Source organism: Pyrgilauda ruficollis, unplaced genomic scaffold, assembly GCF_017590135.1.
Source record: "Pyrgilauda ruficollis isolate IOZ18807 unplaced genomic scaffold, ASM1759013v1 scaffold419, whole genome shotgun sequence".
Taxonomy (NCBI): Eukaryota; Metazoa; Chordata; class Aves; order Passeriformes; family Passeridae; genus Pyrgilauda; species Pyrgilauda ruficollis.
This window is the reverse complement of record NW_024525701.1, coordinates 1-58,014: the sequence shown is the minus strand read 5'-3', so window position 1 is coordinate 58,014 and position 58,014 is coordinate 1. Positions and strand designations below refer to the sequence as shown.

The 58,014-nt window shown below is 42.3% G+C and overlaps 1 protein-coding gene across 3 annotated transcripts; it reads left to right on the top strand.

Annotated features, from left to right (window-relative positions):
• Positions 1-15,929: 15,929 nt before the first annotated feature.
• On the top strand, positions 15,930-57,365 carry LOC121359125 (creatine kinase S-type, mitochondrial). 3 transcript variants are annotated; one of them, XM_041477840.1, is made up of 9 exons: positions 15,930-16,065; positions 38,378-38,568; positions 42,210-42,408; positions 44,239-44,334; positions 46,205-46,426; positions 48,701-48,786; positions 53,007-53,130; positions 56,705-56,839; positions 57,177-57,365. In XM_041477840.1, the coding sequence occupies exons 2-9, from the start codon at positions 38,417-38,419 to the stop codon at positions 57,348-57,350; spliced, it is 1,188 nt and encodes a 395-aa protein (XP_041333774.1). In that variant the 5' UTR covers positions 15,930-16,065; positions 38,378-38,416; the 3' UTR covers positions 57,351-57,365. The 3 variants fall into 3 exon arrangements, with proteins under 3 accessions (XP_041333774.1, XP_041333773.1, XP_041333775.1); XM_041477839.1 differs by having other exon boundaries at positions 15,961-16,065; positions 38,395-38,568; XM_041477841.1 differs by lacking the exon at positions 44,239-44,334 and having other exon boundaries at positions 15,961-16,065; positions 38,395-38,568.
• Positions 57,366-58,014: the final 649 nt, after the last annotated feature.

Sequence of the window (58,014 nt, the reverse complement as noted above, 5' to 3'; positions counted from 1 at the left end):
ATTCAGTGTGGGAGAAAGTTATTTGACAAGAGGTGAATGTGTCATTCTGCTACAAATGTGTCATCTGGAAATTGCAAGGTCTGTAACGGTATTTGAAGATCTGTCTTTATGTGCCTTGTTTGTATATGAACGTTAAGATTGTGAGGGTGTGTGTTGTGGAGGTGGTAGAAGTTGGATATTTGAATGAAGAATGGATCCTCTGTCTGCTTGCATTTTTGCAAGGGCCCTGCAGAAGTCTGTAGCAGTTGTGTTTGTGGGTCAAATACAAAAAGGGGGAATTGTGGGAAAGACATTTCATGCTGTTCTTGTGAGCCAGCGAAGTCTTCCTGGAGATAAGGAAAGCCCCGTATCTTTCTCAAGGAACACATCAAGGCTATCACTATGGCAACGTGATAGAAGAGGGAAGCTTAAAAGATACAGACGTTAGCTGGCTCACAAAATGACGTGGCTCCCTGGTTACCTATTAGGAACTTTGTTTCTTTCTTATTACCAAAGGGCAATGTATGTTTCTGTTAGGTAAATGTAAATGTCTTGAAAAACTGTAAAAGCAACATGTTGCTGTAATAAATCTCTCTCATACACCCTTCTGATGGAGTCTGGGTGCTTTGTGCTGTGTCGCACTCTATAGCGACAGAGAAGGAATTGTTTTGTCTACCTACTCTGTGAAGAGAGCTTACCATCCCCCAGTATGAAACCCAGAAGTACACACTAAAGCAGTACAGAATCTAAAAAATATAAAAGGCTAAAACCTGAGGCATCAGTTCCTGGAGCACCTCCTCCCCCTCTTTCTCCACTGACCTTGGTGTCTGCAGAGTTGTGTGAGAAATGATACTCGCTTTCAAAAATTTAAAAGGTTTATTAAAACCCTATGAAAAATACAGCAGAAGACTGAATAGAGATAATATTATGGCGCTGGAAGCAAAGGATTTTTTCCCACCATGTGCTCCTCCACACAATGGAGGTTTTGCCTTTTAACCCTTTAGCCCCTCCCAAAATTCTGTCCATTCACTCCTTCTTTGCTGTCCAGTGGTGGAGTTTACTCCCTTATGTCTTGATTGGAGGTCAGATGTTGCCATGGTAACAAGCCAACCCTCCCAAATGTCCTGAACCCAGGCCAACCCCTAATGACAATGCAAGGGGGATAAAATATAGCTATAAGTCTATAAAACTTCTCTTAACATGTATGCATAATATTTTCTGTCTTGGTTCAGGGCAAATTTGAGAGAGAACTATTAAAGGGGTTCTTGTAGAAAAGCAGATTGAATTGGCTTCTTTTTTTAACAGGTTTTGGAGAAAATACTTTTTTGGAGAAAAGTGGAAAAAACTGTTTATTGAACAATAAAACCTAAACAATATTAAACAATAAAACCTCTTGCTGCTCCAAAAGGGATGACAAACTCAGAAAAGTCCCCTCCCCGGGTTGCAGCTTGGCTCACTCAGTCTCTTATCAGTCCCTCCAGTGCTGGAAATGTCATGGTCCAGGCCCGGCCCGGTGGGCTACAGGTGCGAGCTGCCAGTGCTCTTCTGGGTGTTCAGTCCAGAACAGGTTTAAACAGGTTCGAAGAAAAGGAAAAAATCCCCACAGTCCAGGGAACTTCTTTGCCTCAACTAGCTAAAACTAACTAAAATAAAGGAGAGCTCTGTCCCTCTGTCTGTTCATCCATGGACAACAGTCCAGGAGGAGGAATGTGGAGGAGTGAGTGCAGTGTCTGAAAACAAACTGCGTGCTTCTTTTCTTTCTCTTTTATTTTCTGGAACAAGTCTTAAAGGTGCAAAACTTATTATTTAGCATAAACAGAACAAGACAATTGGGGATAAAAGCATCATACAGTCAACTTAGGATATCCCACTCCTTATTTCCATATTGTCAGCTTACTACTAAAAGTAATATATATTTTAACTCTACAAACACATATATTATACATCTAATATACAGCTATACACAGACAATGGTAGTAATATTTAGCAAACAGTAATATTTACACATAGTTCTCACCCAACAATTAGATTTCTTTGAGGTACCCATCGTGTTCTTTCATCTTTCTGCATTATCTACTATGTGCAGCCTGGTCTCTGAGTAAAGACAACTTCACAAATGGGTTTGTCTGTACTCGAGGCAGAATTGATCTAAACTGTCTTCTTTAACAAACTTCTGACATGCGCTACTGGGACTTTGTCTCTATCTATACTATGTAAAGGTTTAGTTTGGGCAGGGCCCACTTGGTTAGTAGAGATTCAGGTGTTAACTAACTAGGTGGCTTTTGCTAGATGCTGCTTTCAATTTCTGAAAGATCTTTTACTTAATGTTTTTAAGATAGTTTTTAACACTCTATTGTACTTTTCTACTTTGCTTGCAGCTTGTGTGTGGTAGGGGATATGGTACACCTAATCAATGCTATGTTTCTTAGTCTAGGTGTTGATAAGGCTGTTCTTGAAATGAGTCCCATTGTCTGACTCAGTCTTCTCAGGGGTACCATGTTTTCAAAGGACTTGCTTTTTAAGGCTCAGGATGTTGTTACGGGCTGTAGCATGAGGCACAGGGTAGCTTTCTAACTATTTTGTGATGTCTTCAATTATGGTCAACACATAGCGCTTGCCTTGGCATGTCTGGGGTAGTGTGATGTAGTCAATCTGCTAGTTTTTTCTATACTTGTACTTGGACCACTGCTCACTATACCATAGGGGCTTCACTTGCTTGGCTTGCTTGATGGCAGCACACATCTCACAGTCATGGATAACTTGAGAAATATTGTTCATGGTTAAATCTACTCTTCGGTCTCGTGCCCACTTATAGGTGGCATTTTTGCTTTGATGACCTGAGGCATCATGGGCTTATTAAGTTAGGAATAACTCTTCTTTGTGTTGCTAATATAAGTGTATCTTTGACACCTTTATTTTTGCAGCCTGGTATACTTGCTCATTCTTTTGGTGCTTTTTATTAGCTCTACTTTTGGGGACATGAGCATTTACATGGTGGACTTTCACCAGTAGCTTTCTTACCCTAATAGCAATGTTTTTTTACTCATCAGCAGCTCAAATTGGTTTTCTTCTATGCAGCTAATTAGTTTTTTTTCTACTTCTCCAGTCATCTTTACAGAGCATTGGCTACTATCTATGAATCAGTGTAGAGGTAAAGCTTTGGCTACTTCTCTTTTTCAGCAATGTCCAGGGCTAGTTGAACAGCTTTGAGTTCAGCAAGTTGGCTTGATCTATCTTTTTCTTCAGTAGCTTTTGCGACTTGTTGTGTGGGGTTTCATACAGCTGCTTTTCACTTTTGTTTTATTTTTACAATGTGGCAAGAACTATCAGTAAAAAGAGCATAGTGTGTTTCTTCCGCTGGCAGTTGGTTATATGGTAGCGCTTTTTTAGCACATGTCACTTCTTGTTTCTTTTTATCAGCGAGACTAAAGTTTTTACTTTCTGGCTAGTTTGTAATTATTTCCAGAATCTCAGGGTGATTCAGTTTTCTAATACGGGCACACTGTGTGATAAGAGCAATCTATTTGCTTCATGTAGCACTGGTGGCATGGTGGGTAGAGGGAACTTTTGTTTTGAACATCTACTCCAGTACTGGTAGTCAGGGTGCTAGGAGGAGTTGTGCTTCACTGCCTATTACTTCCGAGGTGGCTTGGACTCTTTCATAGGCTGCTAAAATTTTTTTCTCTGTGGGAGTGTAGTTGGCTTGGGATTTTCTGTAGCTTCGACTCCAAAATCTTAGTGGTTGGCCTTGAGTCTCCCTAGGCACTTTTTGCTAAAGGCTCCAGGACAAACCATGGTTCTTGGTTGCAGAGTAGAGCACGTTCCTTACATCTGGTCCTGTCCTGACTGGGCTAAGGGCTACCACATGAGCGATCTCCTGCTTGATCTGGGCAAAGGCTTGTTGCTGTTCAGGGCCCCAGTGGAAAGTGTTCTTTTTACAAGTGACTAGGTAGAGAGGGCTAACAATTTGGCTGTACTCAGGAATGTGCATTCTTCAAAAACCTATGGTGCCTAGGAAAGCTTGTGTTTCTTTCTTGTTGGATGGTGGAGACGTGATTTTGTTGATGACATTGGTGGGAATTTGACACCGTCTATCTTGCTACTTCATTCTTAGAAATTGTTTTTTTGAGGAGGTCTTTTGACTTTGCTCTTTTTGATGGCAAAGCCGGCTTTCAGAAGAATCTGGATGATTTTCTCTTCTTTCTTAAACACTTTTGCTGCCGTCTTTCCCTACACAATGATGTCATTAATATATTGCAGATGTTTTGGAACCTCACTTTTTTTTAGTGCAGTCTGGATCAGACCATGGCAGATGGTAGGACTGTGCTTCCACCCCTGGGGCAGTCAGTTTTAGGTGTACTGCACGTCTTTCTAGGTGAAGGCAAACTGAGGCCTGCATTCTGCTGCCAGAGGAATGGAGAAAAATGCATTGGCAATATCGATAGTGGCATACCACTTTGCTGCCTTGGACTCCAGCTTGCACTGGAGTTTTAGCATGTCCAGCACAGCAGCACTCAGCAGTGGAGTCACTTATTCAATGCATGGTAATCCACAGTCAAGCTCCATTTTCTTTCAGATTTACGCATAGGTCAAATAGGGCTGTTGAAGGGTGAGTGGGTCTTGCTGATTACCTCTTGGTTCTCCAGCTCACAGATCATTTTGTGGATGGGGATCATGGCATCTTGATTCGTTTGGTACTGCCATCGGTGCACTGTCAAGGTGGCAATCGGCACTCGTTGCTTTTTTACTTTCAGGAGTCTTATTGTAGATGGGTTTTTTCATAGTCCAGGCAAGGTGTTTAATTGCTTGATGCTTTTTGTCTCTACAGCAGCTATTCTAAATGCTTATTTGAGTCTTTTCAGGTCTCTGAAATACTCACTTTGGAGGAAGTTTATGCTTAAAATGCATGGGGCTTCTGGGCTAGTCACAATAGGGTGCTTTTTTCACTCATTTCTAGTCAGGTTCACTTCAGCTTCTACTAAAGTAAAATTTTGTGATCCCCCTGTCACGCCAGCAATAGGAACAGATTCTGCTCTTATATGTCTTGATGGGATTAATGTGCACTGCACACTAGTGTCGACTAAAGCTTTATATTCTTGTGGTTCAGATGTGCCAGGCCAACGAATCTACACAGTCCAAAAACCACGGTTTTCCTTAGCCTCTACTTGGCTAGAGGCAAGGCCCCTCTAAGCCTGGTTTTTAATTGCTTGATGCTTTTTGTCTCTACAGCAGCTATTCTAAATGCTTATTTGAGTCTTTTCAGGTCTCTGAAATACTCACTTTGGAGGAAGTTTATGCTTAAAATGCATGGGGCTTCTGGGCTAGTCACAATAGGGTGCTTTTTTCACTCATTTCTAGTCAGGTTCACTTCAGCTTCTACTAAAGTAAAATTTTGTGATCCCCCTGTCACGCCAGCAATAGGAACAGATTCTGCTCTTATATGTCTTGATGGGATTAATGTGCACTGCACACTAGTGTCGACTAAAGCTTTATATTCTTGTGGTTCAGATGTGCCAGGCCAACGAATCTACACAGTCCAAAAACCACGGTTTTCCTTAGCCTCTACTTGGCTAGAGGCAAGGCCCCTCTAAGCCTGGTTATGCTTCTTTCCCTGGGCATATGTTTGGAGGTTTTTTAAGGGGATCAAAAATATTGTTATCATCATCATATATGGCAGTTTGGTTATGGGCTACTGGAGTTGCTTCTTTTTTGGTGGAACTTCCTCTCTGAGTTCTGCTTTTCTTCAGTTTATGCACCCATTGTGCTAGAGCAGCAGTAGATTTTCTATCCCATCTCCTCATGTTTTCTCCACAATCGCACAGGAAAAACTACAGCTTCACTCGTAGGGTGTACCTTCTCTCCCCATCTGGGGAACTTTTGCATTGGATACCAGAACTTCTGATTTGTATTGCCGAGATTTGGAGAAAGTCCTCTTTAATCTCTTCCCTGAGTTTCTTGTGATTCTTTTCTATCTTGTCTTCTAATTTCTGCAGACGTGTTTCTACTGCTGTGATTCTGGCATGTGTTAGGCCATGTACAGCATCTGCATATGTTCGGAGCTTCTTTGCTATATCAAGCACAGTCTCTTTACTGTCATGTCATTTCATTATTGCTAAAGCAGAAGCGTATTCTTGTGGCTTAAGTTGTAAAAGATTTTGCCACATCACGGATGTACATGGTATTAAGTCTGGATTTACAGTGTTTATGTTATCTGAGAAGACAATCTCTCCTACTGTCAATTCCTTCAAGCATTGAATCCCTTGTTCTATGGTCTTTTACTGAGTTTGCTGCATATAGAGATTGTCTGCACACAGGTATTTTTGTGCTACACTTTCCAGGACCCGTGCACAGACGCTGTGAGGATTAGCCCTCCCCATTATTCCTTGGTCAATGATGGGATCATGTGACAGGAATCCCAAATGCCTCACGTCACTATTGTCTAAAACTGTAGCCTCGCCTGCAGCATCCCAAAGACGGACTAACTAACTAATTATAGATCCATCAGGTCTTTGAGAGTAGTCCTTTCTTAGGCCACAAAGGTCCTTCAGGGAGTAGGACTTAATAGTGGCTTCTGATGTTGTCAGTTGCTTTAACTTTGGCTTTTGTATCAGCAATTGGTGTTGAGGGTCCTTCCCCCGGATCATTATCATCGGTCACTGAATGATTGGTTTTGTTTGGGTGCTTCTTTTCCGTGACAACTGTCAGTGGCTTAGGGTCACTGTCTGGTTTAGCTACAACCTGAGTAGCTGGGGTGTTGGCTGCAGCCTGAGTGACTGGGGTAGTTGCTGATTTATCTCCCTGCTTCCCTGCCTCTATTTGTTGCCCTACAGTATCTAGCAGTGTGCGAAAAGCATAGGCCAGGGCCCAGCTTATTGCAATGAGCTTTTTCTCTTTAGAGTTATCATGGGACTTTTCTTTCAGGTATTTTCCCACCTCAGCTGGGTTCTGAATTTGTTCACGTGGGAAATCCCAGGCTACAGGGTCAGAAAATTCTTTCAGGGTTTGGCCCATATTTTCCTATTCTCTACATCACTCAGGATTTTCCACGCCTGGGTCTACTTCTGGGTCAGGGGTCTCATTAGCTCCTCTGGACATCTCAGCCCTCATTCTAGAGAAGCCGTAGACTATATAGAGGAAGCTTACCAGATTAAATACCAGAAAGATGGTCTCTTTAACATTCAGGGGAAACTGAATATTCTCAAAAAGTGACATAACAGATTCAAAGGAAAAGAAGGAAAGGAAAGGAAAGGAAAGGCTGGAAAGACTAATTCTCTGCTCCTCCTCTAACAAACTGGGTGCAATTACTAATAAATTCCTAAAACATACTACTGGAACTGGGACGCAGGGTAGGACGAAGAAACCATAAACCATACATATTGTAAACAGACTCCAGTATCTTTGTAAATGCCCTATAAATCATTATCACCAAGCCCAGCACAATTGCTATTCTAATCCGTGCCCCTCAACTGTAAAAACTACATGTTAGGCACAATAATCCTAGTGGTCAGAAAGGTATTGAAACCTCAAAAAATCCTAGAGACCAGAACCACATGAAGGCATCCACCCCAAGAGACATTATGAATTTAAGCAACATGGCTAATGACTGCTTTAACCTACCACAGAGCAAGCACAACTAACATTCAATCAATAAAGGTTTTTTCTACTTTCTCGGGCCCCATGCTGGGTGCCACTAAAATGTATTTGTCTTGGTTCAGGGCAAATTTGGAAGAGAACCCCCAAAGGGGTTCCTCTAGAAAAGCAGATTCAATTGGCCCCTCCCCCCAACCGGTTTGGGAGAAAATACCTCCTTGGAGAAAAGTGGAAAAAACTGTTTATTGAACAATAAAACCTAAACAATATTAAACAATAAAACCTCTTGCTGCTCCAAAAGAGATGACAAACTCAGAAAAGTCCCCTCCCCGGGTTGCAGCTTGGCTCACTCAGTCTCTTATCAGTCCCTCCAGTGCTGGAAATGTCATGGCCCAGGCCCGGCCCGGTGGGCTACAGGTGCGAGCTGCCAGTGCTCTTCTGGGTGTTCAGTCCAGAACAGGTTTAAACAGGTTCGAAGAAAAGGAAAAAATCCCCACAGTCCAGGGAACTTCTTTGCCTCAACTAGCTAAAACTAACTAAAACAAAGGAGAGCTCTGTCCCGCTGTCTGTTCATCCGCAGACAACAGTCCAGGAGGAGGAATGTGGAGGAATGAGTGCAGTGTCTGAAAACAAACCGCATGCTTCTTCTCTCCCCCCTTCACTCTCTGGAACAAGTCTTAAAGGTGAAAAACTTATTATTCAGCATAAACAGAACAGATGATTGGGGATAAAAGCATCATACAGTCAACTTAGGACATTTGCCTTTTAATTGTGAGAGTCAACCATCGCATTACTCATCTATCGCAGTTGTTCCTCACATATTCTCACTCTGCTCTTCTCTGGCTGCTGTTACAAGTGCACAATAACTTTTTTCTTTTTCTTCTTAAATATGTTATCACAGAGGTGTTACCACCATTTCAAATTGGCTCAGCCTTGGCCAGCAGCACATTGGTCTTTGGAGCCATCTCTACTGGACATGGAAGAAGCTTCTGGCAGCTTCTCACAGAAGCCACCCCTATAGCCACTGCCCCTGCCTCCCCCCAAAACTTGTCCATGCAAACCCAATACATTAACTCACAGGTTTTCTCACTTGTACTCTTTCCATTCTCTCCCTTATCCCACCCTGGGGGAAGTGAGTGAGCAGCTGTGTGCTGTTTAGTTGCCAGCTGAAGTTGATCCACAACACTCCCTCATTAATCTGAAGTCATAAACACTTTAGGGGGAGAGATAGATATATTTTATTAAGTTTCACAAAGCTGAGGTTGGGGTTAGGAAATTGCCAACTATAATTCAAGAAGTATTAAATGCAAAAAAGAAAAAAGTAATTTAAAGTCTTGGATTTTTAGAAAGCTGTTCACCATTGGCGTCTGTTGCTCTGTCAACCTTCATAAATGTTCAGCTTCAGTAGGAGCAGCGTTTTATGAATGAAAAGGCATTTTTTTCCTTTGTGCTTCCACCCATCATGTATTATTACTTCTAGTATACTACCACTAGGCAGCTACAGTAATTCTAAGTTGAAGGCTTCATATATCCTTAACAGTTGTTTTCTGTCATCACATTTTAGATTTCATGTTTCTGGACTTCTCTGCCAGAAATCTGTCAAATTTACAGTGAAATAAAAAGTACTAAAAAGCCATATAGGCCCACTGTGATTTCATCTCATTCTCCTGACAACTTAAATCCAGTTTCCTGCTCTGACCAGCTTCCATTTGGGGTGTTACAGGTGGATTTCTCCTGCTCTTATGTGTATCTAAGGAGTAGTTTGGGCAGGTGAGGCAAACTAGCACAGAAGCTGTTCCTGACCTTTCTCCTTTCCCTGTTGCCAAATAGGCCTTTGGGGTGAAGCAGTGGAGAGGCATCTCATTGCAGTTAAGCATCTGGCCAATCATTTACTTATGTAATGTCTTTCCCCTTGAGAGGTCTTTGAAAGATGATGTTGCTATTACCCAACTGTACCAAAACTTGAGGAAACAAGCACTAATGGAATCCTTCAATCTGCTTCGCAAGGTGTTTGCTACAGTGAACCACACTTGAATTGTTTCTATATCAACAAATGCAGCATGAGGAACAAACAAGAGGAGCTCAAGGCTTTGGCCTAGTGTCATGGTTTTGCATGGGAGACATCTATGGAAGTGATGCAAAGCTTTTAGCCAATAGAATGCTGTACATGCCTCTGTGAAAAACACATGTTAAGGATGAAAGAAACCTGAGAACTTCCTCTTTCTCTTCTGGCTGGCAAAGATGTAGCATGTCCTGGCCCCCTGTCTTGGCCAGGCCGGGCTGGTTGGCCCTGACCACAGGGCTGGGCCCCTTCCCCCAGGGCACCTGCCAGCCCCCACATTGGCTACCAGGCAGGAGAGTGAGTGCCGTGGGCCAGGCCATGGCTGCAATTTCTAACATCTTGCTGCTAGCCCTCGGCTGAGCCGAGTCCACTGGCCCCCATGAGCAGCCCCAGGTCGAGCCGGCTCAGCCAAGATTCAACCACCGCAACCACCGGGCAGACTGGGCAGGGGGAAGGAGAAGCCACACACACAAACACACACACCCCGGCGTGCTGCTGCTGAGTTCTGGCCTGGCTGATTAGATCCTAGCCGCCCCCCCAGCTGCAGTTCCTGCCGTCTGTAGCACCCAGCCCCACCAGGGACAAGTTGACTATATGCAGGCACTGGGTGAGATGCTAACTCTTTCAGTGCTTCAATCCTCCCTCGAGAGAGAGAAAGGAACAAGATGCAAGCATGTAAAGGAGCAACATGAAGACACTGAGGTCAGTGAAGAAGAAGTCAAGTCCCAGATGGGAGGGATGAGGAGATGCCTTGATATTGGGGCTGAAATCCTTTTGTAGAGATGTGGAGAAGAGTGGTCCTGTGCCCCCAGGAGAAGACCACCTCTGTTCCCAGAGATTAAGATGATTTTAAAGATAGATAATGAGAACTTTTGCCTTTGAACAGCTAATCTTTAAAACAGTACACCATAAGTTGACATGGCCCATAAGCAAGCTGTGGGAAAAGCTTGTGGAAAATGGGAGGGACTTCACAATTCCAGGTTTCCCTGGGAGGTTGCTATTCATGACAAATTGAGAGCCACGAGAGAACTATTTTTTTCCTCGTGGAGAAGTCTCCACAACATTAACAAGAGGGACTTCTCTCCCTAAGTGAACTGAAGAAAGACTGTTCTAGAGGTGATAAACTGACTGAAATTTTAGGTTTTGTTTCTTTACATTGTCAGTGGGAAAGAAAAGGTTGTGGGGGGAGGAGAAGTGTTCTGCAGGTTTTGTTCTGATTCTTATTACTCTTTCTTTTAGCTACTGTTAATACATTTTTCTCTATACCCTATTAAAGCTTTGAGCCTGCTTTGCCTTTCTCCTAATCCTATCTCACAGCAGGAAGTGAGTGCATTGGTGATTGGCCAGCACCAAACCCACCACACTCTTTGGTGCATTGGCCAGGAAATTACAAATTGGCGAACCAAAACCACTACACCCAGTCAAAGAGATTTGACATCATTGGCATAAGTGAAACCTGGTGGGATGAGTCCTGCGACTGGAGTGCCCTGTTGGACGGGTACAGGCTCTTCAGGAGGCATTGGCAGGGCAGAAGAGGCGGAGGGATGGCACTGTATGTAATAGAAGTGTTAGAATATATGGAGCTCACAGTTGGCAGTGGTGCAGTTGAGAGCCTCTGGATAAGAATCAAGAGGCAAAGAAATAATGCAGATGTTATGATAGGAGTCTACTATAGACCTCCTAACCAGGATGATGAGGAACCAAGGGATGCTTCCAAGTCAACTTCCTTTGTCCTTATGGGGGACTTCCAACTTGCTAGAAATTAACTGGGAGCATCACAAAGATGGTGCAACCCAGACCAGAAGATTCCTAAAAAACCTGGCTGGCAACTTTATGGAACAGGTCCTAAGGGACCCAACCCGGAAAGATGCCCTTCTTGATCTACTGCTTGTCAACAGAGTGAATCTCGTGAGCGAAGTGGAGATTGGTGGCCATCTTGGCCACAGTAACCATGAAGCGACTGAGTTTAAAATTTCTTTACAGGAAGAAAAGCGCCAGCAAAACCTCAACTCTGGACATGAGGAGAGCAGACTTCAGGCTTCTCAGGGAACTAGCGAGTTAGGTCCCAATGGGAAATGTTTTTGCAGGTGCTGGGGTCCATCAGTGCTGGTCACTTTTTAAACCTCACTTCCTAAGGGCACAGGAGCAGGCAATTCCTAAATATCAGAAGTCAAACAGGCAGCGTAGAAGGCCTGCTTGGCTGAACAGGAATCTTCTCTTAGAAATAAGGCAAAAAAGGGAGGTGTGTGCCCAGTGGAAACAAGGTCAGGTGACATGGGAAGAACAGAAATATTTCTTGCCACGGTGGGGAGAAAATTCATGTGGCCATGGTTCAACTGGAGTTGAAGTTGGCCAGAACTGTGGGGGACAATAAAAAGTGTTTTATAAAATATGTTAATAAAAATAGTGTAAAAATAAAATGGGTTCGTTACAGGATGAGGATGGTCACCTCACAAAAAGGGACAGAGACAAGGAAGAGATGTTTAACACAGTCTTTGCCTCTGTCTTCAATATGGATGACAGACCAAGGGGGTCTCAGTGCCCTGAGCTGGAGGACCATGACTGTGAGAATGATCAACTCCCAGTCGACCTGAAAATTGTGCGGGATCTGCTGTTCTAGCTGGATCCCTACAAATCTATGATAGGATTAATCCAAGAATCCTGAAGAAACTGGCTGATGTCATCAGAAAACCTCTCTCAATGATTTTTGAGCAGTCTTGGGAATCCAGAGAGGTCCCAGCTGACTGGAAATTGGTGAACCTTGTCCTGATTTTCAAGAAGGGCAAGACAGAGGACCCTGGAAACTACAGGCCTGTTAGTCTCACTTCAGTGCACATTTAAGTTATGGAGAAGATTATTCTGGGAGGTATTGAAAAACACCTGAAGGACAACACAGTCACTGGTCACAGCCAGCACAGCTTCATAAGAGGAAAGTCCTGCTTATCAAACCTGATTTCCTTTTATGGCAATGCAATCCACCTGGTTGATCAAGGGAAGACAGTTGATGTCATCTTTTTGAATTTCAGTAAAGCTTTTGATACTGTCTCTCCCAGGATCCTTCTGGACAAAATGTCCAGCCCCCAGCTGGATAAACACTTCATGCGGTGGATGAGCAACTGGCTCACAGGTGGGGCAAAAAGAGTTATAGTGAATGGGGTGACATCAGACTGGTAGCCTGTCACTAGTGGGGTTCCACAGGGCTCTATCCTTGGCCCTGTGCTCTTCAACATCTCCATTAATGACTTGGACACAGGACTGGAAAGGATACTAAGCAAGTTCGCAGATGATACAAAACTGTGAGGAGCTGTCAACTCCCTCAAAGGCTGGGAGGCTCTGCAGAGAGACGTCAACAATTTAGAGAGTTGGGCAATCACCAACCATATGAAGCTCAACAAGGGGAAGTGCTGGACTCTGCACCTGGGACAGGGCAACCTTGGATGTACGGACAGACTAGGGACTGAGATGCTGGAAAGTTGATTATGTGTCAGCAGTGTGCCCCTGCAGCTAGGAGGGTCACCCGTGTCCTGGGGTGCATCAGGCACAGCATTGCCAGCTGGTCAGGGAAGGGTGTATTGGTTTGGCATTGCCAGGTTTTTGGTCGCAGGGGGGCCACAGAGGTGGCTTCTGTGAGAAGCTGCTGGAAGCTTCCACCATGTCCAACCAAGCCAATCCTTGATGGTTCTGAAGATGGACATGCTGCTGGCCAAAACTGGGCCAATGAGAGAGGCTGGTAATGCCTCTGTGATTACATATTTAAGAAGAAAATCACAACAAAGTGAAGCAGTTATTTTCTTCTAGTCAGAGGAGGAGGTGAAAACATGTGAGGGAAAACAACATGGTGACACCAAGGTCAGTGGTGAAGGAGGGGGAGGAGGTGCTCCAGGTGCTGGAGCTGGGATTCCTCTGCAGGCCGTAGTGAAGACCATGGTGAAACAGGTTGTCTCCCTGCAGCCCATGGGTCCACAGGAGATGCAGAGATTCACTCAGAGCCTGGGGGGGGAGGTGCTCACACCAAAGCAGGCGGATGCCTGGAGGAGGCTGTGATCCAGTGGGAGACCTGGTGGAGAAAGGGAGCCCTCGCTTCCAGTCTGGAGCAGCCTGTCCTTGGAGGACTGCACCCCATGGAAAGAGAGACACATGTCAGAGCAGTTTTGGAAGGACTGTTTTCCCATGGGAGGGAATTCACATTGCAGCAGGTATGGTAAGACTGATGCTTGTGTGAGTGGGCCCACACTGGAGAAGTTCATAGAGGACTGTCTCCCATGGGAGGGACCCCACGGTCTCACAGGGGAAGGGCTCCTTTCCCAGAGCAGTGGGAGAAAATCTTGGGTGATGAACTGACCCAAAAAAAACCCCCATGCCCTGTCTCCCTGCACTGTTGGTGGGAAGGAGGGAGGGGATGGGGGGAAAAAGGTGTTTTAAGGGCTTTTTTTTACATCTCATAGTCCTCCTCTGATTCTGTTAGTAATAAATTCACTTTGCAACCTTAAGTTGAGCCTGTTTTGCCCTCGAAGTGTTTTCTCCTGATCCTTATCTCAACTCATGAAGCCTTCATTAATTTTTTTTCTCTCCTCTACCCAGCTGTGGCAGGGGAGGATGAGCAAGCGACTCTCGTAGGTGCCTGGCATTTCACCAGTGTCAAACCACGATAGAGGGGATTGTCCTTCTCTGCGCTGCACTGGTGCAGCCTCACCTTGAATATTGTGTGCAGTTTTGGGCACCACAATATAAGAAAGACATTAAGCTATTAGAGACCATCCAGAAGAGGGAAATGAAGATGGTGAAGGGCCTTGAGGGGAAGCCTTAGGAGGAACAGCTGAGGTCACTTGGTCTGTTCAGCCTGGAGAAGAAGAGACTGAGGGGAGACCTGGTTGCACTCTATGACTTCGTCATGAGGGAAAGAGGGGGGGCAGACACCGATTTCTTCTCTGTGGTGCTCAGTGACAGAACCCAAGGGAATGACTTGAAGTTGTGTCAGGGGAGTTTTAGGTTGGATATTAGATAAAGGTTCTTCACCCAGAGGATGGTTGGACACTGGAACAGGCACCCCAGGGAGGTGGTCATAGCGCCAAACCTGACAGAGTTCAAGAAGCATTTGGACAATGCTCTCAGGCACATGGCGTGACTCTTGGGGATGATTCTGTGCACAGCCAGGCATTGGACTCAATAATCCTTGTGGGTCCCTTCCAACTCAGCATATTCTGTGATTCTGTTCAATGGCCCCTATGGTTGTGCTCGCAGGGGTCCCAGGATGAGGGAAGAGATGAGAATCTTGTCTCCATGTTTCAGAAGGCTGATTTATTATGATATTATATTATATTAAAATGCTATACTAAAAGGAATAGAGAGAAAGGATCCATCAGAAGGCTGGAAAGGAATAGAAAGGAATGGAATAACAAAATCTTGTGACTGCTCACAGCCTCAACACAGGTGGCTTCTCAGGTTTTCTGCTTTCGGGATGACCCGAGTGTCCCTTTTTCCCAGCCTGCCAGCCGAAGAAAGAGTCAGGATTCTTCGGCTCGTGTTCACAAGGTTGTTTATTATCTATTATCTAAAATATTTTCTGTCAGACCCGCAGAGGTTTGATCTGCAGGTCTGTCAAGGGCACACTACCCGCCCCTGGGCTGGTGTCTACATTTTATACTACGAGTTACATATATTTTATTTATCATTATTTTCCAATACCTATCGTCTATGTTAGACTGTCTACTTCTACTCTAAACCAATCCAAAAATGCTAACATCACCCAGAAGATGGAGGCTAGGAAGAAGAAGGAAGACAGGACAACGCCCAAGTCCCTCCATCTTGCCTCCTAGACCACTATAGTAAAAATCTTCAAAATTCCACTTTTCACCTGGTGACAAATACTATTATGCTACTTAAACTTTTGTGACTTGTAATTCTTCATACAAAGTTGGTAATTTGCTCCATGGGTTAAGATCGAAATCCCAAGTGTCTTTGGCTTCCTGCCAGGGTCTCCGAGCCCCTGCCAGGATCTCAAGCTATTCAGGGCACCCAGAGGGGTGTCCTGGGTTCCAACAGTGGCTGTCATTGGTCATCAAGTAAAAACAATTTCACATGCTGGGTAAACAATTCTCCAAATCACATTCCAGAGCAGCAAAACATGGAGAAGCTGAAGCTTCCCAGCTTCTCAGGAGAAAAGATCCTGGAAAAAGGATTTTTCATAAAATATGTCTGTGACAGGCCCCCTTTTGCCACATCCTATTTATGTCCTCAAGGGCACTCTTGTGTGAGCAATGTCGTTGACATAACTGAGTGAAATAGGATTGGCCACTGCAGCAATTACTTTCCCTTCTGTCTCCTCCTTTCCAGTTCTCATATTACCTGGAATCCCATGAGCACACCAACTTGTTATTCCTTTTACACTCTGGGCTCACTGCAGGTAGCAGGACGTGTCTACCTTCAGCTTCAAGGTCAGTTTAACTAACTCCATTGCTTATCTTATTTGAGGTAACTGAAATGGTGGTATTTCAAATACAAGGCTTAGTAAAAATTAATTGAAAGCACCACAGGATGTGGTGTTTGTTATAATTTATTGATTTTAATAACTACTTAGTGCAGAAAAACATGTCAGCCCACTGTGAAGTGGTTTCAAATGTCAACCCTTAAATAACAATTTAAATAAGGGGAAATGTAAGTTCCTTTGCAGAGGTTTAGAGAAAGCATCTTTATTTTGGGAAGTTATTGGAGAGTTTATATCTGTCAGCACTGTTGGGATTAGGTTTTCACATTGTAAAATAGTGGTTGACTGATTCAAAAAGGCAAGCACTACCAACACCTTTCACTGGATTCAGCAAGAGAACTTGGGGTTCTAAATCTCACCCGGTCAAATTTAATAGACTAGATCTTTATCCGGTAGAAATCAAAAAGAGTGTTGTGACTGAAGAGTAGTTGTGTGACCTATTAAGAGTCACAGCATTTTCCTTCTCTCCGTTTTTCATAGTAAGGAATTTTTAATTTTTAAATTTATTCTTTTAAAAAAGAGGCTTTGATTTTTATACCAGTTCACTTACCTCTGGAATTACAAGGAGAAAAGAAAGCTGAATTTTAGTTTATTTTTCCTAGAGGCATTCCATGCTATGATTAAGACATACTTAGCATGATGCCTGCTCTAACATAATTTATGCACTATGGAGATTTTTATATTAAACAAATATCAGTCAGAAAGGGTCATGTCTTGCTCGGGCTGAGCTATGAGAAACTGAAAAAAACCCACCAATATTGTTTTATGAGATTTAATGTTTTGATTTAAATCTTATCCTCTGACCTTGTAGAGTGATATAGCAGATGAAGAGCAATGTAAACTGGTTTTTAGGCATCTAAAAATGATATATCAGGCATTTAGTCACTTATGACATTTCTTGCAGATGTTTCTAAGATGCCCACAACTGCTGTAGAAGGACAGAGAAAAATTTGCACTGGGTTCTGTGGATTCTAGATCAAGCTAAGGATGACTCATAGGAATTATCTCTCAAATATAAAAGACCAGTATCTTTTGTAACTCATTTCTCCACCACATGGAAAGTTTTGTTCAGTACAGTATCACCATTAGACAGCTAAATAGTTTAAAATTTGCAGATATGTTGTTTATGTGTCTGTGTGAACTTCAATCATGATTCTGCTATTCCTCTAAAATGTCACTCAGGATCACACGGTGTGGTACTAAATATACCCATGACATGATTCAAATATTTAAACTAGCTCTATTTCTAGAAATGTCACCAGTCAGTCTGTAACCCTTGTACCTTCTTTCCATCTTTGGCTAAAGTAACATGTGCAGTCTAGTATAAAATAAAGAATAATCAACATTTATGTTCAACTACATGAATATCCACCTAAGAAAACAGAGCTGACAACTTTCTCTTTAAAATAAGTTCAAGAAAGTAAAGGGTTAATTGCAAAAAAAAAAGTTTGTTTCTATTAAAAGTAGTCGTTCTGCAAGTTCCTTAAAGGGTAGTTGTTTGTGCATTTATGATGATTCAGTCTCTGAAATGGATGGAATGGTTTCACCTCTGTGCAGATCACAGGATCACTGTGTGCAATATGACACTGCTGAAATAGTTTGAACAAGGCTGTAGGCATGAATCAAATGTCCTGAAGCTCAGTTGGTTAAAGCATGGTGCTAATAACACCAAGGTCATGGGTTTGATCCCTGTATGGGCTATTCCCTTAAGACTCAAACTTGATGATCCTTGTGGGTCCCTTCTAACTCAGAATATTCTGAATAGCAAGGGGAGTTTTAGTTCAGTAGAATTTTTATAAGTTATTAATCTAAAAAATGCATATTTTTTGTGCTGGTAATGGACCTAGATCTAAAAAAAAATGTATTTCTTTTGAAGCTTTTATTGGCTTTAACAAAGTCTGTAACCTAGATGTATTGTGAAGAGGGAAAAGTGATTTAATGCCCTAAAAGAAGCATAATTTTTTTTCTCCCATCCTGTGATTCAGCAGCTCCACCTTAAATGATATTTGGAATCCTTCAGTCTGTTTATCAGCTAGTCCAACAATTTCTGCAGTGACATTTACTCAGTCTTGGGTCTGGCTTTTGTCTCCACATTCTATGTATGGTAGGTTTTAGATATATAAATAGAATTTTAAAACATAATACACTCCTGACAGAATATTAATGTTCTAAAAGCTGGTTACAGGTAGCTGAGCAAATCCTGGGGAGAGAAAAAAGGCTATGACCTCCAAGATCATGACCTTTCTGATTGCTTTTGCTAATTCACTTGAATTCATAGATTACTAAATATTACTCTAGAAAAGGCAAATCCATTTTGGCTCTGAATTTGCTTATCCTTTATAGTGCTGATGTGGTGGGAGATCAGTAATAATTGTGTTCAGCTGTGAAGAAAACTTGGTTTTTGCAGACACTTAATGCTATATGTTGTATGGCTTAGTGACTTGAAGTCAACATAGCATTTAATCCCCTCATAATTAATCACTTCACACATGAAATGAACACTCTCTATAAACTTTATCCACAAGATAGCTTTTAAGGAATTAATCAAAATTGTTCACCATAGGAGTAAACCTGTTGCATGGAAAATTCATAGCAGCTGTTACTGAGCCAATTGTTCTGTATTTCTTCACTTCCTTAGAACAATATTTCTGCTTTCTTCAAATTATAATGCAAGTACAAATGTCCTTTGAAATAAAACTTTAAAGGACTTATTACCAGTGACAAATTCCACTCTCAGAACTATTGAGCTGTACTTGAGCCAAAGGAATGCATAGTCCTGGAGGGATACAAAAGATATAGTAAGTAGTTATCATGAGGCAAATCCAGTAGCCAAATTGTGAGCAGAATGACATAATAAAGGCAAAATGTATAAGGCTAGTTGTCCAAGCACTTTATAAAACTGTAAGTTAGATTCAAATCCCAGGAGTCATCAAAATGTCTTGCATCACACTTGGCTAACATGAGAATAATCCCTCCATTTGACCCACAGGAAAACCACCTGATGCTGGATACCAGCTGATACATGTATATCTTACCCTCCACATTCAGCAATTAACAGATACACAATTGTGGGTACTGCTGAAGCTTGTATCTGCCATCTACAATGGAAAGAAAAACAGAAAGATTATAGGCTCTGGGTGACAACAGAGCACAACTGTGTGGGGTATGGGACAATCACCCCAGGCAGTGGTAAGGAAAGGCAGAATATCTAATGACTTGATTAAGACCATCACATTATGACCAGTATTCTTGCAAGCCACTTGTATTGGATAGTTGGCGAGCCAAACTCAACAGTGATGCCATGTGCAGTAAACACAGGTGTACCCTCCCAGTTGCAGCACAGACTGGTATAGCAGTGCACAAAGTACATTTTTTGTATCTCTGTGACCTGCTATGGTATTTGAGAAGCTCCTGCTTCTTTCTAGCTGGCTTTCTCTTTCTGCTATTCTTCTCATCAGCCTGCAATAACATCAATGATGTCTTAATCTTTGGATCTGAGTTAGCATTCCAATTTATATTTCCACACTGTGAAACAGTAGTTCTCATTTATTTACTCTGGACTGTTGTGTTTCCTGATGTGCTAACTTTTGCTTATCTGCATATAGAATATATACAGTGCTCTAGATTCAAGTCTTACACTGAAACAGTTCATTTTAGATAATTTCCCTGAATATTTCTAATACAGTGTGCAAAGTAGGTTAGGCGCTGAAATCCCTGACATCATCCAATTAATAAAGAAAAGCTGTGTGCAATGCTTTGGAAAAACACTCATTACTATGGGAGTATCATCTGAGTGACATATGGTTGTGGTCTCTTGCTACAAATCCTAAATGTGTCCTTCAAATATATAAAATAAAATTACTAAACTTTATACTTAGTTAAGATGCAGTTCAGTCCTATATGTTTCCAATAAAGTGCAAACATCTATGTAGCTTGTGGTGCATTGAAAGAACTAATTTCTACAGATGGATGCAGTTATAAATCAATCAGCAGAGTGGTGGGTTAACCCTGGCCAGCAGCTAAGCACCACACAGCTGCTCATTCACTCTCCCAGCCCACTGGGACAGGGGAAGGAACAGGAAGAGGAAAATGAGAAAATTAATGAGTTGAGATAAAGATAGTTTAATAAGCAAAGGAAAGAGGAGGGAAAAAAAAAAAGAGTGATGCAAAGGCAATCACTCACCACTTTTCACAAGTAGACTGATGCCCAGCTAGTCTTCAAGCAATGGCTACCTTCCAAATCTCTCCTCCCCTCAGTTTTTATTGCTGAGCATGATGTTGTATGGCATGGAATATCCCTTTGGTTAGTCTTTGTCAGCTGTCCAGGTCCATATCTTTTCCATCCAGTTCCCTACATCTACTACAGGGACTTTGTCTTTCTACAGCACATAGGAGTTTTGTTTGGGCAGGGCCAGGTCAGTTATTTGATTCTCTGGTATTAACCAGCCAAGTGGCTTCTGATAAATTTGCATCCCAATGCTTCTATGTTCCAGCACTTACTGCTTTCAGTACAGTCTTTACTAGGCCATTGTATCCTTCAGTGTTTTCAGAAGCTGGTTCATGATAGGGGATGTAGTACATACAATCCTATTTGGCAAAACACTGGAACAGGTTGCCCAGAGAGGTGGTAGATGCCCTATCCCTGGAAACACTCAAGGTCAGGTCAGACAGGGCTCTTAGCAACCTGATCTAGTTGAAGATGTCCTTGCCCATTGCAGGGGGGTTGGACTAGATGACCTTTCAAGGTCCCTTCCAACCCAAACTATTCTATGAAACTATGATCAATGCCATGTTTCTTGGCCAGGTACTCATGAAGTTGTTTTGGAAATGAGGTCTCTTGTCTGACTCAATTCTTTCTGGGATGCTGTGCTGTCACAGAACTTGCTTTACAAGGATCAGGATGGTGTTTCAAGCAGTGATATTAGTTACAGGGTGTTTTGAACCCTCTGCTGATCACCTCCACCATGGTAATCATGCAGTGCTTGCTTTGGTGGATTCATGGCAGTGTGATATAATTGGTCTTCCATGGCTTCCCCATATTGATATTGTAGCCACCGTTCCCTATACCAGAGAGACTTTACTTGGCTTGCTTGATTATGGTGCATGTTTTGCTTTCCTGGAAAACCTGTGTGATGGCTTCAGTGTTCATGCCCATCCCTGGATGTGTACGTTGCATTTCTTCCTAGATGTGCAGATATTGCATGGACCCACTGAGCTACAAATATCTCATCCTTATACTCCCAGTCCAGGTCCATCTGAGCCACTCCAGTTTTACAACCTTGTCTACCTGTTTGTTGTGTCGATGTTCTTCAGTAGCCCAGTTCTTAGGCACATGAGCATCTATATATGACGTACCTTTACAGCAAGGTTCTCTACCTGGGCAGCAATGTTCTGCCACAATGCATCAGCCCAGATGGGTTTACTTCTGTGCTGCCAATTGGTCATCTTCTACTGCTGTAGCCAACCTCATAGTACATTTCCCACCATCCATGAGTTAGGAGAGAGAATACTCTCCACTTTTGTTCAGTAATCTCTAGGGCCAGTTGAATGGCTTTCACTTCTGCTAACTGCCTCAACTTACCTTCTTCTTTGATGGCCATTACTGAAACTTGGTGGGATGAATACCATGACTGGTGTGCTATCACCAACTACTAATGGTGACAGGCTTTCCAGAAAGGACAGGCAAGGAAAGAGGAGTGGAGGGGTTGTCCTCTATGTCAAGAAATTGATAGATTGTGAAAAGCTGTCTTTGAAGAATAGCCATGGGCAAGTTGAAAGCTTATGGGTAAGAATTAGAGACCAAAGCAACAAAGGGAACCCTATGGTTGGTGTTTACTACAGGCCACCCCATCAAGGGGAGCCTATTAATGAAGCCTTCTTGCTCCAGCTACAGGAGCCATTGTGTTTGCAGGCTCTTGTCCTCCTGGAGGATTTCAACCACCCCAACATATGTCAGAGAAGTATCACAGCGAGCTGAAGGCAATCCAGGGGACTCCTGGAGTGTATCAAGGATCACTTTTTAAGCCAGGTAATAGACAGCACTACCAGAGGGGATTCAATACTGGGCCTGATGGTCACCAACAAAAGTGAGCTAATTGGTGGCATCAGGATTGGAGGCAGCCTGGGGTACAGTGATCATGTGCTGTTAGAGTTCGCAGTCCTGAGGTATATGGGTCAGGCAAAGAGTAAAGTCAAGACCCTGAATTTCAGGAAAACAAACTTCCAGCTGTTCAAAGCATCACAAAATGTCAAGACATCTTTTCCAGTCTCTGACAGCTGGTCAAACTAAAGAGCAAGAAAGAAATGCACAGGCAGTGGAAGCAGGGACAGGTATCCTCGGAAGAGTACAGGAGCTTTTCCCAGTTGTATAGGGATGGGGTCAGGATGGTCAAGGCACAGCTGAAATTGTCAAGGGACACAAAGAATAATAAGGACTATAAGGACTTCTACAGGTATATCAGCCAGAAAAGGAAAGCCAAAGAAAGTGTACCCCCTCTGACAAACATGACTTGCAAACTGGTAACAATGGACAAGGAAAAGGGTGAGGTACTCAATAAATTTTTGCCTCAGCCTTCAATGGTAATCTCTCTTCCCATACCTCTCAAGTGAATGCATCTCAAGGCAGAGACTGGGGGAATTAAGTCCCTCCAACTGTAAGAGAAGATCAAGTTTGAGACCACCTGAGAAACTTGAACACACACAAGTCCATGGCCCCCAACAGGATGCTTCCCAGAGTTCTGAGGGAACTGGCAGATGTAGTTGCAAAGACACTCTCCATGACATTTGAAAAGTCCTGTCAGTCAGGTGAAGTCCCAGGTGACTAGAAAAAGGGAAACATTTCACCCATTTTTAAAAAGGTTAAAAAAAGAGGACTGTGAACTACAGACCTGTCAGCCTCACCCCTGTGCCTGGGAAGATAATGCAGCAGATCTTCCTGGAAGTTAGGCTGAAGCCATATGGAAGTCAGGGAAGTGATTAGAGACAGCCAACATGGCTTCACCAAGGGCAAATCATGACTGACTCATCTAGTACCCTTATATGATGGAGTGACTGCACCAGCAGACAAAGGAAGAGCTACAGATATCAAATATCTGGACATCTGTAAGGCCTTTGACACAGTCTCCTATCACATTCTTGCCTCTGAATTGGAGAGAGATGAATTTGAGGGATAGACAGATGGATTGGGTTTTAACCCTGGTAGGCAGCTAAGCTTCTTAGTGCACTTCCTCAAGTTATGTCTCTGAGGAGAAAAGGGTAAAGGTGTAATTGCTGACTGTGAAAAACGAGGTTCACTCTCCTGGTAAAATTTAAAAGTTTAATAAAGGACATGAGAAGACAAAGATAATAAAGTTTTTAACGAATCACCTTCAGTTTTGGGCTTTGGTCCATACTTTCTACTCACAGTAAGTGTTGATAGTTGACATATCAGTAGCAGGAGTCCTCATCATATGTTAATTGGATGTTATCCCAACCAAGCAGGCAGTTCAATTGCCACAAGCATAACTATATCAGCTATTTCACTACTATGTCTAAGTTTATTTAATAACATAAATAAAAATTATACCTTTATAGCAAAGTTACTTTAACATTATACATATAGCATCCATTTTAATATTTGTGAAAAGCCAATATTATAATATGTATCTATAATGACTGTCTTCATGAGATGGTGCTTGGAGTACTGAGACAACAGAAATGTAGGACCCAAATATCAGATGAGCATAATGACCTAGGTAACCCAAAATGTTATTGTATTCTATATCTATCTGTGCCCAAGAACTGTTACTGTTTAAGGCCCAGTGGCTCGGCCAGAACCGGAATTGTGGGGCAGCCGGGCAGTGCCGGTCCCTTTAAAAGGTCAGGGCACCCAAGCCAACTTCCTCCTTTGCCTGGTGGCTTTTGAAGGCAGAGGCTCTGCCTCAGAGGGGGTTGTTTCGGGCAGGTTTCTGGGCTTGCAACAGTAGCAACTCAGAAAAACTGCATTTTGCAATGAGAAACTGTTTCAGAGTGAATTTTGCAAACCCTATTGGCAGTGCAAAGCTTGAGCCAGTCCCTGGGGCCAGGCCACCCTGTGTCGATCCCGACAGACCAATTCTTCTCCCCCCCAACACACCCCTAGCGTGTATGACTGTCGCTATAGGACACAAGACAACATGACGCAGACACACTGCTGTTCTCAGGCCAGGAAGAGAGCGATTTATTTTCTGACTCCTACTTTTATAGATTTCCAAAGGTGACATAGGATTGGAGGGTGAAAGTGCCACCTCTCCAGGGACACTGGACAAACGAACAGTCCATCAAGTTTCTCCTCCTCCATAAAGGAATGCAAAACAATAAGTTGTTTACAGAAAGTGTGTGAGAAAGTTTGATACAAGAATGCAAACATCAGAAGGCTTAGAAAAATCTTAAGAAAGCAGGGTGACATATGACAGCGGCACCAACACTGGCGCAGTCCAGCAGGTGGCAGGAGGAAGCAGCGAGAGGCGGAGCTTACCCCACACATGCAGGCAATTCTTCATATGCCACTAGAACTGCTCTGTAAGGTCCTAACTTCCCGGGAGGGTGTTGTTTTATTTGTCCGCCATCTTTTTCCCTTTGTCTCCCGGACCGTGCAGTGGACTGCAGCGCACCATCTTGAGGGAGACAGCTGATGCCATTTTCCTGTTGCCATTTTGCTTGCTAGTAGACTGTTATGTTTTCACTCATATCTACTTGTATTTTGTTTTTCCTTATTAGTGGAAAATGATTGGTTTCAACTTGAAACTAAGGGGAGGTAACTCATTTTAGTGTCCAACTCTTTAAATTGTCTTAAACCAAGATGCATAGCTAACACTATAGCTTAACACTGCAAGCCGGAACCTGGGCAGAATGGGGGAAGACTACAGAGCCCTGGGGTATCCCGGTAGGTTCCAGCCCAGCTACGCCCGGTGGACTGCCGAGGCCAGGATAGTCTCAGCGGAGGCTCAGACTTGGTCCGATCTCCCAAGCCGTTCCCAGCTGCGGGCAGCCAAGCAAGCTCAAGTGATTTTCAGCTCTTTAGTGATTTTCAGCTCTTTAGTGATTATCAGCTCTTTTGGCTTGCTTGTGACCGTGGCAGCAGACGCAGGGAGAGAGAGGAGAAGCGCTGTATAAGGTTCCACAGGATTCTTTATTAGGGTCTTCCACGAAGGTTCTCAGTGACAGCTCTTCTGATGAACCAGGCAGAATTAGGGGTTTTTATACCCTACAGGGGTTTTGGAAACTGTCCAATAGAAAGGGTCAGGGAAAAGTGACCTATAGGCTTACAGAGAGATAAGCAGGGTCCGAAAGGTAGAAGAGAGGGGCTTCTAAGGCCCGAGTCATCATGACTTGGCATTTCCTAGCTCAGGCTTCTGACCTCCAAGGAGGCCTTACAGGCCCTGTGCCTGCTACACTGGGGGTGCAAGCAAAAAGTATTCGTGCCCAAGTTATCTTTTCCTCCATTTTATGATAACAGCCAGAAATAGATGTATAAGTCAAATCAACTTCTAGCTTTGTGGTTGGTGCCGTTGTGAAAAACAGAGTTCACTCTTTAGAATTTTTAAAAGTTTAATAAAGTATAAAAGAAGGACAAATAAGTAATCCAGCACTAGGGTGCTTTTGGTGAATGGCCAAAGAGCACAGAGGTAGCTTAAAATCATATTCTCTATATACGGTTACATTGCTGGGGTTACATGCATATTCATTAGCTTATACATTATTCAAACATTCTTGAGAGCTTTTGATGTTGCAGGGACTCCTTTTTGTTTTGGCTTTACATTTTGACTTATCTGCATGACACCCTGTAGATCAAGTCAATATATTTTATTCCTTCTCTGATAAGAGGAGTTAACAAGCTCTTCTCTAAGTCTTCTCTGGTGCTCTGGTTTGTGTCACCATTATCACTTGGAGAGGTCAGTCAGTGGATTGCTTTATACTGTTCTCTTAGTTACACAAAAGCCTTTTAACATCTTATGTTTTGCTAAGGTCTATAGTAAAATAAATTCATCACGCCACTACTTCTATAAGCTATACATAGATATTATGTTCATTACACTACTATTTCTATGAGCTATACAGTTCATACTTAAACTGATAGATTATGTTATATTAACAAGCAGTTAAAAGGAGTTATAAATTGTACCATATCTAAATACTTATGATCAATAACGACATGCAAAAGCTAATACATAAATGCAAAAGCCAACATTATATGGTCATTTTTAACAACTCCTCTTTGTCTTTCTTTATTTGGCTTGAGCTACAACTTTTGAACTTCTGCATACTTGGCATACTGATACCTTTCATAGATCTTAAATGCCTTTTTTTATCATCTTTCATTTTTCTCAATACCATAATTTCCTGTTTTCTTCTTATGGTTCTTGACTCTGAATTGGTGGGCACTGTCATTATTTGCATATTTTGGACCACATAAGTAATTAATCGGATAAGGCATGGGATCAAACATGGAAGAAAAATTAGATTTGTTATTCTGTATAGCACTACAAATCCTGCTGTCTTCCACCAGGATATTCTAAAAAAATCTTCTAACAATCTTTTATTCATTATAGATTCTCATTTTTGGACTGGTACATGGGTTATTTTCCCAATGTTTTTGGCTATATCCAAAACTGCATCCCCATTATCATCAATTTGTAGGCAGCAATCAGATGTGTTAAATTTTCCGCAAACTCCTCCTTCTTCCGCTAAGTAGTCTAGCATCAACCGATTTTGATACACTGCAGCACTGGCTTGCCTTTGATGGTTGGTTATTAATTCCATTGCCCCGGCCGTTTAATTAGTTAAGATTTCTACAACTGCTTGGAGCCTAATGATGCGATTTAACATATAAATTGGGGGTTTGATATCCCCAACTCCCATCTTGTGCCCAGGTAGCTGGACCATATGTCTGTATTATTTGTTCAGGAGGTCACTCTTCATTGCCCCACTTTCAGCATCCCCCAATTTTTCTGATTAGTTGTCTCTTATTTCTTTTTAAGACATCGTATACCAGTATTCACAAATTATCTCTGTCTTGGTTTGGTACCAGGAAAAATCCTGGTTGTATAATTCTTAGAGTGCAACTTTTTTCCCATAAGGGAGGAAGTTTTGGATAAGCCCTTTTTTGACATATCTAGAATAAGCCATCTGGTGCTTTCCAGTATTCTTTTTTTTTTGGTTATTCATGTTTTCCCAAAATATCAAAATTTTGGGGATCCCATAATAGGCATTCTTCCCAGGGTCATTACACCAGAAAAGTTTAATTCCTTTCTCATATTTACAATTCTTTTTCCTCTCTTGGGTCCAATATTGTGTGGGTTTTTCAGGGATCTGCCATGTGAAAGTTCCATTATAAACTTTATATCTTTTACAGGAAGTTTATCTTACGTTATCTAAGAATTCATTTCCCAAACACCAGAGGCACTCCTCTCTTATTATTTTTGAACATAATATCTACCCTTCTGGTCAATTTTCTCCTTTCATGTTGATTGTATTCCATTTAAGGAGTTCAACTGGGCCTAGGCTACTACTTTTCCATGGCCACTCTTCAGACATTAAAGCCCCCCCACATACCCAGCAGTTGGTAACATTCAGTTCTTTGCTGATCCTTTCTCCCAGATCTACAAATTCTTCCCTAACCTTGGGATTTCTATCTCAGTTTCTATTTGTTGTTTGAGCTTTTCATAGGAATCTCCATGTGGAGTTGGCTCTGGGTTGGACTGTTGTATCTGCTTTATTTGCTTGCCTATTATTCGTTCTTGTACTAAATCTCATATCAAATCTTGCTCCTTTTTTCATTCTTGAATCTGACTCATGGAGAAACAAACCCATCTGTCTCCTTGCGGGCATCCGTGTTTTGACCCCAGAATTTTTGTAACCCCATACATTGGGCCATTTCGTAGGAAGGTGTCTATTTTGGATGAATTATAAGAGTGGTGGTGAAAGGAGGTATGAAAACTAAAATAAGAACCTTGAGGTTTTCCATGGTACAGGGGTCTGTAGCATCGAGCACATGGATCATCTAGATTCCCAAGGGGGAGAAGACTAACAAGGAGTATTAGGTGACACTGTTGAGTCAGGGACAGGAATGAAAGACTCCGGTCTTCATGAGGTGAATCAGAAGGCAATTTAATGAAGGTCGCGGGTCTTTTATAATGTGACTTGCTAAGGTGAGACTTGATTGGTCTCAAAATAAAAACCTCTCACACTGTTGGTGAACTATGAATAGCACACTCTGGAGAACCATATCTATAAACAACGGTTACAGAAGGAGAGATAATAATTGTTTTAATTCCTTTTCTAAGTTTCCCAGGCTCAGCCTGGGAGAAATTATCTCTGTTCTTTCTTCGACTGAACTGAGAATATCCACGATTAGGAGCCCAGCATAATGTGAACCCCCATCTTCCATGCCTGATTGGATTGCTGCCCACAGCATGTAAATATGATCTCCTTGGTGGCGAATACAGTGGTTAATCTAGTCTTGCTTCCTTACCTCATTATCACAAAATTACCTGTGCCATCTGCTTTTCTTATATTGTGGTCATTTGTTGTTTCTTAGATAGCCAGCACTTATTAAATCCACTTGCAGAATAGGGTCTTATTATCTCCCTATCATATGGAGGTGTTGTCTACATTCAAAATATGGTCCCTGTTTTTGATTTACTACAGTCTCCCACTCAGCTTCTAATAGCTTGTGAGTATTGGGGAGCATCTATTCAATTCCAAAACAAAGCATTAAAATTGGTACTTGCCCTCGATTAGTGTTGGAACTTGTCCCTCTATCTCAAAAATTTTGCAACACGCTTGTCTCCTGGGGGAGGTACAACACCAGAGCTGGCCACAATTTTCACACTGACATTGTACCCAACTTGAGTGTCTTGTTCCAGGGTGCTTCAAGCAGGGTATGTAACCAGGAATAAATCTGGGAGATGTCTCAGCAGAGAGACCTGATGATTTTTCTTTTTGCCAGTCACAGGCAAAAGCAAAAACTCTAGGATCGTTTATGGACCCAGTGTTTGTTAATCTGTATATACCTATCCCCCCAATTGGGGAGGTAGTAAATAACCACCCCAGAGTTTAGAAAGCCTCTGGCCTTTGGGAATACAAAAGAATCGATAAAGCCCACGGGGAACTCCCTCCCAGTCTGGATTGATGTGCGGTTGTTCATGGTTTACTTGCCACATTGAGCCAGCGCATTTTGTTTTAGAGTAATTTTCAGTCCTTCTGTGGAAGTGACAATCTTCCAGTTGCGGGGTTCTTCTACTGGTCTTTTTATTCTGCTAGCGGGGGTCTATCCTTGTTCTGCAGTTCGTACAGCCAATTCGGTGGGCAGCAACATCTGAAAGGGACCCTCCCATTGTAGGGTTAAAGGTTGGTCTTTCCATGATTTAACCATTACCCAATTCCTAGGATTAACATTATGAAATTTGAAATCTAGGGTAGCAGTCTGAGGGATTCTTCCCCTTTCCCATGGTTTCTCTAGAATTTGTGCTATAGACAGGACATATTTCTTGACACTGTCCTTCCCTTCTTCATAAGTGGTAATACTATTTGGCAAAATCAGAAAAGGTAAACCAAGCATCATTACATAAGGTGAAACCCCTAAGTCTGATCTGGGCTGTGTTTGGATTCTCAACAAGGCTAGGGGAAGGCACTTGACCCACGACATTTGGGTTTCAATCATCAGTTTAGTTAGACTTCTCATGGGAGTTTGATTCATCTTTTCAACCTGCCCTGAACTTTGTGGATGCCATGGAGTGTGTAGTTCCCATTCTATACCCAGAGCTTGGACTACTTGCTGTAGTACTTTTGAGGTGAAATGGGTTTCTTGGTCTGAGTTGATGTTATTTACTAACCCATACCAGGGAATGATTAGTTCTAGAAGAGTTTTGCATATCACACTGGCAGTAGTTTTAACTACTGGTACCACCTCTACCTAATGGGTCAAATGATCTACTATTACTAACAAAAATTTCCACTGTTGCATTTGTGGGTGTTCAGTGAAATCTACTTGGCTACTCTGAAAGGGTGGTAAGGCTAATTCTCACCCTCTTTGGCATGTTCCCATCATGACCTTTTTGTTTACTTTTTGGCATATGGCACACTTTTCCACTTATTTGCTTAGCTATTCTAAAAATTCCTATAAAACCCAAATTTCTCAGGAAATGATCACTCAGTGCTTGGGTACCCCAATGAGTTTTACTATATATGCTTTCTAGAATTTTCCTGGCCAATGGTTTATTTAATAACTGTATCCCATCAGATGACACCCACTTCCCTTCATTGTCTTTTTTTGCTCCTATTTCTAGGAGGTTCTTTTCCTCTGTTTTACTGAATACTGGTAGATCCTGAATTTCTCCTGCAGGGGTCAGGATCATCATTGCTTTCTCTTCACTGGACTCAGCTGCATTTTTAGCTTCTAAGTCTGCTAAATTGTTCCCTCTTATTTCTAAGGTGGTCTCTTTCTGATGCCCCCGAATATGCACAACAGCAATTTCCTCCGGCAACTGTAAGGGTTTGAATACTTCTGAGATAAGTCTTTCATGAATTAATCCCTTCCCTTTTGAATTTAGCCATCCTCTTTCTTCCCAGATTTTCCCAAACATATGCACCACCCTAAAGGCATACTTATAGTCAGTATACACAGTCCCCCTCTCTTGTGTTTATATTTTGAGGGAGGGCTCATTTCAAAGTGTACAATTTACATGCTTGAGCTGACCAACTGGGGGGTAACCTTCTCTTTTCTGTGGTTACTAACTTCTCATCTACTATAGCATATCCTGACATTTGTGATATGTTTTCTCCTTGAGCCAGGTCTTACGAGCTCTTAGAGAAATGTATCACACCCAAGATAGCCCAGCTACTTCAAATGGCATAAAATCAGCAGGATGGCTTCTGTTGCAGTGTTGGAAACAGAAAAGTTTTAATAAAAGGCAAAATAACAAAGCTCTTTACAGAGAAAAACCCAGTCAGGGGCAAGACCTGGTAAAACACCTCACAAAAGCAATTAATTCCTTTGTTGTCTTCTTTTTCTGGTAAATTGCTTAGGCGGGACTTTTTGGCTTCTGTCCAATTGGCTATTCTTAAGTTTGAGGTGAAGTCCCCAAGGTCCTATGAGGTGTCTTTTTACCTAATTGAGGAGAGAAACTTCTGGGCTTTTTTCCTTTTAAGGAGACAAAGGATAATTTTATCACTCCGTCAACAGGGGGCACATTCCAACAGCCATCCATCAAATTCCTGGAATGCATAAAGAACTGCTTCCTCATAGAAATGTTAGATGTGCCAACCAGGAATGAGGTGATAGCCTTGGCTGCAGTGATCACAGTATTATGGAGTTTGGGATCCAGATGAGCATGCTGAAAGTTAGTACTAAGACAAAGGTTTTAGATTTTAGAAGAGCAATCTTCAGCTCACTCAGAGCCCATTTGGGAGGGATTCTGTGGGAAGCTTCCATGGAGGATAAAGGAACCAGAGAGTGCTCAGAGTTTTTCAGGAATGCTCTCCTGGAAGCACAAAGACAGTTCATCCCCTTTAAAGGTAAGGGAAGTAGGTTGAGCAAGAGACTCTCTTAGCTTAACTGCAAGCTTCTGAGTCTGCTCAAAACCAAAAGTGAAGGATACCATAGTTTGCGGAAGCAAACAAACTCCACAACTTTTGTGAAAGTAGTAAAGCTGGTATGTTTATTACAGCGGTGGACGCATGTGGGGATCTGTGGCATGTCATGGCTAGATGAGCTCCGCTGAATCCCAGCTACCAGTGCAAGTGCAGTGCAGAAACAAAAGAGCAGCACCACAGGTCCTGGGGTGGAACTGGGGTAACTTTATTCAATGTCAAAACTCCCCCTCCCCAGAGTCCCAGGACACCGAACTGAGGGCAAACAATGACTTATAAACGGGGGGAGGTCTCAGGGAAGGATACAATCTTTAACTAATCAGGAGAACTGGGAGTGAAAAACAAGGTGGGGAATACAATGTGTAAACCAATAAAGAATTTCAAGGGAGAAAAACAACTCCAGTGAACTAATGGGGTTTGGGAGAATACAAAACTGATAGGGAAGTTTCTAGGGGGAAGACCGGTTCAGGGAGAGATTGACACTTAATGAAAGGAGGAGTAAGGAAGGTTCTGGGGAAAGGGCAGGAGTTTTTTTTTTTTTTTTTTTTTTTTTTTTTTTATCAGAAAGAACTCCTGGGTCATCTTGCCCTGTCTCCCCCAGCAGCCTCTCCATCTGTTTCAGAGTTCAAGAGGCCCTTCCTTATTTCTGTCCTTTGGCTGAAACAGTTTCTTCGAGCATAGTTTTTTTTTTTTCGAGAACAGGCAGTCAAACCAAACAGCTATGTTTGCAAGCTACAGACTTAATTCAAAGATGTACATTTCACCTAAATCAAAATGGATTTCTACTCTGGAAAATTTCCACTTTGTCTCAACCAGAGATGGAAAAGCAGGCATATACACATTGAGAATTACAAGAGCATTGCCAGAGTGAGGAGAGATGCAGTTGGAATTGAAATCAGCCAGATATATCAAAAAACACAAGAAAGAGTTCTTCAGGTACATAACCAACAAGCAGAAATATATGGAAAACATTGGTCCACTGTTAAACAGGAGATGTGAATTAATCACAAACAAAGCTGAAAAGGCAGAGGTTCTCAACACTTTCTTCATCTCTGTCTTTACCAGCACTGTGCGGCCCCAGGACCGGGTAACAAAAGTCCAGGCTGATGCAAACACAGACCCACCATCAGTGAAGGAAGAGTTGGTGTGTGAACTATTACAGGAGCTTGGCCCCTGCAAATCAATCAGCTCTGAAAATATCCACCCAAGGGTGTTAAAGATGTCTGATGTCATTGTGAGGCCACTCTTCATGATGTTTGAGAACTCGTGGAGATCAGGGGATGTGCCAGAAAACTGGAAGAAGACTAATTTTTATGGCTTTGGGGTTTTCGGGGTCTGTCCGACCCCGGCTGCAGTAGGTGTCAGGATAGCGAAGTCCCACTAAGCACAACCTGTCCGGGTCCCTCAGGCAGGCTCCCAGCCGCAGGCAATCTTAGCAAGCAGCTCAGCTCTTAAGGGAGATCAGCTCTTTGGTGAATTCAGCTCTTTAGTGATTTCAGCTCTTCGCTTGCTAAGTGCCTTGGCATATGCAGGGAGAGAGAGGAGAAGGCTGTATGAGGTTCCATAAAGGTGTCTTTATTGGCAGTTTCTGCTAAGGGTCACAGTGACAGCTCTTCTGCTGAACAGCACAGAGGTAGGAGTTTATATAGTGTATAGGGGTTTTGGGAAACAGTCCAATAGTAAAGGTCGAGGCAAATATGACCTATGGTCTTACAGAGAGATAACGAGGGTCCGAAGGCAGAAGAGGGGCTTCTTTGGTCCAGTCATCATGACTAGGCATTTCTTATCTTAGGCAACTGGCCGCCAGGGAGACCTTGCAGGCCCTGTGACTGCTACAGCTAATGTCACCCTCATCTACAAGAAGGGCTTAAAGGAGGATCCAGGACATTATAGGCCCAGCAGTCTGACTTCAGTCCCTGGAACAAATCCTCCTGGGGCCTATCTCAAGTCAGATGAAGCATGTGATTGGGAAAACGAGCCCAGATTCACCAAGGGCAAATCGTGTTTGACAAACCTGATCATCTGCTACGACAAAGTAACCTCCTTGGTTGATATGGGATGATCAATGGATGCTACCTACCTGGATTTCTCGGATGCTTTTGATACAGTTTCACACAGACTCTTTTTAGAGAAATTGATGCATTATGGTCTAGACAAGTTGTCTGTATGGTGGGTGGGGGACTGGCTGACAGGCCACACCCAGAGGGTTGTGGCAAATAGTTCCTTTTCAAATTGGCAACCTGTCACAAGTGGGGTCCCTCAGGAATCTATATTGGGCCCAATGCTGTTTAATATCTTCATACGTAATTTGGATAATGATGGGATCAAATGTTTGCCAATGATACCAAACTGAGTGGGGAAGTAGTCACCTCATAAGGGAGAGCCACCCTGTAGGAAGACCTGGATAGGCTGAAAAAATGGACTGACAAGAACCTTATGAAGTTCATCAAGGACAAGTGTAAGGTCTTGCACATGGGAAAACATAATCCAGGAGTGCAGCACAGGCTGGGATCTACCTGGCTGGAGAGCAGCTGTATGGAAAGGGACCTAAGGATCCTGGTGGACAAAAAGCTCAATATGAGTGAACAGTGTGCTGCTGTGGCAAAGAAAGTCAGCAGAATTCTGGCTTGAATCAACCAGTAGAGATGACGAAGTCATTATCCCACTCTTCTCAATGCCATGCCAGGAATACTGTGTCCAGTTTTGATCTCTGCTACACAAAAGATGTGGACAAGACAGACAGAGTCCACAAAAGGGACACAAAGATAATCAAATAAGTGGGAAATCTGCCATATGAGGAAAGGCTGAGAGAACTGGGTTGGTTCAGCCGTGAGAGGGCTTAGGGGACACCTTATCACCATGTTCCAGTATTTAAAGGGTGGCTACAAAGATGGAGACTCTTTTTACAAAGAGTCACATGTAGAAGACAAGGGGTAATGGATACAAGTTACTCCTGGAGACATTCTGATTGGACACAAGAAGAAATTTGTTCACAGCGAGAACAATCAGCTATTGGAATAATTTCCCCAGGGAAGTGGTGGATTCTCCAACATTGGACACTTTTACAATTTAGCTGGACAGGGTGCTGGGCCATCTGGTCTAGACCTTGTTTTTTTCAAGAAATGTTGGACCAGAAGATCCTTGACATACCTAGTATTATACAATTCTATGAAATCTGAAACACGTCTCCTATGTTTCTCATCTGCCATATGTGACTGAAGTACAAAGAAGATATTGCTTTGCAAGTCAAATTCTAAGGAAGAAAAAAAAAGCATTCTCTTTTGAGGAAGAAAGAAATATGCATTCTTTTCTTCAGTCTTTTATAGAATGGGCCATTTTCTCTGTTAGACTCCGAGATCTCCTGTACTCTAGACATAATCCCAAAACCATAGCTGCACTGGGAACATACTGTTGGGAATAATTAACAGACCACACAAATTCCTAATAAGTATCTTCCTGGATTATCTTCCCAGAGCAATGTTGCCCACCATGACTTCCTCTCTCTAAACAGCTATCTCTTTTCTTCCCTAGCTCACTGAAAATACATACTGCAGGAATTTTATAGGAACATGTCATGAGGCAAGCTCTACACATTTTCATCTTTAAAAGAGCCCTCCCTCCACCACCCTACTCCTCAAACTAAGAACATTATTGAATTGCAGAAAGGCCTCTAAATTTGAAATCCTTTATGTTCATTCTTATTTTAAAGTTTTGTGTAGTACTTAGTACATGCAGTATAAATGCAAAAGAGATTCTCTCTTTGTTTTGAAGAATGAAAAATCACCATTTCTTGAGAGACAAACATAATCCTAGTTTGGTACTTCAAGACTGATTGTCACACGAAAAAGGGAGATTTCCTCAACCCTTAGTGTGGGGAGATTTACTTGATCATTAATATTTAATGTCTGTCAGTGCCCCAGGAAAGCTGAGACCCTTGTGCCTGACTAGTCTGTCAGCATCCCTTTATGGGGACCCTTCACTGAGCAGTCCTGCTGGATTGGAGGGCAGTTCAACACATTTATTCAGGGAAATATGCCAACAGGATAAGGGAGACCCCTCAGTGGTTCTTCCCAATTTATGACCCTTCAGTGGGCCTTCCACTGTATTCAAGTATATTCCCTGCTGCTGGCGACTGCCAGTGCCCATGAAGGACTCACACTAACAGTTCACAGAATAACACTCTTTATTAATATAAATTTGTGACAAGTTAAGGTTCAAGGATTGCCAGTGACAGTTTCTGACTGCAAAAACATATTCAAAGCAACATACAGACAAGCTCTAATCCTCAGTAAAAGTATTCAGTGCACATAGAATATGGTTCTTACCCAACAGGCATCCCTATGGGAGAGGACAGGTTCAGCCCATTGACTGATCCCATCAGTTATGATGGAGTCTTCCCTAACTTTCCCCCTATTCTTGACTTACTTTTATACTATTTCTTTGTGTTTAGGTGGAGCTTGAGTGACTCTAGTCATGCATACCTTTGTTACTGATTGGTATAAAATTATCTCACTTCACTTTTAAAGATACAGTCAAAAAAATATAGAGCACATTTCTGGTGAGGGATGGTTGTACCATGGAGGTGGGTAACTCTGTGATGGAGGTGCACTCTAACATTATAATTAGGCTATAATGGACCAAGTTCATCTGAGGAGAATGATTTCACCACAGTTATTGGCTCGGCAGCAAGACATCTTCTGTCTCCCTTGGTTGACAGGTGCTATGTGGTTTATCAGCTTCAAAGTACAATTGAGTTCCCCTCACTGCAAGGATTTCAATAGAGCCTGGCTGCAGTGTTTCCACTCTACTCCAGTCTCTGTTCTATCACCCTTAGCAGGTGCTATGGTTGCAGATTGTACGTATGGGGAATTATTGTGGAATGGGTCTCGAGCATGCCAACCACATTCCACCAAGGGAGCAGCAACTGTATTTTACCCTATAATTTCTGTACCATTATAACTTCTGTTAGGATGTGAATATAGCTTCTCAGTTTCCTCTAATTTTACACCCAGCCATCTTTCCACACTGATCCAGAAAATGCTATTTATAATGTGTCTTTGCTAAGTGGCACCTTGTGGCTTGAAGATGTCATCTTACTTTGCTTTCTTTGGTCATATTTGTTGTTCTGAAAGATGATTGTATACTTCCTGTTTTAATGTGTCTGTTTAAAGCCCACAAGGCATTTCTTCCATGTACTTGTTCAGTCTCCTGTTGAACCCATGTGAATGTCTTGCATATATACGGCATCCTTTGAGAAAGGGAGTGTCCAAAGGAGGGCAACAAAGATGGTGAAGAGTCTTGAGGGGAAGCCTTAGGAGGATCAGCTGAGGCTGCTTGGTCTGTTCACCCTGGATAAGAAGAGACTGAGGAGAGACCTGGTTGCACTCTGCAACTTCCTCATGAGGGGAAGAGGAGGGGCAGACACTGATCTCTTCTCTGTGGTGCTCAGTGACAGGACCCAAGGGAATGGCCTGAAGTTGTGTCAGGAGAGGTTTAGGTTGGATATTAGGAAAAGGTTCTTCACCCAGAGGATGGTTGGACACTGGAACAGGCACCCCAGGGAGGTGGTCACAGCATCAAGCCTGACAGAGTTCAAGAAGCATTTGGACAATGCTCTCAAGCACATGGTGTGTGACTCTTGGGGATGATCCTGTGCACAGCCAGGAGTTGGACTCAATGACCCCTGTGGGTCCTTTCCAACTCAGCATATTCTGTGATTCTGTGAGATTGCATAAAAATTCACCTACCTTTGTTTTGAATGTTTGTCCCACCGATTGCCTTTATTGGACTGTATTCTTATATTGGAAAAGGCAACAAAGAGTTGATCTCTATCCATGTTTCCCATGCCACTGAAGATTCTTAGGTCCTTACCCTATTCCTCCTCCAAACTGTCTCTTTTTCAGGCTGATGAGTTCTGGCCTACTTCAACTTTGTTCATATGGAAAAAAAGCACAAAGTGTTTAACAGGTCTGGCTAGTATGAAAAGGCACATGAGTTTCTGTAGGTGATAGCACTGAAACTTAGCACCTACCTAATGCCATATCCTGCCACATCTGACCTTTTTGACTGGACAACCACTTAGAGTCACCTGGAAACTTTTTCAATAAAAATATAGAACTCATACTTCTGACTTTGCAGGATGCCTTACCCCACTCCATGCCACAAATTCATGCAATCTACAATCAGAATTATAAAATTGATTATATCATTAAATACTCATAACCTCCATATGATTTCAACCTCCTTTCCTTTTATCCCTTTCCCCAAAATACTCCTTCTACTTTATATACTTTTGTCTGCCATTTTTTACTCCAATATTGCACCTTTTTGGTCAGTGTAAAGACAACTTCGTGTAATGCATTTTTGCTATGAAGCAAGCTAAAGCATTCAATTATGGCCCTAAATCATTAACACAAAATACTCTGGGTATTGGGTTTAGAATTGTGTGCTCAGTATAGCACTAAAAATCAATTGATTTCCAAGTCTACCAGAGGTATATATATAGAAATACGGTAAATTCTAACAATTTTCCTTAATGCACTGTTTTAATGCAAACCAATAATTAAAATTATTGCTTCATTTATTGGACTACAGTTAAAAGTGAGGGTTTATTTTTCATTTGCATTGCATGAGGTCTTCTGTGTTGATTTCAGGTTGCCTTCTCTTTTAGAAATTGTATCCTTCCAAGACAAATGGCTAGCACGTTCTGTCGTCTCCTGGCTGGCCGTGCAACTGCTGCATCCTTTGCAGCAGCAGGCACAGGGATCCTAACTGCTGGGTACCTCTTCAATAAGCAAAATGTTAAAGCTACTGTTCAAGAAAAACGAAAACTCTTCCCTCCAAGGTAAGCTCTTTGGGTTTACTAGTCACCTGAGCATAGGGCCCAGCTACCTGAGCTAGGCATAGCATTTAACTCTTTGGGGGAGGAAGATCTCCATTAAAGCTGCAGAGCACCTATTCCCTCACTCAAACACACCATCTATGTGTCTGCATATAGATTGTTAACTGTCAACCTAAAACCCAGCATCCTTTATTAATAACCACAGTTTTAGATAGCACTGACAATGGCCTTCAAGGACAGAAAATAGGGATGTTAGATCATATCAACATACTTACAAAATCATTGCCAAACAATTACAAGCCTGAAAAATGGTTCAATTTTTAGGTAAAGCACCAAATCAGTCCTTATTTTATCTTGTCAGCTCTTGAATGTTTTCAGTGTCTGGCTGTTTGCATAGATTCTAATATTAGGAAACATAAAAGTATTTTAATTATACAAGTAGTAAAGAAATATCTTCTATAACTACTGTGTTTGAAATATTCCTAATTATGTTTAAAACCTAGTTGGTTGATAATGAGAAACTAACTAGAAATATGTATGCTGACTTTGCTGGCCATATTTGTGAAAACACAAAACACCCCAAAAAAGGACCAGGCTTTGACAGACTTTTTTTTTTTTTTTTTTTTTTTTTTTTTTTTTTCCCATGGCAAATAGTATCTTAGTTCAAATAAACTCTCAAAAGTAATGGGGTCGTGCATAAAGCAAAGTGCTATCAAAACAAGGTAAATGTGATCTGACTTACAAAAATGCTTTCTGAAAGCATATCATCTTCATTTTCTCTGCTTTATTATATTGTACAGCTTTTGGTAAATAAAACCATTAAAAAAACCCCAAATATTGTTAAATAGATTCCTAGCTGATATAGATCAGACAGTTACACTGATGTCCACAAAGCTGCAAGAATATCTCAGTTCAGAATGAGAGCTCTTATTCAGTTAAACATAATTAATTTCCTACTTGAACAAAACAATGTTAGAGCACTTTTAATTCTCAGTAAGTATCTTAGCAGAGATTTAATAGGCTTTAATACACTTTCAAGGATTCATTTGTCTGGTTGCTCCAAGGAACAGAAAACTGCTATTGTCTGTTAGTGGGGTTGCCCAGCAGTGCAGTGTGGAGTACTTTGTGTGACTTCAATATACCTCCCTTCCTAAATTTCAGTGCAATGTATTGTGATGGGTTATCTTTGTCTGGCTGCCATATGCCCACACAGCCACTCTCTTAGTCCCCCTCATTAGCAAGACAGGAGGAGAAAATAAGGTTAGAAACCTTGTGGGTAGAGATAAAGACAGAGATTGGTGGCCAATTATCATCATAGGCAAAACAGACTTGACTCAGGGAAGAATAATTTTAAAAATTGCCAATCAGTTGTAATAGAGTATGATATTGAGAAATAAAAACAAAACTAAAATCACCTGTCCCCCATACTCCCCTTCTTCCCAGGCTTGACTTCACTCCTAACTCTTCTACCTCCTCCTCCCAAAGCAGCATAGGCAGGGATGGGGAATGGGGATTCTGATCAGCTCATAACACTTTGTCTCTGCCACTCCTTCCTCCTCACGCTGTTTCCCTGATCCAGAGTGGGTTTCCTCCCACGGGATACAGTCCTTCATGAATGTGTTGGTTTTGCATGGCCTGGTTTTTGGTAGCAGGGGGGGCCACAGAGGCAGTTTCTGTGAGAAGCTGCTAGAAGCTTCCACCATGTCCGGCAGAGTCAATCCCTGATGGCTCTGAAGATGGACATGCCACTGGCCAAACCTGGGCCAATTAGAGACGTTGGTAATGCCTCTGTAATAACATATTTAAGAAGAAATTCCAAATAAAGTGGGGGCACAGTTTTTCCCTAGCCAGAGAACATGAGGAGGTGAGAACATGTGAGGAAAAACAACACGGCGACACCAAGTTCAGTGGAGAAGGAAAGGGAGAAGGTGCTCCAGGCACCGGAGCCGAGATTCCTCTGCAGGCTGTGGTGATGACCATGGTGAAGCAGGCTGTCCCCCTGCAGCCCATGGGAATTCTGGGAATTCACAGGGGATGCAGAGATCCACCCACAGCCCATGGGGGAGGTGTCCATGCCAGAGCGGGTGGATGCCTAGAGGAGGCTGTGATCCAGTGGGAGACCCAGTGGAGAGAGGGGGGGGCCCTGCTTCCAAGCTGGAGCAGCCTGTCCTTGGAGGACTGCACCCCGTGGAAGAGTGATCCAGGCTGCAATAGTTTTGGGAGGACTGTTTGTCCTTGGAGGGACTCACGTTGCAGCAGATGCAGTAGGACTGCTGCTCGTGAGAATGGACCCATGCTGGAGAAGTTTATGGAGAACTGTCTCCCGTGGGAGGGACCCCACAGCATAGCAGGGAAAGGACTCCTTTCCCTGAGCAGTGGAAGAAAACCTTGGGTGATGAACTGACCCAAACCCATACTCCTTGTCTCCTTGCACTGTCAGTAGGAAGGGGGAAGGGAGGTTGGTAGAAGAAAAGGTGTTCTTAAGGGCTTATTTTACTTCTCATTATCTTCTTCTGGTTCTGTTAGTAATAAATTCACTTTGTACCTCCAAGCTGAGCCTGTTTTGCCCTTGAGAAAACCTTGGGTGATGAACTGACCCAAACCCATACTCCTTGTCTCCTTGCACTGTCAGTAGGAAGGGGGAAGGGAGGTTGGTAGAAGAAAAGGTGTTCTTAAGGGCTTATTTTACTTCTCATTATCTTCTTCTGGTTCTGTTAGTAATAAATTCACTTTGTACCTCCAAGCTGAGCCTGTTTTGCCCTTGGGGTGTTTTCTCCCAGTCCTTATCTCAACTCATGAACCCCTCATTTAATTTTTTTTTCTCTTCTCTGCCCAGCTGTGGCAGGGGAGGCTGAGTGAGCGACTTTCTTAGGTGCCTAGCATTTGGTCAGTGTCAAACCATGACAGTGAACTTCAGTGTGAATCCCTCCAAAGAACAAACTGCAGTTCTTCAAGAACTGCTCCTGCATGGGTCCTCCACAGAACACAGTTCCTGCCAGAAAACCTGCTCCTGCATGGTCTACTCTCCATGGGCCACAGTTCCTGCCAGGAGCCTGCTCTATCATTGGCTCACCATGGGCTGCAGCTTCCCTCAGGGCACATCATTCTCCTCTGGCATGGGATCCTTCATAGGCTGCAGACGTTTAGCTTGCCTCACCATGGTCTTCACCACAGGCTACAGGGAAATCTCTGCTCTGGCACCTGAAGCACCTCCTCTCCCTCCTTCTTCACTGACCTTGATGTCTGCAGAGTTGTTTTTCTCACATTTTTTCTTACTTTTCTCTCTCACAACTACTATGCAGTGTCTTTTACCTTTTCTTAAATATGTTATCACAGAAGCGCCACCAGCTTCACTGACTGGCACAGCCTTGGCCAGTGGTGGGGTCCATTTTGGAGCCTACTGAAACTGTCTCTGAGCATGGAGGCAGCTCCTGATTTATTTTCATAGAAGCCATTCCTGCAGCCCCTCCACTAGAAAAATCTTGCCACATAAACTGAATATATATATAAACCAAGAACTAATTATATTTTTCAGCTATGCTGTGTATTCCATATTTCCTGATCACTTAAGTAGTTTCTTAAACTAGCAAGGATTACTGTTTAAAGATATCATATTTAGTGCTTATTATGTTTTTTCTCTTCAGTGCAGACTATCCTGATCTCCGCAAACATAACAACTGCATGGCTGAATGCCTCACACCAGCAATTTATGCCAGGCTAAGGGACAAGATGACTCCCAATGGCTACACCCTAGACCAGTGTATCCAAACTGGGGTTGACAATCCTGGCCATCCTTTCATTAAAACTGTGGGCATGGTTGCAGGTGATGAAGAATCCTATGAGGTATTTTCACAATGCTATTATATTTTTTTCAGTTTGTATGGTATATTTCACAAGACCTCATTATATGAACACATATTCTTAGTCGAATATGGACTTCTAAGAAAAATTGTGTCCCAGAGTATATATGGGGCAGATCATGTACATTTTCCCTACTCTTTTTGAGGATTTGAATGCTATTCTACATGAGGAAATGCAGTGAATACGAGGCATTGCTAAAGGAGCCCTCTCTACTGCAGTCAAAGTCAATAAAATATGGTTGCTTGGGAGCAATCCTCTATTTGCCTCCAACAGCTGCTCTCTTTCCTAATACTAAACATAGTTTATGGAAAAACAACAGGAGACATCAAAATAAAGGTAATATATAAATTACACTGTAAAACAACTGTGGCAGAACTGAAAAGAAAATTGCTTCTGTGAAGTGCTGGGCATCTTTAAGCCATAACTAGTGGACCCTGACAAAAGCCAAAGACAGTATTAGTATATAAAAAAGAAGAAAGTCCTTGTTTTTATTGACCTGTGTGGTCTGCTTCCTTCAGTCTACCATACAATAGTATATTATTATATAATCTCTTAAGAGTATCCCAAATGCTAGGCTGCTCAAGATGTGTTGCGGTGCGTTTTGAGGTGGGGCACCCCGGGGATGTCCCCGGAGGGCCCCCTAGGCTGGGAGTTGGCTGGCAGCAGCAGGCAGGCAAGGAGACTCCACACGGCTTCTGAGGGTGCTGATTAGATGAAGGTTTATTTGGGGTCCCATCCCTGGGAACAGCATGGCTACTGAGGGAAAAGGGGGGAAGGGGGAAGGAGAGGGAGCCGAGGGGAGGGAAGGGGCAAGAGGAAGGGAAGAAGCTGAGAGAGCGGAAGGGCTAAGACACAGACTGATCTTATAGCACAGCTTAAGAGGGAGACTGAAGTGGGCGCGGAATCACACTGGGCCAATGGGATGACAGATACAGGATGGTTCAGGGCAGGACCACAGGCTTAGAATATACCATACATTTCGGAGGGGTGAGACAGGGCATACCATTTAAACAAAATGGAGTACAACAAACATGGAAGAAGACATCTGCTATTCTGGGACTACCAGCTTCTGTGATTTCTTTTACTTATTTAGACATAGTGACTGCCTTGAAAAGCTCTGCTAGAGTTATTGCTGCACAACAGAATGAAGGTGTGACTGTGATCAGTTTTGCCATAGCTGTGCTAAATGGTTCTAAGTAGCATCAGTAGTCAATGGCAGTGAAGACAGGTATTCTTATATGACCTAAGAACAGGGCAGAAGCTGCCTGGAGACTGAACATGTATTTTAGTTGCTAATAAATCCTGAAATTTAATCTGGTTGCCATCACATACAGTACCTATCTGGGGTAACTAGAATAAGCTTGCAACTAAAGTAAGGTGCAATTTTTGTTGTGAAGGTGAGCAACCACTATAGAGCACTGTTTACGTCAAAATGACTGAAATCCACCACCAATAATCTCCCAATTTATTGTTAGTAGACAGAGGGTGAAATTCCATGTTCTGCTTCTAAGATGTACAGGAGAAACTCAGAGCAATTGCAAAACTCATGGCAAACTACTGGCAGTTACCATCTACTACATAAACAATAGATCTATTGAAAATAGATTTTGAGAGGTAATTTTTTCGGGCACATTTTCAAAGATACAACCCACATATGACCCTTCCCTTTATATTTACCCCAGCCAGCACTTGCTGACATCCATGGCTATCATCCAGGAGCCTGTACCAGGGATTTCCCTTGTGACTGAAGTTAGTGCAATAAAGTGTTTCTATGATAGTGAAGACTTTTTGTAGATTCTCTTGACTCCATAGGTATTTGCTGAGATTTTTGACCCTGTCATTAAAGTGAGACATAATGGCTATGATCCATGCATAATGAAGCATCACACAGACCTGGATGCATCCAAGGTAGGATTTAAATAAAATAATGAGGAAATCAAAATTCAATGTTGCTGCTTACAATGATGACATTGTATGTAATAGTACATTTTTCCCCCAGTCAAACTCCAATGAAATTGAGGAAACTGGCTAAAGAAACTGGAATGACACATTACTGAAATGGCACATCCCACAGGGAGTATGTCTGAATGAAGCGAGTTCTGGTTCTGTCCTTTCTTATTGCAAGCCTATTAGTTTACAGCTTAGATTTGCTGGGGTTTTCAGCATCTGACAAGCTAGAATCTACATGGCCTTTCTTTCTCTTCCTTATTATTTTCTTATAATTTCCTCACTTTACTGGACCACTTTCACCTGACCGCTTTCACACCCTGACATTATGCAGAAGTGTCAGAGGTACAAGACTGTGCAAAAGGAGCAAGCTAGGAGCCAAGAGTGACAGCAAGACAGGCAAAACAGCGGATCCACCAAAGGCACATTTCCACAGTACCCAAGCAAGTAGAGAACAGGTGAACAGGTCTAGTTACAGTAAACAGGTTTGATGCCTAGAGAGGCTGACCTAGAACAGAGACTGGACAGAGTTAGAAGAATAAAGTAGGTTTTTATAAAAAGGCCTTAAAGGATACACCTTGGGCAGTACAAGAGCCCGGCCAGGGCTACACCCAAGATGGACCCAAGATGGACGACAGTCATGAGTTTTCACACTTTTATAAGTTTTGGTCCATTTATATATTTGGGTTGTCCAATTACAGCTTCAGGCTATGAAGTCCCATCCTCCTGGTTGCTTTCTTCAATTTGCCGTTGTTTCTGCTTTTGCGCCTGAGGCTGTCCTTGGTTCTCAAGCTGGAAAAGGATTGTTTTGTTTAACTACCCTGTGAAGAGAACTTACTAACATTTAATATGAAGTTCAGAGTAACACACTAAGGCAGTATAGAATCTGAAAAATATGAAAGCTAAAACTTAAGGCATCAGGTTCAGCCAATCGGCTAGTGATTGACAGAAAACCCCATAGTGACAAGGCAAGTCTGAGGTCAGGTCAGCAAGACAGGGTCAGGATAAACAAGGTACAAGACCAGGCACAGGCATACTTACAAAGTAGCTCAGACAAGGACTGAAAAGTGCCTTAAATTAAATGCAGCTCAAACCAAGGTGTAAAGACTGCAAATGAAACTTCTCAGAAATCTTTTTCAGACAGCTATTTTCAAAGTTGTTGGATCCATGTTTACACAACTGTGCAATATCAGAGCTGGATAAAACCCAGTGGAGAGATGGTGAAAGAGGTTTGAAGAGATCCTTGGTGCACTCATGGACCTAACAGCAAACTAGTTGCATTCTTACCTTGTTCTTAACAGAGGTATTGATCCCAGCTGGTACAAAACATTTGGGGCTTTGCCTAATGGCACTGTGAGCCTGTTCATGAGCTAAAGTTAACCATGTATTTAAGGATCAGAGTGAAAACATTCCCCTTCTCCTGCACACACAGAGTCAAATCTTAGCCATTGCTTAGTATTTCCTTCATAGTTCAATAACAGCACTGATTAGTATCATTTTAGACTTTCTTCTTTCAAAAGAACTTCCACACCTGGCCGCATTTTCATGTTCATACCCATGTTTCCAAAAGCCATTCAGATCTTTTCATATTCCATGCCGGAGCTAAGAAAAATCATCTGGTTACTTCGCCACATTCAGTCAGCAAAAGTACTTTGGAGTTTCTTAAAAAACCCTTAGTATTTGAAACAGAGGGGCTCCTAATGTTCTGTGATATGTAGAAGAGGTCATGATTCCTGGGCAGAAAGGTGACCCATTTTTTATGATGGGATTTTTAAATGGTGCTGTACAAAATGGGTGACTGTATGTAAATTAAAAAACATTTTTCCTTCAGATCACCCATGGTCAATTTGATGAGCGATATGTCCTCTCATCACGAGTACGTACTGGTCGTAGCATTCGGGGTCTCAGCCTTCCTCCAGCTTGTACCAGGGCAGAGAGAAGAGAAGTGGAAAATGTTGTAGTCACTGCTCTAGCTGGGCTGAAAGGAGACCTTTCTGGAAAGTACTATAGTTTGACAAATATGTCTGAGAAGGATCAGCAGCAGCTTATTGATGTAAGTATAACTCCATGTTACATGTCTGGCTTTTGCATGTGTCCTCCTTTACTAAATGAGATGTCTTTCATGTCTATTTCTTCCTGTGTATAGGGGTAACTGAACCAACCAGCACAGGTTGGTTCTCTGGTTCAGTGGCAGTGTCTGTCACAGGGGTTGGAGTAAGCGCAGGACCTGTCACCGGGGCTCAAGTAGCCAGAGTGTCTATCATTGGGGTTGTAGAAGCCTCAGTGCCTGTTGTTTTGTCCTCAGATCCAGAGACCTTCTCTTCCCCCTGAGGGTACTGAGTAGTGTAGAACAGGGTTCTGTAGGCATTAGCCAGGCCCCGACAGGTTGCAGTGATTTGTGTTTCTCTGGAATTGCCAGGGTGACAGAATACTTCTTCCTAATATTTTACTAGTTTTTCAGGATTCTACACATTTTCAGGGGTTCCAAAATGTTGAAGGTGGTCACTGTTCTGGGTACTTGCCCATATTCTCACAAACCCTTCCATTCATAACTATCCATCCTTGAGATAGATGCCTGGATGATGTTCTTAAATAACTGTTTAACCTTAAACAAGACCTGAACCATATTCAGCAACATGCTGGCTCCTAGCACAAGGATCAGGTTGGTTTCAAGGGTGTGCAAAGGGTATTCAAAATCTTTAAAGTTCTCAAATGCTAATGTAATCAGAGGAAGGAAGGAAGGAAGGAAGGAAGGAAGGAAGGAAGGAAGGAAGGAAGGAAGGAAGGAAGGAAGGAAGGAAGGAAGGAAGGAATCTCCCCCATAGGTTGGCTCTCTGGGAGAGAAAATAAAAGATGTAATTATTGATAGTTCCCAGTAGATAGCTGTTTTGATGGTGGGAAGGGTCAGTACCAAAGACAGACACCAACTTAAGGATTAGTGTAATTTACTATAATACAAAACTGCAAAGAATTACAAAAGGATAAGCTAAGCAATCCATCTAATCATTGCTACAAAAGAATGCTTACAGTGATTAAGAAAGATACATCACCAGTTACCACAATACTTTACCACTTCATCCAGATCTGCACAAAAGCTGGGGGAAGACACTGTCACATCAAAGGACTGGAGGACCACTCCTAGTAACTGGGAAATCCTACAGGTGCACCCATCTACAAGCAAAGAGTCTTCCAACTTCACTGTGAGAGTAGCCCAGCTTTTATGTTGTTGAATAAACAAGCTACTGTTATTTCTAGTATGGAAACATCTGGTTTTATTCTCCTGTTGGGTTTCTCCCAAAGCCTGGCCAGGCCTCAAGGAGGAACCAAGGGAGTTGTCTTTGTTCATACACCCCCAGACAAGGCCAGATGTGGTCTTGTCCAGTTTCTAAATATGGAAACGTAAATACATGTTTTGCCAATGAACGGATGCATATATCATATTGCTAATAATACTATTTTAATGAGTGGATACATATAATATTTCGTTGAAAAGTTCATCTAGAGGTCAACATTGACCCAGGGCCTGTTGTTCAGGCCTTAGTACTTTGGTAGCTCCCAAAGTACAGAGGTGGTGGCAATGATTAATGCATGGACCACCTTAGTTTTACCACCAGCAAGTCTACTATATCATAAGCCCATACTGCAAAGTCCACTACAATCATAATCTGAGCCCAGGTCCCAAAGACAATAAATATCCACAGGGAACACATACAGCAAGTAAGGCATTATGTAAAAAAACCTGAGAACAAGCACAACAGCTCTGAGAGCAAATTAATCAAAACTGTGACCAGCAGCTACTAAGCCAATACAATGAATGTTGATAACAAACTTGTTTTAACATGGTCTTTTCCGATCTTCCATGATCTCAACCCAAGACAAGTCTGTCATGGTTTAACCCCAGCTGGCAAGTAAGTACCATGCAGCCACTCCTCAGCTGCTCCAACTCCCCTCGGTTTATATAATGAGCATGATATTCTATGGTATGGAATATCCCTTTGGCTAGTTCAGGTCAGTTGTCTGGGTCATGCTCCCTCCTAGCTTTTTGTGCACCTCCTCATTGGCAGACCATGGGAAACTGAGAAGTCCTTGAATTAGAGTAAGCACTGCTGAGCAACAACCAAAACATGAGTGTGTTATCAACATCATTCTCATACTTTAAGTCAGGAAAGAATCAGGTTCACAAGCCATGCTATTTCATTTAATTGTATTGACTACCTTAATATTAAATGCATAAGACAGGGTTATACTGCTTCCCTTAATAAACTTAAATTTATTTTGTATCTTTCTCTGTTTTTATTTCTCTTCCTGGTCCCATTTTTGCATCCAGGATCATTTTCTCTTTGATAAGCCAGTGTCCCCTTTGCTAACATGTGCTGGGATGGCACGTGATTGGCCAGATGCCAGAGGAATCTGGTATGTTGTGTGATACATAGAAGCTTGTGTCATGTTTTAAAAAATGTATTACAAGTGTCCTTGCTTCTCCTAACCCCACAGTCACTCTGCACTGGTACTCACAGCATGTTCAGCTTGCTTTTAAATATTTTTGTAGTGTTTTAAATGATTAATTGAAGAAAAAATAAAGATCTTTATATTTTTATAGGCAAAGACACAGAAATGATGCAAGGATTGTTGAAGTGTTAGAAACCATAGAAGAGCTTGATAACAGTCACAAAGGAATTAGGGCTTCTCCCACAATAAAGGTGGAAGAATCAATACCCCAGCTGAAGTGCATCGACACCAATGCCTGCAGCATGGGCAGCAAACAGGAGGAGCTGGAAGTCATTGCACAGCTGAAAAACTATGATATAATTGCAGTCATGAAAACATGGTGGGATGACTCAGAACTGGAGTGCTTCAATGGATGGCTATGAACTCTTCAGAAGGGATAGGCAAGGAAGGAGAGGCCATGGGGTAGCCGTGTATGTTAGGAAGTGTTTTGACTGTTTAGAGCTTGCCAATGGTGATGAAAGGGTTGCATGTTTATAAGCAAGAACCAGGGAAAAGGCTAACAAGGTAGATACCCTTGTGGTCTTCATTTAACCAGGATGAAAAGGCAGATGAAATATTCTATGAGCATCTGGGAGTAGTCTCACATTCACTAGCCCTTTTTCTCTTGGAGACTTCGACTGACCACTTGTCTGCTGGAAATACAATACAGCAGAGAGGAAACAGTCTAGAAGGTACCTGGAATGTGCAGAAGAAAACTTCCTGACTCAGCTGGAAAATGAGCCAACTAGGGAAGACATGCTTGCTGGACTTTTTGTTTGTGAAAAGAGAAATAAGTGTGGGTGATATGATGTTTGGGGGCCATTTTGAGCACAGCGATCATGAAATTATAAGGGTTTTCAATTCTTCGAGAAGTAAGAAATATGGTTGCCAGAACTGCTACCTTGGACTTCTGGAAGGCAGACTTTGGCCTGTTTAAGGGCCTGGTTGAGAGAGTGCCTTGTGAGGCAGTCCTGAAGGGCAAAGGAGTCCAGGAAGTACAGCTAGAAGTTGATATGGCAACTTCCATAAAAGGCAATAAAAATAGTTGTATAAATACATTAACAACACAAGGAGGGCTAAGGAGAATCTCCATCCTTTATTGGATGGGAGGGGGAAACATAGTGACAAAGGATGAGGAAAGGCTGAGGTACTTAATACCTTCATTACCTCAATCTTTAATAGTAAGATTGATTGTTCTCAGTGCACCCAGCCTTCTGAGCTGGAAGACAGTCAGGGAGCAGAATGAAGCCCCATTATCCAAGGGGAAATGGTCAGTGACCTGCAACACTACTTAGAAATACAAAATTCAATGGGGCCCAAAGGGATCCTTCCAAGTGTACTGAGGGAGTGGGAAAAAGCACTCATCAATCTGCTTTCAATCATTTACCAGCAGTCCTGCCTAACTGAGGAGGTCTCAGTTGACTGGAAGTTACCGAATGTGAGTACATCTACAAGAAGGGCCAGAAGGATGATCTAAGGAACTACAGGCCTGTCAGCATGACCTTGGTGTGCAGGAAGGTTATGGAGCAGATCATCATGAGTGCCATCAAATGGCATGTACAGGACAAGCAGGGGATCAGATCCAGCCAGCATGGGCTTAGGAAAGGCATGTCCTGCTTAACTAACATGGTCTTCTTCTAAGACAAGGTGATCCACTTAGTAGATGAGCGAAAATCTGCAGGTGTTGCTTAGCTGGGCTTCGGTAAAGCCTTTGACACAGTTTCACACAGCATTCTCCTGGAGAAACTAGCTGCTCATGGCTTGAAAGGGTGTACTCTCACTCTCTGCTGGGTAAAAAACTGACTGGATGGCTGGGTCCAAAGAGATGTGGTAAATAGGGTTAAAAGTAACAAGTGATGTTTCTCAGGGCTCAGTATTGGGTTCAATTCTGTTTAATATCTTTATTGATGATTTGGATGAGGGCATTGAGTGAACCCTCTATATATTTGCAGATGACACCAAGTTAGGCAGGAGTGTTGATCTGCTTGAGGGCAGGAAGGCTCTGTAGAGGGATCTGGACAGACTAGATAGATGGGCTGAGGCCCAATTGCATGAAGTTCAACCAGGGAAAATGCCAAGTCCTGCACTTGGGTCACAACTACCCCATGCAACACCACAGGCTTGGGGAAGAGTGTCTAGAAAGCTGCTCAGTAGAAAAGGACTTGGGGGTGTTAGTCAATAGCCATCTGCATATGAGCCTGAAGTGTGCCTGGGTGACCAAGAAGGCCAATGGCATTCTGGCTTGTATCAGAAATAGTATGGCCAGCAGGGTGAAGGAAGTGATTGTCCTGTACTTGGCACTGGTGGGGCCACACCTCAAATACTGTCTTCATTTTTGGGCCCCTCACTACAAGAAAGACGTTGAGGTTCTGGAGTGTGTCCAGAGAAGGACAACAAAGCTGGTGAAAGGCCTAGACCACAAGTCAGATGAGAAGTGGCTGAGGGAACCAGACTTGTTCAGTCTGGAGAAAAGGAGACTAAAGGGAGACCTTCTCACTCTCTACAACTAACTGAGGTGGGGGTCATCCTCTTCTCCTGGGTAAGAAGCAATAGGATAAGAAGAAATGGCCTCAAGTTGCACCGGGGGAGGTTTAGATTCGATATTAGGAGAAATTTCTTCACCAAAAGGGTTGTGAAGCATTGGAACAGACTGCCCAGGGAAGTGATAGAGACACCATCCCTGGAGGTATTTAAAAGACATGTAGATGTGGCACTTAAGGACATGGTTTAGTGGTGGACTTGGCAGTGTTAGGTTAATGGTTGGACTTGATGATCTTAAGTGTCTTTTCCAACCTAAATAATCCCATTATTCTATGATTCTACATAAACAATCATTAATAACAGCAACACAATGTAGCACCATAAACATGGGTCCTTCTATGGGTTTTTTAATATGTTTTTTTCTATTTCAAGATAAAAAAATGATTTTAGAAAGAGTCTGTGAATCACCACGAAATTATTTCCACAGACTTTTGACAGGTTTTACAGTGCATGCTCCCTGACATAGTAGGTTTAACTTATCAGAATAATACTGAATAGGCTTCTGAACATGATGCAGTATTGCCATAGAACAGATTTTTTTTTTTTTCTGTGTTGTGGTATCACTCAGCATTCCTTAATGCAATGGGAAGATTCATTTAATTAAAGAAGCTGAGTCAGGACAACATCAATCTCTGGAAAATCCTACCCTGAATATTTGTACATGACTGAAAATTAAATAACTGGACCTCTCTGTAACTATAATGTCAAGCCACAGGATGCTTGCACCTGTCCAGTTTTGCATTGTCAGAGTGTGAAAAGCAAGCTGCAGTAAAAGGCAGGTGGCAAGTTAGGCTCTCAGTGAAGTTGCAAACTTCATGGGTTTCAAACTTGGTCATATTCTACTGTTTGTATGTACAAATCTTATCAATCACTTTCTACATTCTGTAGAAAGATTGTTGCAAAAGATGGAAAAAAATGAGAAAAGCAAGGAAAATTGACCTCAGGTTTGATCTAGCACTTTATAAACCTAGTCATGACTAATCTGTCTGGAAGAAGAGTAGATAACTTCTCTGTAGGCATTATCTTAATTGACAAGCCAGCATCTTTAATGCAGTGTCCAGAAGCAACATGTAGCTGTTTTCCTCAGACATATAATTTGACTGATGTGGCAATTCAATGTTATAAAGTGATATGAAAGGCACTGAGATTTGATTTAGAAGACAATACAATTAGGTACGGTCATGTGGCTGTGCCCTCAGTTTTTTTTCTAACTGAACAATTTTCTAACAACAGTAAAAATCATCCCCAGGGACTAAAAATGCAGAATTTGGCTTCTCCCTTTACCTGTTCCCTTAGCAGCTGTACATCCCAACTGTGTTAATGTTTGAAGATGTGTTCTTCATAGCTCAGCTTCAGGGCAGCATGATGTGATCAGAGAAAACTGCTCTTTTCACTGTGACTCGAGAAACCTGCATAATTCCGTTGGCATGGGGGAATCAAGATGTGAAAGTAGCTTAACTGCATCCTTAACTGTGCAGAGCAATGTTATTTTGCAGTGCTTAACCTCTTCACAGTCCTGAAAGACTGTAATGAAACTAAGGATACTGAGAGTTATTTTTCAGGGCCTATCTTGTGCTTTAAAGCTGTTTTTTTCTCTCAACCAGGCATAACAATGACAAGACATTTCTTGTCTGGATTAATGAAGAGGACCACACCAGGGTGATCTCCATGGAAAAGGGTGGCAACATGAAACGGGTGTTTGAAAGATTTTGTCATGGTTTAAAAGAGGTAGTAACTCAATGAATTTAGTATACCTGTTTGTTTATTGTTGGGCTGTTGTCAGCATTACTTAACATGATTAACACTGAAATGACATCTTCAGAAGCAACAAAATAAAGTAACACCAGTTCAAGTAGCAATCCACATTAATAGCAGTTAAAGAAGGAAACAAATTGTTAGCTGAGTTGTAGAAAAAAATAGGTAAAATGTCATTTTAGCTTTTATATTACAATCATCAGCACTGAATGGCTAAAGAAATGTTTTTTTCTTTTTCCTTGGAACAATTGCTTTATTTGTCTCACTCTGGAAAAGCAGCTTTCACTCCAGCTTCTCTGGATTTCTAGACTCCCCTTTCTCAGGAAATCCCCAACTGCTGTATAGCTTATACAATTGTACACTCCCACATTGCTTCAAAGCCACCAGCACAGGCCTTCACCTGAAAAAAACCCCAAACAAATACCACATGGCAAAGTAGGGAAAACAGGGAACTATAATGGCTTCTACATGTATATTAACCAGAAAAGGAAAGTCAAAGAAGGTGTACCCCTCCTGATAAACAGTGCTGGTGAACTGGTAACAATGGATGAGAAGGCTGAGGTACTCAACAATTTTTTTCCTCAGTCTTCAATGGCAACCTGTCTTCCCACACTTCTGTGGATGGACAACAGGATGGGGACTGGGGAGCAAAGTGCTTCCCACTGTAAGTAAAGATCAGGTTCATGACCACCTGAGGAACCTGAATGTACAAAAGTCTATGGGACCCAATGAAATGTAACCCAGAGTCCTGGAGGAATTGGCTGATGTAGTTGCCAAGCCACTCTGCACGATATTTGAAAAGTCTTGGCAGTCAGGTGAAGTCCCAGGTGCCTGGAAAATGGAAAACATTTTCCCCATCTTTAAAAAGGGTAGAAAGCAGGACCCTGGGAACTACTAACCTGTCAGTCTCACCTCTGTGCTTGGGAAGATCATAGAACAGATCCTCCTAAAAGCTGTGTTAAGGCACATGGAGGACAAAGAGGTGGTTCAAGGCAGCCAGCACTACTGTACCAAGGGCACATCCTGCCTGACCCACCTAATGGCCTTCTATGATGGGGTGACTACATCAGTGGACAAAGAAAGAACTACAGATATAATTTATCTGGGCTTCTGTAAAGCCTTTGACATGGTCATCCCCCCCCCCCCCAACATCCTTCTCTCTGAACTGGAGAGAGATGAATTTGATGAGTGGACTGTTAGATATATAAGAAATTAGTTGGACAGTCACATCCAGAGGGTAGTGGTCAGTGGCTCAGAGTCCCAATGGACATCAGTGGTGAGTGGTGTCCCTCAGGGGTCTGTATTGGGGCCAGTGTTATTCAATGTCTTCATCAAGAACATAGACAAAGGGATTGAATGCACCCTCAGCAAGTTTGCAGATGACACCAAGCTGAGTGGTGTGGTTGACATGCCTGAAGGACAGGATGCCATCCAGAGGGACCTGGACAAGCTCAACAAGTGGGACCATGGGAATTTCATGAGGTTTAATAAAACCAAGTGCAAGGTTCTGTACCTGAGTAGGGGCAACCCCTGGTATCAATACAGGCTGGGGGATGAACACATCAAAAGCATCTCTGCTGAGAAGGCCGTGGAGGTGCTGGTGGATGAGAGACTGGACATGAGCTGGCAATGTGTGCTTGCAGTCCAGAAAGCAAATTGTATCCTGGGCTGCATCAAAAGAAATGTGGCCAGTAGGTCAAGGGAGGTGATGTTGCCCTTCTACTACATTAATGTGAAACTCCACCTGGAGTGCTGAATCCAGCTCTGGGGTCCCCAGCACAGGAATGATATTGACCTGTTGGAGCAAATTCAGAGGAGGTCACCAAGATTATTAGAGAGATGGAACACCTCTGCTATGAGAAAAGGCTGAAAGAATTGGGTTTGTTCACCCTGGAAAAGAGGCAGCTTTGGGGTGACCTAATTGTGGCCTTCCAATACCTGAAGGGAGCCTACAAGAAAAATTGAGAGAGACTGTTTACAAGAGCATGTAGTGATAGGACAAAGGGGAATGGATTCAAATTAAGAGAGAGTAGGTTTAGATTAGATATTAAGAAGAAATTCTTTACTGCGAGGGTGGTAAGGCACTGGCACAGGTTTCCTAGAGAAGTTCTGGATGCCCCATCCTTGGAAGTGTTCAAGGCCAAGTTGTATGGGGCTCTAAGCAACCTGGTCTGGTGAAAGGTGTCCCTGCCCATGGCAGGGGGTTGGAACGAGATGATATTTAAGGTCCTTTCCAACCCAAGCCATTATATGATTCTATGATTATCTGATTGAGGAAGTGGTCCCTGAAGGTAAGTTCAGAGCATCTCTAAGAAATTTTGAGTATGTGGTAAGTTTGGAAACATGGAAAAACAAAAGTGCCTAGTGCATGCTTCATTGGCATCTGGGTGGTTCACTAGGATCTGGTATGCTTTTTAGGCATATCCATGAGACTGAATGATGTACAGGATTGGGGTCTAAGTGACAGCTTGTGGATGTTGCTTCCATGTTTTCCTCTGCTACTGTGCTTATTTCTTGTTCAAGAGAAGTGGACTTATGGACATTGACATATGGTCAGATAGCTTTGGAAACTGTGACCAGAGCAAGTGTATGAGGCAGGAAATCAGATCTAGTTTCTTACAAGCAATTTCTGCGTCCTCACACAATATTTAAATGTCAGGAGAGTCCATTATTTTGTATTCTTCCACAGAATGGAAATATTTGCCTATATTGCAGAGGACTTGTGAACATGAACTGGCATAGGTATCTGATTATCTTCTGACAGTGGTTTTACTGAACTGAAATTGTATTTGGGTCACAGAATTAAGTCTCAGAAGTGTATTTGAGTGGACAGAATAGGGCTTATTCAAAGGTCAATAGACCTTTGTGATATTTCTGAGGACAATGATTTCAGTCTCCTTTGTAACTGGGTTTTAGAATTACTAATGAAAATCATTATATAGGACCTATGTAGTCTTTTCATAGTGGAAGCAGGGCTATGAATTTTAGGCATTTAAAAATCAAGTGTCCTTCACCTAGCATCATGTAATCACCTTGAAAATTATATAAAACTAGGCTTTGGCTCCTTTTGTTTGCTCCACAGTATTTGAGATGTTTGGACTTGTGCTTTGCAACCTTGCTCTAAAAGCACCTAGGCTAGAAAATCATTTATAATATAGGTAAAAAATTATTATGTGACCATATAGTTTCATGGGCTAAGGCCATGTGATAGAGTGCTAAAGAGCCTTCAAGTTAAGGGTAGTTAGAAAATGATGAAGAAATTTTTGTAATATTCACTGGTAAACTTGATGCCTGATGAATACAAAGGCTCATACTAGAGCCAAACCAGACTTTACTTGAGTATATCTATATGCACCTCCATTGGTAAATAGTGAAGTTAATCATAAACATAGATACAAAGTGAAAAGAATTTAATCTATAAATAACTGTCACAAGATGAGATGTATGTATGAAGTTCTTTCTTTTTCCTCTTTTTTTTTTTTTTTTTTTTTTTTTTTTTTTTTTTTTTGGTTAAAAATTTTTTTTTTTTTTTTTTTTGCCTTCATAGGTTGAAAGATTAATTAAAGAACGAGGCTGGGAGTTCATGTGGAATGAACGTCTTGGATACGTTCTGACTTGTCCTTCAAACCTAGGAACTGGTTTACGTGCTGGAGTCCATGTAAAGCTGCCAAAACTTAGCAAGGTGCATAAATTGTTTAAAAGGCCAGTGATATAAATCAGGTCTTCATGTGATTTATAAAGAAACAAATAAAAAATGACAGTTTACAGCAATTGGATGTTTGCAAGATGTGCAACAGCTAGGTCCCAGGCATAATGCATGACTGAGCATACTTGTATTTTGAAAATTATTATATTTGTTATGGAAATTAATCTACTCAGCAGACAAACACCAAGACAGGCCATAATCCAAAGACAGAGGAAATTGTCTCTGCCTGTCATTCTGGAGATGGTATTAGATCATGGATAATAACAATAAGCAAGGCAAAAGACAATATGCACAAACCTATTTCTTCTGTTAGGATCCCAGGTTTCCAAAAATCCTGGATAACCTGAGGCTACAGAAGCGTGGCACTGGTGGAGTGGACACAGCAGCTGTAGCAGACGTGTATGATATCTCCAACCTGGATCGTATGGGTCGATCAGAGGTAACTTGTTTGTTTTATTCCTTGCTTTTAAACTCAGATCTGCACTAAGACCATTTCCCTCCATCTGAGTTCACTAAGAATTCAGTCATTTTTTGGAGTTATGGCAGTTTTTTCTCCTTGTGAATTTAATCAAATGAAAAGGCTTACACAACAAAAAATTACTACAGTGCATGCAATGTTTGCCAAATACGACAAGTTCCTGAGCAAGTTCCATAAATATGACTGGTTTACATCATGTGCTAAAGTATTTTGTTGAAAGCATGCAGGTACTAGAAACATTTGGTTGTGGTAACAGAATTCCCTTGGGACAATGTTTCTCAGCATCACAGCATGAACTTTTATACCCAAATACCTCCTGGAGTACACAGCTATGAGATAGGTGTACAGGTTGTCTCTCCAGTGCTGGGCATGAGCTAGGTATCTGAGAATCATAGGATCATAGAATGGTTTGGGTTGGAAGGGACTTTAAAGATCATCTAGTTCCAACCCCTCTGCCATCAGATGGGATGTCACCAACTAGATCAGCTGGCCCAGGGCCCCATCAAGCTTGGCCTTGAACACTTCCAAGGATGGGGCATCCACAACTTCTCTGGGAAACCTGTGCCAGTGCCTCACCACCCTCGCAGTAAAGAATTTCGTCCTAATATTTAATCTACATCTACTGTCTTTCAATTTGAACCCATTCCTGCCGCTTCTCTTCCCCAGCTAGCTG

Coding starts and splice junctions, on each gene's coding strand:
- LOC121359125 (XM_041477840.1), top strand. CDS start 38,417: ATGGCTAGCACGTTCTGTCGTCTCCTGGCTGGCCGTGCAACTGCTGCA. Junction 46,427..48,700: donor ATCAGCAGCAGCTTATTGAT/GTAAGTATAACT, acceptor TTTTGCATCCAG/GATCATTTTCTCTTTGATAA. Junction 53,131..56,704: donor TTTGTCATGGTTTAAAAGAG/GTAGTAACTCAA, acceptor TTGCCTTCATAG/GTTGAAAGATTAATTAAAGA.